Source organism: Vicia villosa, linkage group LG2 (assembly GCF_029867415.1).
Source record: "Vicia villosa cultivar HV-30 ecotype Madison, WI linkage group LG2, Vvil1.0, whole genome shotgun sequence".
Taxonomy (NCBI): Eukaryota; Viridiplantae; Streptophyta; class Magnoliopsida; order Fabales; family Fabaceae; genus Vicia; species Vicia villosa.
The window spans coordinates 124,718,253-124,790,341 of NC_081181.1; the positions used below are offsets into that span (position 1 = coordinate 124,718,253).

The following is a 72,089-nucleotide window of genomic DNA, read 5'->3' on the forward strand; positions in this document are numbered from 1 at the left end:
AATTTCATTAAGTTACTTTTTATGCACTTTAATGTTATGTTCAAATCTTTTTATTGTTGCAAACCATTTCTACATTCCTTACTTCTTTAATTTTAAACATAAATTACAACAAACTTTAGAAACTTAGACACATATGTCGTAAGATCAATCTAGTTGATCATGTAAGTAACCAAATTACTATTTGAAAAACTAGCGGCTGTTTACCAAAATTCAGGGTAAGCAAATTGGCACTCCCAGTGGGACCTTTGTGTCAAAATTAATATTTCTATATAGTTGCATATAAAGTTCTTTATTATAGAAACTTATGAGTCTTAACGTGTATGAGATTTAGGAGTGGTAGAATTTTAAAAGATTACCCTAATAGAACGAAAATAAAGCATACTAGGATGGCAAATCCAAGAAATAACAACAATGGATAACAACCAACTAATACAATAGAGGAAGGTATAGTTGCTACAAATTCGACTGATGTAATCGCTTCCACAACCAGTACGGTGGCTATACCGTCGACGCTACAAAGTGGGGCATTATTATCCCCCAACGACCATAAAAAGTCATCTTATGACTCCTAGGTCGTCATCGACTAGTGATCCTAAGCCATTCATGCCTAGTTTTAAGATGCCTTTAAATGGTATGCCAACATCAATGATGTCATGCCTGTATGTCAACCATTCGACATTTGCTGACCAGGCGACAACTACTCTCTCGCCTTTGCAAGGGTCGGGTTCGACTGCTAACAATTTAGGTCAAACTTTTATGTATACGTGAATGGGTTTTTCTTCCTAGGTAATCCTGACTTTCACCAATCATTTTGTTGTGGCATTAAGACAATAAATGGACGAAAGCAATCACGATATGGATAATATGTTTACCTGACAAACGTACGATTTTTAATCCTCATATTCATAACACAAACCAAACCAGTCAGTAGTTAGCAGCACTGATGGCTCGAATTGTTGATTTCTTTGGTGCCCCTCGGGCATAAGTTTGACCAGCCACACAACCACGACCAGTTATGCCTGTTCGGAATGAAGGTATGGTTTTGGAAGAAACTGTTAATCAGGGCCAACAGTTTGTGCCCTAGGCGGTCGAAGTTAATATGGGGTAACAGTTTTCCCCATGAGTGGTCAAATACCTAATGCCTAAAGAAGTCGAGCAACCACAAGTTATGTTAGTCAATCGAGGCCAAGACCCTGACGAAGTGGTTCACCGCGTTCAATAGGACAATTTGGCAAGAGAGAATAGTTCGGCTGCCATGATCGAAAGAATTATGGCACAAAATGAGATGAATGTAGGTCTTCGTAGGCCAAAATACATTTCCCCATTGTCAGAATATATCCTAAAAACATAACTTCCCAAGGGATGGAAAGTCACAAAATTTACTAAGTTTCTTGGTGATATGAGTGAATCTACAACTGAACACATAACAAGGTATTTGAATGAGATTGGAGATATTGCCAATAATGAAAATTTGAGAATGAGGTATTTTCCTAGCTCTCTTACCAAGAACACTTTCACTTGGTTCACCACACTCCCATCAAATTCAATCCATGACTGGACTCAGTTGGAAAGGTTATTCCATGAACAATTTTACATGGGGCAGTCAAAGATCAGCCTAAAGGAATTGGCTAATGTTAAGTGCAAGTTATTGAACCAATAGACGATTATTTGAATATATCCTGACTTCTAAAGACAGGATGTTTTACACAAGTGCTTGAGCATGAGTTGGTCGAAATGGCTACTGGGAGTTTGAACTATTCAATCGGGAATAAATTGGACACTCAGTATCTGAGAGATATGGTCCAATTGGTAGATAGGGTTCAACAAGTGGAGCACCTGAAGGCAGAAAAGGTCAGGGCGAATGAAAATAACAAAAAAAAGGTAGCCTACGTCGATATAGATGAAAATGATCAAGAATGTGACGTCGAAGTCAGCAGTGTCGATGAAAATGAGGTCAATTTGGCCGAATTAAAGCAAGGGCCACCTTATGTATGTAAATTACTCACACTTTCAAATGGAAAAAATCCCGTCGAACTAAATAAAAATGATAAGTTCCCTAAGAGAACATATATCTTCGATGTGACCAAGTGTGATGAAATTTTTGACTTGTTGATCACATATGGTCAAACTATAGTGCCACCTGGTGTTAAAATACCACCATTAGAATAACGGAAGAAAAGATGATTTTGTAAATATCATTATTTTTGGGACGCAAACCCTCGTAGTGTTTTTTTCAGGGATCTCGTGCAGAATACGACCAAAGATGGAAGGCTTAAGTTTAGAGACAAGGGGAAGGCCCAGATGATGACTGCCTCTGAAGTTCACATGATTGAGGACACTAAGGGTCCCTACAAATGAGCCATCATGGTTAAGGCTACCGAAGGATTTAAAGACGGAACCGAAATGGCTAAGATTGCTGAGGATCTTAGTGCTGAGTTTCAAAAAAATAATATTAATGATGGTCTTAACTTTGAGGTTAATATGGTCGAAATCAGTGAAGATGTGGACATGAAAGCAGATAGAGAAAATATTCCTCATAATGAAGTTCGATGAGGGTTACTTACCCCAAGACTGATGAGAATTTGGTTGAGTTTCTCCATCATTGCCAAAGGAAGAAGTATGAAGTAATCTTGTGCCTTAGGTACAGTTATGTGTTTAATAAGAAATCTGCATAGAACTTAGAGAGGGTTCGGAAAGCCAATCGCATGGGAAATTGGAAGAACACTAGTGACCAATTCACCTTCGACAAGAGGGGTTCCCCGTAGGCATCATCAAAAGACCATAAATCTCCAAGGAAATAGGCCAACCACTTTCAAACCAACTATAGATGCCCAAAGGGGAAATGGATTTGGCCTGCTGAGAAAGGAAACTAAGGTCGTGAGAAATGCTAAAGCTTTGAAGTCGATAGGGGTTTGTCCATATTTTACCGTAAGGAGTTCCAGAAGTCCAAACAACATATATATGTTCCCGAAAATTACAAAGGCAAAAACCCTATGTCGAGATCTCAATGGAGAATGCAGCAAAGGAAAAGGAAACTTGAGAATGAGGCTACCGAAAAAGAAAGGGCATAGTCAAGTAGTAATCAACCTAAAGTTAAAGACAGGGTTGAGGAGAAGAAACTAGTGGGGAGGAAACTTTTCTCCTCTAATGTAGAAGCATCCGAAGGAAAAGTGGTGGATCAGCCACCAGCAGATGATGAGGTGCTCACAGATGATTTTGAATTGGGGTCAGACTCTTCACTTAACATCAACTGTAATATGGTGTCGATGCTCCCTTCAGAGTATGACCAAGTAACTGAAGTCGAGGAATCTGTGGGAGGTGATGAGGCAGAAATGGCCAAACATAAGCTAGTCTGCTATTATGTTATGAATAACAGATGTGTCAAAGAGCATAACACTTTCTTCGAAAGTTCAGACGAGGGCATGAAAAGCCATATGAAGCTTTTATTCATTAGAGGGAAGGTTGAAGACACTGTAATAAGAAAAATATTGGTCGATGGTGAAGTCGTAGTAAATCTAATGCCGCATTTTATGTTGCGAAAAATTGGGAAGTTTGACACTGACTTAAGGCCACATAATATGGTTCTTTCAAATTATTAAGGAAAGATTGGCCATACTATGGGGGTTATCCAAGTTGACCTGACGGTGGGATCCATTACCAAGCCAACTGTGTTCATGGTCATAGCATCAAGAGCCAATTATAATTTGCTTTTAGGTCGTGAATGGATACATGGCATCAGAGCGGTGCCATCTCCCCTCCATCAAAGGATTTCGATTTAGCGAGATGACAATATAGTGGAGAACATCGAAACTGACCAAATTTATTTCACGACAGAGGTCAACCATGTTAACATGAGGAATTTTGACCGGAATCTGGAAAATATAGCACCGTGCAACCCTGATAGGTTTGCTTATATGCCTTTCGACAAGGCATTTTATTCTTTATACTTGCACTCAACCCATGGCTTTTGATGGGATAGATAAATAATGGGAGATGAAGAAAAAGTAGAGAAGGTGTCAGGACTTCACCCATATGGTTGGGGAGACGAAGATAATTTCATGTTTGAGTCCATCACTTTGCAAAAGATTTCAGCTTACATAGCCGGAAATAGACTGAAGGTGGCTCTTGAGGCCGAAGTCAAATACATGGTTGTTGAATCCAACAATACAAAGGTTCGCCTTAAAGGGTATTGTGTCGACTTTGAACCAGAGCCACCAGATAAGTCAAAAGTTGATATGAAAGACCAAAGGCTTGATACCATATATGATGATGAGCCTTTAGATTTTGAAAAGGATTCAAAAATACCAATTATAAAAATGATGGCGCATGATCGTCTTGAGGAGATCGATCTAGGAGACGGGACGAACAAAAGGCCAACATACATCAGTACTAACCTCGACCCCGAACTCAGAATCAAAGTGATCTAGTTACTAAGAGATTACAAATACTACTTTACTTGGGACTACGACGAAATTACTGGGTTGAGCAAATAGATGGTGGAGCTAAAGCTACCTATAAAGCCTAGTAAAAAGCCGATCAAACAGACACCAATACAGTTTGTGCAAAAGATTATGTCAAAGATCAAAGAGGAGATCGAAAGACTCCTAAGATGTAAGTTCATTCGAACAACAAGTTATGTCGAATAGATTGCTAATATTGTTCATGTTATAAAAAAGAATGGGACTTTGAGGGTTTACATTGATTTTAGAGATCTGAATGCAATAACCCCAAAGGATGAATATCTGATGCCAGTGATAGAGATGCTAATCGATTCGAATGCCAGCATCGAGTACCTTAGTATGCTCGATGGATATTTAGGTTATAATCAAATTTTTATTGTCCAAGAGGATGTGCCAAAAACAGACTTTTGATGCCCTGGAGCAATAGGCACCTACAAATGGATAGTGATGGCTTTTTTACTTAAAGAATGTTGGGTAAACTTATCAAAGAGACATGAATTCAATTTTTCATGACTATTTTGATACATTCATGCAAATATATATAGATGATTGTCATACCCCAAAATTTGTCCATCACATTTTTACACTCAAGCTCATCCAAGTATCAACAAGCTCAAGATCTAGGTGGATGCACTCTCTCCAAAGCAATAAGGGCCAAAACTAGGGTTTTGTTTCTCTCCAAGAAAAATCAACTTCTGATACCTCAAGTGGACTTCATGGTTCTTGTAACACCCGTATATTTTAATTTTTAATTTAAATGGAAATTTAATTTATAATTAGAATTATTGGTGTTTGTGGGATTTAATTGGAAGGAAGATGGTTTGTAGTATTGGGCCAAGTGTGGTATTAGTAAAGAGGGGGTGCTATGTTAGTAAAGCCCTTTACTAATTAAAATGTTATTTTTCATAAAAATAAGGAAAAATTGGGAGAAAGGAAAAAAGGAACGTGAAAAGCAGAGCAGAGGAGATGAGGGATTGGGAAGCCGGAACGTGAAGAGGAGCAATGGAGGGAGAGACCAATCAAGAATCTTTGGCTAAGGTAAGGGGGGACTCTCCGGTTATCATCTATTATCGTATTCTGGGATAATAATATTGATTAGGGATGTTGTTGAGTCAATTGGATTATATGTCGGGTTTAGGGAGGTTATGAATTGATGAAAATTGCATGGATTATTGATTGATTATGTGTTGTTTTGCTGTGTGATGATGAATAATGATGCAATTGATGATTAACTGCCTGTATATGACGTTTAGAGTCAGTTTTGGACTCAGATTGAGTCAGATCGCAGGATCTGACGCAGACCCGAAAATCTGTAAAATCGCCAGTTCGCGCCGCGTCCCCGTGTTGGCGCCGCGAAGGCGTACTTGTTTCCTCGCATCGCGCCGCGTGCATAGGTTGGCGCCGCGAACATGTTTGTGTGCTTCAGGTCGCGCCGCGAGCCTTGGTTGCGCCGCGTGCTGTAGCGATAGTTGTTTTCTTGAAAAAGTTAAATGATGTGTAACTTTCAAACCGTAAGTCTGTTTTAGACGCCGTTTTGGACGTTGTTCCTTAAATTGAATACTATACCCTATGAAATAAATATAACAACAATAACTTGATTTTATTTTGAAAAGTATCGTTTTCTTCAAATCTGGCTTACTCTTGTTTTGCATAAATGAGGAGGTGCAATGGTTTGTTGTTTGCATAATTGAATATGTGCAATGATGGGTGTTGTTATAATATGATTGCTCCTGCTTGTTATGCAAAATGGATGTTGTTCATGGTAAATATGGTTATCATGTGTTTTGACGAATGATGATGTAAATGCTCTGTTATTGTTGGGTTGATTTGTTGTACTTGGTACACGATTGTGAGGGGTGCTATTGTTGTTGCACTGTGTGGTGAATGTTTTATCTATTATGACGTCGTGATTGTAACTGGTAATTGATATACATATATTGTTGATGTAAAATAAACTGTGTGTGGCTATTGATTATCGTGGTGGTTGATGATTTGATATTTGGTTGTTTAATGTTGATGGTGAGCATGTTATGATTGATACATGCATTTCATAATCATGTTGTGGGCTGTATCCCTTATGGTGGTGGGACAGCGGTAGCTAATTCCCATTGTGTGGAATTGGTGAGAGAAGTAGCCGAATCTTTATGGTGGTGGATCGGTGAGATGGGTTATCCCATGTTTGGTACCACATGCATATAGTTGCATTTGCATTAGGCTACTTGTATGATTATAACATGAATGGAAGATAGTCCAATGTTATAATATGTGATGATGGTGTAATTGTTATGATTTGTTTGGATGAATTATGGTGTCGTCTTTTGGTAATGTATTCTAATTGTTGTTGTGTGTTGATGAGTACTTCCTGATAATCTGAATATGATGAAATTGGGTGAATGATATAACTATGATGTGTTGTTATTTAAGATGCAATAACATTTGTTAACTGTGATGAGACTCACCCTTACTGTTGACATTTTCAGATTGAGGATAGCTGCTTTCGACTTGGTGAGGATTAGCTCATAAGTCAGTTTAGTTGTTGTGTCGGTGTCATGCTGTGATAGATGTAACACTGGGAACGCGATGTTTTGAGTTTCGAATTATAACTCTATTGTTTATTTTATTTGAAGTCTGATACATTAATGATGTAATGTTGACTTGATGATTTGATTCCGCTGTGTAAACATGATTTTTATCTATGAGTTATAATTTCAGATGTTTCAGTGAATGCATGACATATGCCGAACGTGTGTTTTCTTTTATTTTTGAATTGTGACACCTTTTGCATGTTTACTCTGATTTAATTTTGTTAATTGCCGTGGGGTATTAGAGGGGTGTTACAGTTCTCACATGCCTCAAAGGATCCTCATGCCAATTTTCAAGCTCTGATTCAAAAGATTGCTCACCCAATGGCCCAAACGATCAATAATCGACTGGTTGACCTAAAAGTCAAACTATGGTCAAACCACAGTCAAAACTTCTGATTTTTGGTCAACATCCTCATCATGAAGTATCATTCATCATTTGATCAAGGATTGATCATGATGTATCAAGGAAAGCTCCAAAATCATCAAAAGCCTAAATTTCTAAATTAGAGTTTTTTAGGAGAAAGTCAACCCAACTTTGACCAGCCATAACTTCCACATGGAACCTCACTGGCTGCCCATACTTGATCCAAAGCTAAGCTTCTCTAATCTTTTTATTTTATTTTCTTTATTTTTTATTTTTTACATAATTCTCTTTATTTTAATTTTTGTTTATTCTAAAATCTTGTTTTTATATATAATTACAAAAAATGTTTCCATAATTATTTAATCAAAACCTTGATTTTTCTTATAACATTAAAAATAATTGTTTTTTGGCTAATAATTATTTTAGGGTAATTAAATTTATTTTAGGTTTTAAACCCTGATTTTGCCATGATAACTAATCGCTGTTATTAACTGTTATGCCCTAAATCGGGATTTACAAAGATCATGCCTACACTGAATTTTGCCCTTTTTCTTTGTGCAGCTTTTCAGGATTATCATCAAGGTTCTCCGACTACGCCTCGTCAAATCAAAAGCTAAGTTCTATTTCTTTTCTTCTTTAAATATTATTTTAATTTTACTTTGTCTTTGCCTAGAATAGGGTTGCCTCGAACAGTCAATGAATCCCTCTTACACTAACTTTTATTTATTTTCCGTTTAATTCTCAGATGATCAGAGTCAATCGAAGATCAAGGCATTCGAAGATGTTTATGCTGATCATTGGTCACTTTTATTTTCCTTTACTTTCCGCCTTTTAATTTCCGCATTCCCCTACAGGTTTTTTTATTGTAATTCCCCCATCCCCGCAGGTGTTTATTGTAATAGCGTAGGTTTTAAATTCCTGCCTTTAATTTCTGCAATTTTAAACTGCGTGGTTAGTAATCTTAGGGAGTACAAGCCTTGAACAGAATTAGGATAACTAATTTATAAGATAAATATCATCGAAGTTAACCACATGATTGTTGCACCCACACACCTTTAGGGTAATCCCTCTTGTTGCCTTTGTTGCCTGTTGCCTTATAATTCTGTTGCCTCTAAGTATGCTAAATAGTCAAAGTCCCTCGATTCCGAGGATACCTAAAGCAATGTTGCCTTTAAAGTTATTGAAACTCCCTTGAGGTTGCCTTATAAAAATATAACGATTGTCCCAATTGCTAAGGTATCCTCGCATGATGCCTAAAAAGATAAAATGACTACAGTTAGAATGATTGTACAAGCCTATGCTTACTATCTAACCTATTGGGTGATCAAAGGTTCTTAACAACTTTAAGATCAAGCAACACTAATGTGAATGAAGAACAATCCTCTTCAAACACTACACTTACTTCCAACAATCCTGGATAGTAAGGAAAAATATTCTTTTGAATTTATACAAGAGTTTAAGATGAAATATGTAGAGCAATATCAATCTTGGATTGATCTTCTTCTTCAAGTAAACAATTCTCAATAGGTATATAAGTGTTCACAATGAATGTATGAAACTTATAATGATTTCTCAATGAAAATGTGTATGATAAGTTTCACTAAAAATTCGGGTTGGTATGAACACTTGAAGATATTGAAAGATGAAGAGATTTTATGCTTATGAATTGTTAATGAAGAAGGTGAATAATGAGTATGAAAGATGTAGAATATATAGTGTGTTAAACACCCTTTTGAAATGTCATTTTTCCATGAAGCAATGCAATGATTAAGTGGAAAGAATATAATTTCGTATGGGGTGAAAACATGCAATGGAAAAATACACTGGTTCAGTAGGAACCAGTTCCTGCCTGGGACAACCCGGTTCCTGCTGAACGTTACAGCAGAAAATTTGAAATTTTGAACATGGGAACCGGTTCCCAGCTAAGGACAACCCGATTTCTAGTAGTAAACCACATAACCTTGTTTATGCTGAATGCTGGAACCCGGTTCCCAGCTAGGGAGGAACCGGTTCCTGAAAACTTTTCTTAGGTTTTAACTTATGAAAGAGGTTTCAAAGGATTAAAATGACATGAAATTTTGTAGTATGTTATGCAATGCATGTGGAATATATTTGTGAACATTTATATATCAAAATGAAAATCATTTATACCTTTGATGCTTTAGCTTGATATAAAACTTCATAATTCTTCAAAACTTGAAATGATGGAAATTTGCTTAAGACTTAATATTCTTTTTGCACATCCTTTATGAAAGTTGATATCCACATTGTCTTCATCAAAACCAAGTATGATTGAGAGGCTTGCAATTAGAGTCCTTGCTAAGGAAAATAAATTTCTTGAGGAGGTTCATTTCGAACTTGAGCGGAAGAACTCAAGCCTTCTCACCACTCCTCCGACTGAAGAATAAAGGTTTTGAATGGGAGCAAAGCATCAAGAGGCATTATACAAGGTTAAAGAATATCTAGTTCTCCTTCCAATTTTGTCACCCCCTTGTAGAAATAAAGGTACGAGGTTGTACATTTATGCATCTGACTTAACCATATGGAGCATGTTGGCCCAAGAAGATGATAATGGCGTCGAAAGAGCCTTTTATTACCTCAGTAAAGTTTTAAATGATGCAAAAACTAGATATAGAATGATAAAGAAACTATGTTTATGCTTATACTTTTGTCGTACCAAGTTAAAGCACTATATAAAAACAATGGATGTTTTTTGTTTTGTCTCATTTCAACGTGATTAAACACATGTTGTCTAAGCCGATTCTTCATAGTCGAAATGGGAAATGGGAGTTGACCCTAACAGAATATTCATTAAATTCATGCTTTACACGTTCTCTAAGTGAATCAGGATAGAGGAAATAAAATACATTAATCATGTAAATACCTTGTGCAGTTTACACAATGCATCAGCTACCAAGAATTTGTAATATTATTTGCATATTACCCGATATATCTAGCAATAAGTGTAATTCCTTTTTAACTCCCCTTAATTACACAATTACTTATAAACTTTAAGTTTAGGTCAAGGGAAAAAAAACAATTTGGGAGTGACTACAAACAATATAACAATTAGCTTCTGCATAAAAGCTTTGCTATAGAGATAGTGAGATATACTAATAGGCAGGAGATCACATTTTATCCCTAAGGAATGAATTGTGAAATACAATATTGAACATGAAATGAGAAGCAAAAAGTATAATGGAGCTTTAGAATCTTGATAGTTGACAGAGAAATAAGTCAAGCATATCTCAAACAACAATGATATCAATAATTTACTTATCTTAAGTTATAGTACAATTTGATACCAACGCATCACTGAAGTAGCTCTTTTTGAGGAGTATTAGAGTTTCAGATTATTCTATGAGGGTAAGCTCACAACAACTATTACATAATCAAATTGTACATGGATAGTTAATCCAACATCAATTATTTCGTGCTTTACACGGTCTTGAAGTGAATCAAGTAAGAGAAAATAAAATACCTTAGTCATGTAAATACCTTGTGCAGTTTACATAATGCATTAGCTACCAAATATTTGTAATATTAATTTCATATCACTCGATATATCTGTAATAAGTGTAATTCCTTTTTAAATCCCCTTAATTATAGAATTACTTATAACTTCCAATTTAGATCAAGGGAAAAAAACAATTTGGGAGTGGCTACAAACAATAGAACAATTAGCTTCTGCATAAAAGCTTAGCTATAGAGATAATAAAATATACTAACAGGCAGGAGATCACATTTGATCCCTAAAGAATGAATTGTGAAATACAATATTGAACATGAAATGAGAAGCAAAAAATATTATGCATCTTTGGAATCTTAATAGTTGACATAGAAATAAGTCAATCATATCTCAAACAACAGAGATATCTATAATTTGCCTATTTTAAGTTATAATACAATTATAATACAACTTTTATCAATTCTATATCATCCATGTTCACACGTGAACTTCTTATTACATAAATCCAAATGCCACAACTTTTATCAATTATATCTCATTCATTCTATCTTACTACACATACATGAATTATCACTCTTTATATACTATCTCATTATATGAGAATTTCATAACACTACTTCTTCAATTTTTTCTTTCAAAATCTATAAACCACATAATTCTTAACAAACAACAATTAGAGATAAGTTTGAAACAGTCATGGCATCAACCTAAGTTCTTATTCATTCTACTCTCATACACACCATCATAATTTTCAAAATATCTCTCCATGTAAGTCTTTAAAAAATTTCTTTATGTACTATCTCATTATATGAGAATTTCATAACACTACCTCTTCAATTTTTTCTTTCAAAATCTATAAACCACATAATTCTTAACAAACTACAATTAGAGATAAGTTTGAAACAATCAGGCATCAACTTAAGTTCTTATTCATTTTATTCTCATAGACACCTTCATAATTGTCAAAATATCTCTCATGTAAGTCTTTAAAAAGTTTCTTTACGTTTGATAATTTTTTCCTATTGTTTTTTACAGTCATATCCAAAAATTGATCCATATATATATATATATATATATATATATATATAGGGGGCATATCATATGAGAATGCCATATTTATATGAGAATGTGAGAATGAATCTGAACCATTGGATTTTAAAATAAATGGTGGAGATTACGGGTGTATCTTTTTTTTCTCTCTCCTACATCATTTATTTCAAAATGTAGGAGAGAGAAAAAAAAGATTCACCCATAATCTCCACCATTTATTTTAAAATCCAATGGTTCAGATTCATTCTCACATTCTCATATAAATATGTCATTCTCATATGATACGCCCTATATATATATATATATATATATATATATATATATATATATATATATATATATATATATATATATATATATATATATATATATATATATATATATATATATATATATATATATATATATATATATATATGCTTACTCCAAGAGTAAGTTATCAAGACTTACTCCTCATCATGAACATTGATTGTTCTCAATCTAATAGTTAAAATTAATGAATATTATTTTCTCTCTCCATATTTAATTACTTATTAATTTTAACCATTAGATTGAGAAGAATCAATGGTCATGATGAGTGGGTCTATCAGAAATCTGTGAAAGAATTCTTCCTTAAAACATCCCGTGCCATTCTAAAAGCTTTTGCATGAACATTGTGCTCATCTAACATTATCTTGAGCTTGTTGACCATGGGTCGCTCGATGCCTTTGTTGTCCCTGTGAATTTTTGGCAGTCATGAATAAGTGGTTGAACAAAATATTTTTATAAACAAATTATGTATTTCTGTGTCAGCAGGCTTACTTAAAACATTTTATTCTGTGTTCAACTTCATTGTCCGTGTCGTAGATGTATAATTGAGCATATTAGGGAGGATTTTCGGTTTCGGGTAGTAGCGTACCGATTCGATGACAAGTCTAACCGTGCAGTCTCAAAGTAGGGGGTCCTCCTCTTTTAGAGTATGTTGTGTCAAACTTCATTCCAGGGGAGGTGAATGAGAATATTGTGTTGTATCTTCGTATGTTACTCTGGTAGTTTTTACTGTCTGAATATGTTGTATTAAATAGAAGATCTTGCAACACTTTTGGAGGTTTCTCAAGGAACGGGAGAACAATTTTTCCACCACGGCAGCAATGATGAAACTGAGGAAGTGTTGTCGGTTTGTGTCTTTCCACTTTTTCTTGGTACCACATACACGCTTGATAGTGTGCACATTCATAATTTTGGTCTCCGATATCGTAATATTTTGTAAGGACAAAGCAGAATAAGTAATTACATTAAAGACAATATTGAATAGTTGCATTAATAGAGGAAATGGAAATCATTTGGTTATTACTGTATCATATGGAGTATACCTTGAAGATGATCCTCCTGTAATGGTGCAGGCTCTGAATCATCGTCGGAGTCTGAAGTATTAGGAGAATTCAAATTATTGTCAGAGTTGGAGCCATCATTGTCCGAATAATGATAGTTAAGTGGCATATTATGATTTGAGGTAGATGCATGATTCATGTTATGATTTTGAATAACAAAGTTATTTGAAATTTAAACCCCATAGTCATGAAATTTCTGAATCTTTTTCTGTTATCCAAGATTATCTTCCTTCTCTTTCTAGCCATAGTTGTTTTAACAGTGGTTTCATATGCTACAGAGGATGAATTAAAATTTAAATGGGAAGTGAGGTTGTTTGATCTGATTCCGTTTCGATAATTTCTTTTCGCTTTGAGAATAAGTTTTCTCCAATTTCTAGCAATTGACGTTTGAGCAACAGTGTTTTCAACAACATCTGTGACCATCATAAAAACAAAAGTATGGTGAATAATACAAATATTATTGATTTGTATAGGTTTATCTAAAAGACTTATGATATGTATAGCAGTCTACATCACACACATGAATACTGAATGGTTACAGTTACTGATTGAAGAGACATTGGTGGGGTTGAAAACTCATAAATGTAGTGTTCATTTAAAAAAATTTATTCATAGTTGAAGTATATATGAAGTTGGAACTGAATATGAATAGAATGATAGTTATACATTTAAATTAGAAGAAAGGTTTCTTAATGTAGCAAGAAGACAGTAACTGTTGTATGTGTTAAATGTATTTAATTTAAATTATATATGGCAATAATAATTTTTTATTCGATGCATGTGTTACAGTTTTAAAAACACTTTAAGTAAATAAAATATTATAAGAAAATAGAAACTCAACAGTTACCCCACTATCTGCATGTACAAAGTTCTTTTTTATACTTTTGTTTTCTCTTGCATTGAATAGAAGTTGAGCATTGAAACTGATTGTCTGTTAGGGTTTTTTACAATGACATGTTCTCACGGAGGTTCTTCTGGGCGGATTCCTTCCAATGATGATAATCATTTGAGGTATAAGCAGTTAATTTTATTTCACTTTCCTATTACTGTACAAAATAGGGTAGTGGGGTAATAAAAGTTATAAGCAGTTAGTGATGACTGAAGAATCAACATAGTTTAATGTTGTATTATGTATGATATTTGTTGAGAAATCAAATGCTATTGAACAACTGTTGGGGGTTTTTATTGCGGGAATAAATACGTAGTTTTTATTTTACTTCAGTGTTTATGGATCCTGTGGTTGCTTGGTATATCACTAAATGCTTAGTAAAGAATGTTTAATATATGGTCATTTTTCAATATATATTTGTTGTTGTATCAACGATGAACAAGCAATGGAAATCATAGGAGAATTAGTTAAAGAGACAGACTATGATCCTAACATGGAAAGAAAATGCTGGAAAAAACAACGCGATGTAAACCCTGTTGGTGTTGTGTCGAATATTGATATTCGTACACAAAATAGGGTAAGTGTTGAAAGCCATCATAATGCAGGAGTTACAAATGTAAAAGAGGAAATAACAGACATGAACACAAATGAAATGAGAGTTTCAGAAGTTGCCGAAGCGAGTGGATCAAAACAGGGTAAGAAAGGAAGACGTAAAGTGGTGAAAAAATCAAAGGTGGGAACTGACACTACCGTAGACTGTTCTACAGGTGCTCAATTTTTTTTGGAAGAGACTCATGTTAGAAATGCTAAATCTACACAGCAGAATGTAATGATAAAGAAGCATTTGAATATGATTTTCATCTTATTGAAAATGCACATAATGTATAATATGAATGATTATGAATTTTTCCTGTATGCAGCATTTTCCTAAGGAAATCGCAAAAAGATACCTTCGTCTCTTTCAAGACGAAATCAATCCGCTGGATGTGAGGACGAAGAACATTGTTACCTGTTAGGTCCACAAAGCTATTAGAAAGGGGGTACCCCAGCCGTATGAAAAGTACATGGCCTTAGGATGGTACGAATTTGCCAAATCTCTCAACCTGTGTAATTAACTCCTGTTATCAGTTAACCTTGTAGTATGGCGGAAGTTGAATGGTTATATTATATGTTGGGAATGTATTTTTGGTAGAATGTCTTTTGTATATGTGCTGAGGATGTTATTTTGTAAGCACCTTAAACAAAATGCGAACATACTTATATATGGTCTATTTTAAAATGTATTGTACAATCGTTTTGGGAACATACTTTTGAAGTTTTCTTATTATATTATATTAATCATCTCTAATATGCTGATAGTTAAAATGTATTCTATCACTTAATATTGTATCAGCATTACACTCTTATCCCAATTAGTAAAAGATCAGATACAAAATTACTTATTTATAGTTAACATAGTCAAATCTTTTAAGTTTTGGTCTTTCTTTATGAAGCACAATTGATGTTTCATCATACATACATAATGAAAGAATGATTAGGAATGAAAAATACAAACATACCGTTCTTCCCCACATCATTATTTTAAGTATATGCAGTAGAATATTCAACATTATATCATGGTCTACATCGAATCATTATGTAAAGTTTATAATGTTGAAATAAGAAAAAACCAAGGTCCCATTGTAAGAAGAATAGTTAAAATGAGATAGATGTTATATGATATTGTAAAAACAGAATAGGACAAATATGTTGTTTGTGTAAAAACTATATTTAATGGAAAGAATGGTATATGATAAAAAAGAATTAGAATAATTGATAATAGGATCTATAATATGTAATAGAAGTTGAAGTTATTTGAATATAATATGAAACTCAAACCACACACATCCTTAAAACCAAAGGAACATAACATGAGTAACATAGTAGGTATTCATGCAATAATTATTACAGAAAAACAAATCTCACTCATCCTTAAAACTAAAGGAAACTAACAACAAATTTGCAGAATAAATACATAAGCAAAATACACACTAAAGTAACAATAGATCTAACCATTCTTCTCCAATTTAATTATCTTCTTCAGCTTGTTTGATGAGAGTTCTCCATCATATAATCCTTCCAAATTAGTGGATTCACTTGATGCACTAGGAAAATGCCTCTTACCAGCAGGTGTGACAATATTAGGCTTGTGCTCAAATGTAATTTCCAGGTCCTGACGGATAATGTTGAAGAATATTATTCAGGATTATCGATATAAATGTAAGGAAGTAAATGTGAAAATTGAAGCTCATCGTAACCAATTCACGGTCTTCATGCACATCTGTTTTAGCCTCATCAACACTCTCTTTAATCTATACATAGTTAAACATAGTCATACAGTATAATATACTGGTAGAAAACCAAAAAGAAAGGCATACACGGTTTGAAGTTTGTACCTCCAGAGGCTCTGATATTATAGTTTGGATTGGAATTGGTTCCTTTGCAGTTAAAAAAAACAAAAAGAAAATAAATGGAAACATTTGTTATAATAGCAGGACCTCTTATATAAAATGAATGACGGTTTAAAAGAATGTACCTCGTTCGTTCCTCACTTTTCCTTAAGTTGCTGGATAATAGGGTCATTTTTTATAATCATAATGAATGAATAGTTCTTCCAGCGTGGATGCCACTTAACCTTAACAGCCATTTCCAACTTCAACAACTGATCAACTGCTAATGGGAAGTCCAATGGATCAGTAATTCCATCCTATATAAAGAAGCGTTGGCATTAGTGTACGCATAGTATAGGAAAGTACATTCTATTCGGTGATCAGAATAAATATATAACCTTGATCATAGTGTTACGAAGTTGAGATGCAGATAAACCCAAGATCATTTTACATTCTCTGTTCCAGAACACAAAATTGCAACTTTTACCCCCATGTGTAACCTCAATCTCAAACTTATACCTGAATCATCATAAGAAATCGTTCCATTAAAAAAGCAGACAACATAGAGTCTGCATAAACATGACAGCAACAACTAGACTAGATGGCAACAACTAAAACCTAATGACTTCAGCCATGGTTTCATTACCGGCTTCACACTCAAACGGGGGTTTGTCACCACGTGCTATAGATTGACACATATGGCAAGCACGATAGTACCATCCAAATGGAGACGCGACCAATAATTTCGTTGTAGCGACAGTAACACAAAATGTAATCTGGACAAAGAGTGGATTATATCAGAAATTATCACCACAAATGATGAGGTTATAAATATTATATGAAACAATAGTAAGACATACATCCTTAAGTTGAGTAATCTCAGCAATAGGTAAAACCACAGCCTTGGGCAACAATTTTTGCACAGGAGTAAGCTGAGAATTTTTAGAATTCTGGGGGGATAATTGGGAATTTGCTCCGAGTTAATAAGATAGGGTTATCCTGCTCTCCTTAGGCATTCTGCAGAACGTGGATTATTAGCAAAGTCCTAAATAAAGCAATGACATATAATGGATGGTAGTAACAACATACCTTTCGGTAAAGTCTTTCATGAGAGGGAAATCAGCATCAACACATAAAAGGGTCACATTGTAGGTGTTTATCACGGACAGAGGATACTTTTCTGCAAAGTCAAATTATACTTTGTCAGTGGATTTTTTTATAGAATTTGTAGTTTTCCTATTAATTTAAAATGATTTACATAACTGATGAAATAACCTTCTTCTTTCACTTTGGCATACTGAAGCAACACAACTGTAGGAACTAATGCATCAACCTTATCTTTGTTAAACCTGATGAACTGGTTCGCATATGATTCCCATAGAGTACAGTTCAACATGTTGTTGCATAACCATGATCACAAAACATTAGGATATATCACATGATTCTACTATCTGAGAGACTTAGGTATAAGAAAAACAAACCTGTGGTCACGCAACACCATGCTAATTTGCTGTTTCTTTGCACCAGACTCAGTATGTGCATAACCAATACTGTCGACCATTCTAATGACATCTGAAACAAATATATTAATTTCACAGGACTAAAAGCCATCAAAAAATGAGAAAACAAAACAGCGAAAAAGTATATTCACCAAGCAGGACATCTTTGACAAACTTCCCTGTTATGATGTCTAAAAAACTTGTAAAAACAATCGATTTCTGGGGTATCTCATGTTTGTCTTCATCAGCGACAGACGTTCCAGCAGTAAACTTTACCATATATTTGTGTCTTGATGCCTTGAAGGCCAGAACATAAGGCACCACCTTAAAATTTGATACAGTATAGGTATGCCCTAATAGGCATTTGTCGTTGAACACCGACACATGCGGTGTTGGAACAACAACATGAATATCATCACCTTGCGACAGAAACCAAAAATGTTTCAAATTGTATAATACACAACATAGGGAAAAAACATACATAAATCATAAACACGCCGAAGCATAAACAGGGTAATCACCAATTTGTCAACAAAGATCATTTCAAAATGTTCCTTGTTGTTAGACACAACATTCCATCTGTGGTGAATCCTAACAACAATCTTTCAAAGCTCTTTCCCATCGTTGATCTCTGCTATTCTCTCGACAGGCCTAGCCATGATCATGCAAATTCACACCACACTGAATTATAACCGCAGAAGTTAGAAAACATGGAAAGAAGAAAAATGAAAGTGATTGATAAATATGCAAGGCATTATATGAGGTCATTATTGCCGTAAGCAGTTTGGAACGTGGATGGCCAGAGAAAGTAAACAATCTGTAACTGCAAGATCATGAGAGGTTGTGAGGTTTAAAGTTCCACCCTTAGAACTGCCGCAACACACAATGAGGAGGGAATGATGTGGAATTTTGTGAGAGTGAGATGCTGATGCGGCAGCCCATATGATGAGGAAAAGCTAGACTTTTCTTAAATGATAGATTACATAATTGTAAAATAAACAATTACTATATAAACTCAATTGTATTAAATAATAATAAAAAACTTGTGACATGGTGAAAGAAAAATATTGACATTTGAAAAGAAGAATTTTATTTTCAAATAAAGATAATATTTTGATAGTGACCCGTAAGATAAAAAGTTAGTTGTTTGACTGATTATGTAGTATTATTCAATTTGATAAAATACATTTTTAATAATAATAAATAAAAAATATTGAATTATTACATTTTAAAATAAAGTATGAGAGAATATGGAAATGGTGGGGATATAATGAAGTAAGAGAGAGAATAAAGAAAAGTGAGAATGAATGATAGAAGTTTTGGTTGTATCAAGTATCCAATACTGATTGAAAAATAGAAAAGTGGTAGGGTGATTTTATTAGTTATCATTTTGTCTAATTTGTAGTGCAATTTTTTTTTTAGAAAAGGACAATAATAAAAGTTTGATCAATCTTTTAATAAATAATAGATATTGGATACGTCCTAAAAAACTTATTCCTAAAAGAAAAAAAGAATTTGAAAAAAACTAAAAACATAAATAAAAGAAATTTAAAATTTAATAAAGAAAATTAATAAATACATTATGAAGTTCTTTTTATATATAATCAAAATGAAATAGGTATGTGTTAGTAAATGAATCATAGCTTCAACATAATGGGCAAAAACGTGTCACAATGACAATGTTAAAGTGCATCGTTGGCTTGAGCAGAATTAGACTATTTACAATGGAGGTGTTGAATTTTTTTTTTCAATAGTTGAATTGGTACAATGGTGTGTTGAATCCTATGTTGAAAGTGATGTGGATTATTTAGTGTTGAAAACATTCAACATGTTGAATGAGAAATTAGTGGGGGCCACATAATATTTTTGGCAAATTATTATTGGTTGTTGTGAGTGTTTATATTTTTATTTCATGATAATTATTTAATGTCATTTATTTTATAGTAAATAAATTTTTTATTTATTTTTATTTTCACCAAAATTCATCATTTTTTTGTCTATAAATAGAGACTTGGTTCATTTGATTTGGACACACCAAAAAATTCCATTTTTTTTTCATAATTTTTTATAATTTCAATTGATAATAATATTAATATATAATTAATAATATTAAAATTCATCATTTTTCATAATTTCAATTGATAATAATATTAATATATAATTAATTTTAATATATAATCATAAAACAAAAATATAAAAGAAAATAAGAATATGAAATAAAAGTAGTGGGGTAGGGTGTTGAATTTTATTAAACAAAACTAGTCAGAGACCCGTGCTGTCGCCCGGGTGCATTATTTGTGGTGTAGTATTTTTTGAACCACGCGAAAAAAGACAAGTAAAGAAATTTGACCAAATTGCATATATAAAATGGAAATTAACCATTTAAAAAAAGTTTTACTAATACGATATTATTAGTATGAAAATAAATACTTTATTTTTCAAATAAAAGTTATTGTTGATTAAAATAAATTAGGCATTGTTTTGAAAGTGACCCGTAAGATTAAACATTTTATTTTCGTATTCATGTGTTAATTTTGTGTGCAATAGGTAATTTGGTCAATTAAATATTAATTGCTTGATAATAGATGATCATGAAAACTCAATTCATTAAATAACCATATAAAAAAGGACATGTGAGTTGGAGAAAAAAATAAAATTGTAACAAATGCAAATGTAAAATTTTAAACAAAAATGCAAAATATGAAATAATTTACTTAATTGTAAATTGTCTCTCAAATTAAGACAAAAATTGATTAAATTAAAATAAATATTATATTGATAGTGACCCGTGAAATAAAAAAATTTATTTAAATTAAAAAATAAATTATACTATCCTACCATACTTGTCAACAAACTTGGATATGCATTCCAGTTTGCAGGGGTGTTAAACACAATTAACGTATGTATTTAAGTGTATATATTTAAGTTAAACTTTACATGCTGGTTTTATTTAGGCGGTTTCTAGATTAGGGAATAGAATTAAGTTGAATTATATTTTGTATTCCTCTTCATTATTCAATGAATTCCAGATTTTTTTTGTCCAAGGAACACCTGTTAACAATAAGAATATAATCTAATAAGAATCAACCATATATCAATTGAAGTGTGTAATTACTGCATTGGATTGAAGATTGTGCAATGAATCTCAAAACTCAATATTTGAGGCTGGTATAGTATGAGAAAAGAATCACTTTATTAATGTGAAATCTTAATGTTTATAATTAATGATTACATCAATTGCTATATTATTCTCTAGAAATAAATAAATAAAATTCCTCTAAAATCTCTTGCTTCTGACACTGTTGCCACCACCAGTAAGCAGGAAATTTCTCTAAAATCTCTTGCTTCTGAAACTGTTGCCACCACCAGTAAGCAAGATCATTGAAAACAATTTCGAAAAAAGCGGATACCGTGTTTGATGAAATTTATTAGTGGCAAAGAAACAGTGATAACTATCAACTCAAGCACAATAATCTTAGGGGGATTAAAAACCAAGTGATGAAAGATTACCTGCAATGCAAAAGTAATATCCCCTTCATCTACTTTGAGTGTCACTCATCTCAATTTATCATCTCGGGATTGTCCTAGTTTTATAAGGCCCTATAGTAATTATTTATGAAACATCATTAGCCAATCATCTAATGGCAAAAACTCTATCAACAAATTCGTAATCAAATCAAATTAGATAACTGGTCATTTAACACTCTGCACATGTTTGAAAATCCCATAATTCCAGCTGGGGGAATTAGTGATGATTTGCATATCACCGCATAAGATTTATATAACTGCATCATTATTACAGTTATAGTAACCAATATAACAATTAAAATGAGTCCATCTATGAACAGTCACGGAAATGAGCCGATAAAGCATACCTCGCCAAGGATTGAGTCTTTCTTGGCTCCACAGAAATATTTCATTGTAGAGCATAGTCTAATCTGCAGACAAATAAGATTTTTGTACATAACAGGGAGATATTAGCTACAAAATTGCATAAAAAATAATTAGTTCATGGACATCAAAACAACCCATATTGAATGTTCTTCAAACTTTTGCTGCAACCTTTCTTCATATACCTCCTGAAATATGTCTTTAAATCTGCAATAACATCAAATTATAAATCATCTCTAATAGAAGCAAATGAAAAGAAAGGCTGTCTAAGTTAAGGAGAAGTTATGCATACGAAGGAAATAATTTTAAACATGATCTCGCACATAGATATAGCAATAATCACCTGCCATCATATTTATTGAGAATTATATTTTAGGTACTTAAGTAAAGTCACACCCATCTTTGTTTTCTCTTAACTTACTTCCTTATATCATTACATTATATACTACCACATTAAGCAATAACAAAGCATTAGAAAGTTCCACTGCACAATCTGAACTCGGAGAACTTGATTTAATTAAATTAAATTAATACTAATATATAATAAATCATATGATATGATAGCTTGATAATAAACAAATATAATTTTGGTATAATAATATAGTATAATCAACAGTGGTTTTTATCAGAAAGCAAGTGTGTATTTTTTTACCAGAGAAAACAAATAAATCTTCTACCCTATATTGCTTCCATTACAATTTACTCGAAAACATGATTTCGATTTTTTTCAGTAAAAGATAAAAATAGACTCACGAGTATAAGAAAATGAAACCCTAATAGACGAATCAACAGAAAAGGAAAAGAATGAAGTAACGAACTACCTAAATTAGAAAACAACAAAAACGAAAAGCATTACGAATTTACAAAAACAAAAACCCTAGAAATTTGAATTGAAAAAAAATAAAGTGAAATTGAAAATTGAAGACCTCGAATATTGCAATGATGAGAGGGTTTTATCAAGGATTGAGAAAATCGAAGAAGAAACGTTGTTGTTGAGTCGCTTGACGAAGCAAAACCATGGACGACGAAGAGTACAACCGAGTAAGAAAATCTGCAAAATAAGGGGAAAACTCCAAACCTGTCAACAAATCAAAACAATTGTAATCAGTGATGAATATAAGGTTTTAACAGAAAAACATTAACAAACACAAACAACATGAAGATATAAAAAACACAAACAAACCAAAATAAAACTATCAATGTTCTAAACCCACAAACATGGTAAAACAGAGAAAGTTAAAAATAATAAGTTAAAGAAAACGAAAAGGAAAAACGTGTAGATATGAGAAGGGTAGCGGCGGTGAAACGTGCAGCTGCGGCTTTAGGGTTTGGGAGGGGGAAGAGATGAGAAGAGAGAAGATAGAAGAGAGAAAGGAAAGGCGTGGAGAGCGAGAGAAACAGGGAATGAAAATATTTGTTGGAAACCTAATTTTTTTCAAATCAGATTACATGACTTTTGTGGTTCTACTTTTGTAAGAAAGAGAAGACAGAAAGAAAGAGAAAGAGGGAAGAGAAAGAGAAAACAAAGAGAGGATGAGAAAGGATGAAAAAGAAGTTCCTCTCTTGTGTGGTTCCCAAAGATGAAAAGAAGTTATGCAGAGGAGTGGGTATAAAATTGATTGGAGGGAAACGAAAAAATGACAAAAAGTTGAATGGAAGTACAAAACAATTTGAGTTTGTCCAATGAGAAACACACAAATGGCAAATATGAAATTTTAATTTGTTAATTACTTAGATAGCCTTTTGGTAGTGTAAATTTTTTTTGAAGGAAGGGTATATTAGTCAGTTTGGGCAACATTATAGTATTGGGTAGATAGTTGACTATTGTAGTGAGTAAAAGTTGAATGTGTGTTGAATTATTAGGTGGAAGAGAGAGAAGATAATGTGGAGTATAAAAAGTGAAAAAATAGGGTGTTGAATTTGGAAACCATTGTAAATAGTATTAGAATTAGTTACGTGGCAACAAGTCGAGGAACTAAAATAAAACACTTTACCAAACCAACAACAATTACAGGGAAAAATGGATATAGGTTTTGTCTTCCTGTGTGTGCATTATGGTTTTGTTAAATGGAGCATGAATCTCTATGTTACTTGCTTTGAAGAAGGAAACCGAGCAAGTTGTCTTTCTAGCTCTCTCTTCTTTTAGTGTTTCCATTTCCATTTGCAAAGCTTTGTATACCGTATCAACACCAGCGAGAAGCTTCCGTTCTCTCTCAGAACCAAGCAAGGTATTCAATACAAAAAATCAACTTTTTTTCATAAATATTTGCAAATTATGTTTTGGTTCTGTTGCAAAAAAGGGTTTTGAGTCTACGAACTAAGGCAAATCCTCTTTATCTTCTACAGCGCTCTTTTGTATGCCTATAGGCTATAACCATGGTGAAGGGTTTTAAAGATCGTTAGCTCCTCTCCTCTGTTGCAAGCTGGGGTTTTATTCATGTGCTGTTTTTACATTGAAATCTAATTTTAGTAGCTAGATTCTGATAGGAGTGGGTATCAGACTCAAGTCCCACATCGTCTCCTTCATAAAATAACCTATGCTCCTTATATATAAAATGAAAGGACCTCTAATAGCATACATCTACGGAGCCGTGTGATGATGACATAGCAAATTATTTTTTTGCCTTTTACTAAAGAATATTGTGTCAGTCATAATTAGCGGCATACGCCTGTTTTTGGTTTGCCAGTTTTTGGGAGCGTCTTCCATTAGAGGACTCTGCAAGTTTAGTTCTAAGTTTCTTTTGGATTCTTTTTGTATTATTACTTAGGTTTTTGTCAAATTTTATTAGTTTTGTTGTGATTTATTCCATGTGCATTTCCTTTTAACAAGATGTATCAAATTGGCGTATCAAAAAGAGACTCTTAAACCCCTGATATTTTACCCGGCAAATTGATGGTTGACTAGTTTTTAAGCACTATTAGTTGTCTGCTTTATATACTGTTAAGTTAAAACGTTGGAAATCTTGAGATTCAACATGGGCTCTGATAGAGAGTTAATATAGTTATTTAGTATTTTATATTAGTTGTTGTTTTGTAGTAATTCTAGAATGTTCTTAGGATATTGTAAGGTTGTTGAATTGGGCTTTTATAAGTTTGGGCTTTATTAATTTACCCATTAGGAGTACTATATATTGTAGTCTCATTGAGACATTAGGGAAAAAAATGAAATGAAAAGTCTTTAATTTTCTTAGTTTATTTTACTTGTCTCTTTTATTTCTCTTAGCTTTTCTTTAGTTTGTTAGGGTTTCTTATTAGCATCCTAACATTGGTGCTTTCATTAATGCACTCAATCTCCCATCCATGGCATATTCTTACTACAATCATCCATTTTATCCTACATTCACTCATTCACATTATTCCACTCCAACCATCATTTCTGCTCCACCATCCATAAATCCACATCCTCCATGTTACTATTCATTCTCAAATCCTCCTTTTTCAACTTCCACTCCACACCAACAACATATACCTTTTTCTCCACCTCAACCTCAACCTCAAAATTTCTTCTCTCAGCCAGAAACATTTCACCAACTAGAAATCTTAAAACAATATATAACAGAAACTCATGAGATGGCAACTAAATCTAGGGAAGAATTGAAAGAACAGATTAAAAATCTGAGTAATTCTTTCAAAGCTTCATCACAAGAGTTTTTAGATGTCCAACGAAAACGCTTAGAAAAGTTTAAAAAAATTATTATTGAAACAAAACCAGAACAACAACAAGAGGAAGAAGAAAAATTCCATGATTTACTACAACTGCTTCCGATTGTAAATCCGACAGTATGTCCGGAGTCTTTTTCGGCAAAATCGCCGACTCCAACAGTGTTTTTGAGAACTCCGGCAACAACTCTGATAAGTATTCCGACAGCATATCCGACGACTGCTCAGTCATTTTCTCTAAGAAAATTTCCACAGTCATCTTTGAAGAAAACAGATCTATTGTTGTCGCCGGGAAAAACAGAACCGTCACCGGAAGAAACAATTGTGTTGCCACCTAAGCAGCCGGACTCACCAAAACCGCCACCTAAACCACCAGATCTGCAACAGGTATTGTCAGCACTAGATCATCCACCGTTCAACATTTTACACCTTCGACCTCCATCAAAACCACCAGATTTTCAATCATCTCCACCTTCGGAACTACCAGTAAGACCACTGGATTTGTAGTTCCATAATTTTTAAATATTTCATTATTTTTATTTTCTTGGAAAGGAAAAAAAAAAGAGAGTAAGAATTAATGAAGGAAGAAAGATGGAGAAACGAGAGAAAGAAAAGAAATAAAAAAAAAAAAGAGAACGAGTGAGAGACAAACAAAAGTTGAGAATTGTTATGACAAAGAAAAGGAAGAAGTAGTCAATTATCACCTATTGTGCGGTCTACTCACGCTCTGCTGACACTCTCTCTCATGTGCTCTCTTTCTAGTGTGCTCTCACATTGTGACTTGTGATTGAGATATTTGTTGCTATCATTATGTGTGACATCTCTTGTAGGTGGATGGCATTTATGAGAAACCACTGTTATCTTTTATCACATGGTTGTCAAGTTCCAACATTATTTATGCCAAGACATTATGTGTTAATGGCTAAATTTTTTTGTTGAAAAAAAAATGTTCCGCTCATTATTTTTAGAACCTTGAGGACAAGGTTCAAGTGAACCCGTCGGCAATGATAGAGAGTTAATATAGTTATTTAGTATTTTATATTAGTTGTTGTTTTGTAGTAATTCTAGAATGTTCTTAGGATATTGTAAGGTTGTTGAATTGGGCTTTTATAAGTTTGGGCTTTATTAATTTACCCATTAGGAGTACTATATATTGTAGTCTCATTGAGACATTAGGGAAAAAAATGAAATGAAAAGTCTTTAATTTTCTTAGTTTATTTTACTTGTCTCTTTTATTTCTCTTAGCTTTTCTTTAGTTTGTTAGGGTTTCTTATTAGCATCCTAACAGGCTCATTTTGCATGCTTAATCAATCTGGCGGGGTGTCAAATGTATTTTTCTTTGTTTCATCTTTCATTGGAATTTGGCATTTTTGTTTTGTGCATGCATAATCTGCTGACTTGTGTCTGTATACTAAACAGGATTCTTTTGTAAGCTATCAAGAAATTGATAAAGGCTTTATGTCTTCAACAGGATTCTTTTGTAAGATTCTTTTGTAAGCTATCAAGAAATTGATGAGGTCTGTAAAGATTTAAGATAAAAGATGGAATAAAACATTTAACTCAATATGGCTCCTCTTCTGTTGTGAGGTGAGTTGTCATCGTATAAATATTTTTGCTTATGGATAGTAAAGGTGCAGAAATAATCCCTTGATGTGGTACATAATAAGAACTATTACTCCTTCCAAAGTATTTTGACTAAAGCTAAAAACAGATAAAAATGAACAAGGTAGAATTTGTTATGAAATTAACTAAAACAATAGAGAGATCAAAGAGAGGTAGAGAAGAAAGAGAGCAATATTATCTTATCTTATTTCAAGTGTGCTTTACATTGTAATATGAGTCTCTATTTATAGGACTCAAAGGAGATAGAAAATCACACATATTAAGTATGGAATAGGAAGATGAAGAACATGGAGATGGATGGACATCCACTAACATAAATATTCATAACACTCCCCCTTGGATGTCCATTGAGGATATGCCTCGTTAAAACCTTACTAGAAAAAACCCAGTGGGAAAAATTCTAGTGAAGGAAAAAGAGTACAATATCCTTTGAATGTGAATTGCCTCGTTAAAAACCTTACCAGAAAAACCCAATGGGACAAAACCATGGTGAAGGAAAAAAGAGTGCAAAACATATGTATTTCTCCCCCTCATGCAGACGTTTACATGTGAGACGATATTCTTTGTAGTTGTTTCTTAAAATGTCTTCTTCGAAGTGACTTCATGTAGTGGTAATAGTAATGCGGGATTTGATGAAGTTGTTTCCATGAGTTGTTTCATAGATCTCCATGAAATGGTTGTACCATCACATGTAAACAAATAGCCTGTTTCTGATCTACTATTGTGAGAATCTGACAAGTAACCAGCATCTCTAAGATAACGAAGTATATGTTTGACTCTGTTCAAATGTCTTCATGTAGGTGAATAATTGTATCTTGGTAATAGATTGACCACAAACGATATATCAAGACGTGTATAATTAGCAAGGTACATTAGTGCTCCAATTGCACTAAGATATGGTACTTCAGGACCAAACAATTTTTGTAATCATTTTCTTGAGGCCTGAAAAGATCTTTCTCTACATCTAATGATATAACAATCATTGGAGTAGACAACGAATGAGATTTGTCCATATAGAAGTGTTTCAACACTTTTCTATATAATCTTCCTGGTGTACAAATATTCCATTGTCCAAATTCTCAATTTGTAAGGCTAGACATAATTTTTGTTTTTCCTAGGTCATTCATCTCAAACTCTTTCTTTAAGGAATTTATAGCTTTTGGAAGCTCTTCAGGAGTTCCAATAATATGTATCACATTCACATAGATAATTAGTATTGCAAATTATTTTCCACATCATTTTATGAAAATACAAGTACAAATTGAATTATTTGTATATTCATCATTTAGTAAATATTCACTGAGGCGATTATACCACATGCATCCAGATTCTTTCAACTCATACAGAGACTTGTTCAATTTGATGTAGTAATTTTCTCGAGATCCATAATTACGTGCCTCTGGTATATTGAACCCTTCAGGGAGTTTCAGGTAAATGTCACTATTAAGTGAACCATACAAATAAGATGTCATTACACCCATCATGTTCAAATTATGCCCTTCATGTGTTACAAGGCTAATTAATTATCAAAAATCGATTGAATCCACTACAGGTGAATATATCAAAATCAATCTTAGGTCTTTGTGAAAATCATTGAGCAATAAATCAAACTTTATATCATTCTTATTTTTCTTTTTCACAAAAACTCATTTATATCACATTAGTTTCACATCTTGAGGTGTTCGGACTACAGGTCCAAAAGTGAGTTACTTGTAAAGTGAGTTTAGTTCTTCTTCAATTGAATATATTTATTTTGGCCAATTCTCACTTAGTCTACAATCTTTAATAGACTTTGACTCATGATCCTCGTTATCATTGATCACTTTTAGCGCTATATTGTATACAAAGACATTGTCAATATTGACTTTATTCAGTTATCTCAATTTCGGTTCCATTCCATTTCATCCATGACATAATTTATCGAGATCTCTTTATTTCATATTTCAAGTACTTGATTTATTCTTCTGGAACTGAAAATTAAATTATGTCAAAGTGCTCTAAGCATTTTCATATCCTCACTTGGGTCATCTTTAGTTTCTTTTCTTAGTAGAGGACTTTTAACATTGGAACCAACTTTTATACCACGCTTCAGGCGCAACAACAACTCATTTGCATTATTATATTATCCAATAAGAGAATCCACTTTGAGTGGAGTATTATCAGCTGATAATTTATTTGATAAACTTTGCAAATGAATAATATTTTGAACTTTTGGTTCATATTGATTTGTACGAGGATCAAGACAACAATGTATTTTAAATTGTTCATTTGAACTTCTTGTTCATGATTTCATCTGTTCATTTGAACTTCTTGTTCATGATTTCAGCTGCTTATTCCCTCCCCCTAATATTGGGAAAATTAATTTATCAAGTGATAATCAGCCTACTGGACTGCAATCAAGTATTTGATTATTTTCTCAAATTATATCCTTAAAATTGAGATTCATATTAATTATATTTTCCAATATTCTTTCATGACTCATCTTAATGTATTATATTGGAGCAATTGGAATATACACAACACATCCAAATGTTCACTTAGATGAGAAATATTAGAATAACTTAGGGAGGACTAAGATATAGTATCTTATTGGCTTAATGCAAATAAATATCTTAATATCATACTTTGGGTGTTTCAAATATATAATTTATAATTGATGATCTCATAAGTATCAACCATATAATTAACTTTAGACGTCTAAAGAACGGATCTTCGGGTCCATTTTCTTTTTATGAATATATATTACATGATATTCAATATCAATTTTAATAATATATGTGATACTTATACAGGAATTTCTAAAAAATCTAGAAAACAAGATCTTAGTCTAATTAGTTGAGAAAATAATTTCACAAACTTCTGGTTGTGAGTAGAGACATATGCATGATATTTTAGTCGATGCAACAATTAGTGTCATAAAATCGTAATTTCTCAAATTTTTATTTTCCTTTAGAAACACACAAAAATTGACTGGATTGAAGAAACTTCTGGTTCTTCAATACAAATTATCCGCGTCATATTAAATCCGAGATGACCCAATCGGTTTTACCAACGACACATTTAAGTGTAATTTGTAAACTACAGGTTTACAATGACATGTGCTTCAATTGTACTAATATAAGTGTAGTACAAGCCCGGGAAAAAAAAAAGGTAGCTTTTCTATTACCCATTTTCTGTCCAAATTGTGTTGTGTAATACAAAGATATTCGATACCTCCAATATAAGTCAAAACCAATATAATAGTATTTCATTATTAAACACTTTAATCAAATACATTCATATCGATTAAGAAAAATAATCCTTTAAGTAATTCTCTTGAGATATCTTAACATTAGTTTAAGAGAGGTTTTTTGTTTTGTATAGTTCTTCAGGAACTCAATCACATTTTGTAGTTCTTCAGGAACTCAATCACAAATCGTTTACTAATAAAAATAATAATATTTATAATCCTTCTGGGATGCACGTTATTCATGCAATTCTTCAGGAATGCATGAAAATTACAATTGTTGTTTTCTTAAAAATTGAACAATCATTCTTTAAGTAATCCTTCAGGGATGCTTCAAGAACTTATCGATGATAGACAACTTTAAAATATATAATTGTGTTAATTAAACAAAATTTCCAATGAAATCTTATACAAAAAAATAATAGAATAGCATGCTAAAATTTAATCTATAAGATGAAGAAAAATCTTAAAAACTTACTCGAAAGAGAAGAAACATGATTATGCAAATTGATCATAAAATCGCTCACACGGTAGAGTTTCGTGCTGATAACGTGTTATGAAATTAACTAAAACAATAGAGAGATCAAAGAGAGGTAGAGAAGAAAGAGAGCAATATTATCTTATCTTATTTCAAGTGTGCTTTACATTGTAATATGAGTCTCTATTTATAGGACTCAAAGGAGATAGAAAATCACACATATTAAGTATGGAATAGGAAGATGAAGAACATGGAGATGGATGGACATCCACTAACATAAATATTCATAACAGAATTCCAATTTTTCAATATAAAAAGTTTAGACTAAAATTGTAGGACTTTACCCCTAAGGGAGCCCTTCCAGGAAACTTACAATTTACCTTTTACTCATGTGTTGTGTTGGACTGAATGAGGGGTTGTTTGGTTCAATATATTGCATTCAATTCTACCTGGACCTTATTGATCATACATTGACCCCATCCAGGTAAGTATGTTGCAGAGTACCACACATTTCTATTTTATACCTCATGTTCCATACTATTCACTCTAACAATTCCGATGCGGGACTTCTCATCACATACTGCACACTATTATAGAATGCTCCAAATAAAAGAATAGAAGACAAAGGTAGCGTTTCAAATACATTTTTTACATCTTATATGAACTTATATCTTCTAGCATTAGCATTCGAGTAAGTCTTTGAGTAAGCATGTGGAAATATTTTTGTGACATATTTATTTATTTTTACAGCTTATTTCAATAATCTCTTTGAGATAACTTATCATCAAAACGGCTTGCAGCAGCTTATGACACTAGCTTATACTTAAGTGCTCATTCAATTGCACTTGATTAAGTTGTTTGTCCAAACACACTTGCTGCTCTTTTCTGTCAAGACAATGCAAACTGATCTAAATCACCTTGGGGAGATCATGATTTGAAACACTGTAACAATAGTTATTTTCATTAGCAAAACAGAAAAGAGCAATCATATGCTAAGCAATTCTTAATCCAATTCAATAATGGCACTGCTTTCCAATTTAAAAAGTCAGCCAGTGTTACTATTAGCAATTCCTACATTTGCCACCTCCATTAGAATCCAAATATATTCCATCTTGCTCTTTAGTTTGTTGTTAAATCTCAATGTTTGGTGATGTTACAATGTTTGGTGATGTTACAAAGTGCTTGACTGTTACGTAAGACCTATTTATTCTATGGGTAATGCTAATGTGTGCCCTAAGGGCACATGTTAAGAACTAAATGTAGAAATATTTTTCTTAGAAATTGAGCACTGCTTTTATTAAATATTTAAAATTAATTAATTAATTTATTTTTTCAATACAAAGTTTCTATTTGTAGGTTTCTTAACATATGCCCTTAGAGCACATGTTAGTATTACCCTTATTCTATTCATGATATTGGTTGCTAATTGTATGTTTGATATATTATGGAAATAAAACAGCTAGAACTTGTTAATCATGAGGCGTGGAGCATGTGGTGCCTGCATGAGTATTGGTCCCTATTTTTCACCTTTCATTCTCTCTCTAAATCCAAAACCTCTCATCTTTCATAAATCTCACACCCAAAGAAAACAACAATTTTTCTTCATCTTCAACAACTATCATAATTCAACATTTTTTTTTACCATTCATTACTAAAATCACCAACTTTTCAACTTCCCAAACCAACTTCTACCTTTCAACTTCCCAAACCAACTTCTGTAAAAAAATGTCAACAATTTTCTTACCCCACACTTTCCATCTTAAAATCCCAACCTATCAAGTTATTGCACCCAAAAAAAGTCTAAAAAGGAAAAACACTAACTCAAGCTGCATCTAGAGTGAGAAGAAAAAGAAGCATCGAAAGCACAACAAATGTCTATGGAATAGAGTTTTTCTTTGTCGTTCAACAAGAACGATATTACATCCTCATTCATAGGAAGATTACTCCTACAAGATATGTGCACCAGCACACTATAGAAACCTTAGGAATAACTTATGACATTGTTTGGATGTTTGACTAAGTAGGCTTAAGATATTTCATGTCTAGAGCCCAACCTATGTACTGCTTACCTTAAAAAAATTAGAAAATTTCTTTGGCCACCTCCCTATGGAGGTCACCCCCAGCGAAAATTCCAAAATACCCCTACTTCGGAAGTTCATTTCCGAAAGCGTCTTTTTTTTGAAAAAATTGACTTATTTCGGAAGTTCATTTCCGAAATACTGCGATTTCTGCAGATTTATCAAAACACTCCCCCTCCCCCAATCATTTACCCTAAATTAAAACAAAAAGTGACAAAGGCGAAAATTTGTGCAAACAGAATTCCAAAGCTGCATCAAGGCTCCAATCACACTGCTAAACAACATTCAAAAGCCCTCAATCCTCAATCCTAACACTTTGTAAGTTTTGAAATTTTTAGATCTATTATTGAAATGCATGTTATTTGGGGTTTTAATTGCATAAATGATATATGGTTAGGTTGTTAGTAGTATTTAGGTTGTTTAGAAGCATTTTGATTTGGTTTGAAGTTTGATTTAGGGGTCTGTCATGGAAGTTGCAGAAAACTCCATCGCAGGGGTGTTTCGGAAGTTCATTTCCGAAAACACCTCCATCCTAGTTTTCGGAAATGAACTTCCGAAATGTATCAGAAGTTCAAATTTTTTTGTTTTTTATTTTGTCTATGCATATTAATCGTTTTCAATTGTTTACAGGAACATGTCAGGCAACCAACCAGCACGCAGGACTGCGTCTTCTAAAGAGGGCGCTAAGGGAAGAAAGGGTTCTTCAAAGAAGGAGGTGAAAGAGGTGAAGGAGGTGAAGGAGGTGAAGGAGAAGAAGAAGCTTTTGACTGGTTCTGCTTCTCGTCCCCTGGGGGTCCATGGCTCGGACGTGCAGGCTCAGCCTTCAGGCGTGATCAACGCTGATGGTTCTGATACTGAGTGGGATGAGGATTGGTATAATTATCTTCATTCGGAGGAGTTCGCTCGTCGGGAAGAATAACGTGTTTTTATTTTGTTTGATGTGTATTTTGTAACGCTCGTCGGGCAGAATAACATGTTTTTGTTTTGTTTGACGTGTTTTGTTTTGTTCTGATTTCGGATTGTATCGCACAATGTTTTTGTATTGGATTTATCATGTTAGTTTTTGGAAGTGGTAACCGGGGTCGGAACATATGACGGAGGAGGTGGATGTTCGGAGGAAGAAGAACCGGAGGTACGTCCACCGCGAGACAAAGGAGTCAATCAATGTAAGCTATAGTTTATCATTATCATCTGGGGACGTCATTTCTAAAAAATCAAGATTAAAAATAATAAGATTTTTTTCCCAATTTTTTGTAATGACGTCCCCTGATGATAATGATAAACTATAGCTTACATTGATTGGCTCATTTGTCTCGCGGTGGACGTACCTCCGGTTCTTCTTCCTCCGGACATCCACCTCCTCTGTCATATGTTCCGGCCCCGGTTACACCTCCTCCGTCATTTGTTACTTACAGTAGTACGTATTTTTATTAAAAGAATAAAAAAACATTTTGAAATTTGGAAGCCTTTTTTTCTCCCCACCACTCTCTCATCCCCACCTACCCGTGTTCAACAATATGTAACTTTAATTTTATGTAATATTATCGTTGTAATCTTCACCCGATTAAATAAAGCGAATTGTTGTTGTTTTTCATTTTATTCTGTCCAGACATATTTTCGAAGGTTCATTTCTGAATTCTCCAAGTGGGGTGCGTTCGGAGATGAACTTCCGAAACACCACATTTTCTGAAAAGTAACTTTATTTCGGAGATGCATCTCCGAAATCAATATTTTATATTAAAAAAACACGTTTTCGGAGATACATTTCCGAAAACACCTTTTTTAAGAAAAAAAAGTACAGTTTCGGAAATGAACTTCCGAAACAAGGGGTATTGTGGTAAATTCACCAGGGGTGGGCAAGAAGGTTAGGAGGTGGGTGAAGAAATCTTCAAAAATTAAGTACTTTAGAGGGTAGTAGATAATTGATATGCAATTATCTCGTTTAGGTTGTTTAATTATGATTATAGCTTGACTGTCTCTAACTTCAATGCCATTTATAAACTTATAGTTGTGAGATATTGGATCGAACTCTTCTAGTATGGTCGAAGGGTAGCTTCTTGGTTCGACAGGATTAAGCATGAAGTCGAAGGTTGTTCACATGCTTGTGTCGAAGATGCTAGGGTTGTTAGCATGTTAGATTAGGTTTAGTGTTTAAACCCTAATTTGTTAAGTTAGCTTGTTTATTAAGTTGGCTTGTGTAATGGACCTTGTGGAAAAAGCCCATTAGTTAGTATGTTAGGTTTTATTATAAATAACATACTAGTCTCTCATCATTGTAAACAGCAAATCCTAATTTAGGGTGAGAGAAGTTATTGGTTATTCTTGTAAACTTGTAATCTTGTTTTCTAAGAGAAAGTAAAAGAATAGCAGTTATAACCAATTTTTATGTTCTTCTTTTCTTCCCTAATTTCCTATTATATTTTTTCTTGACATCGTTTTTCACAACAAATTGGTGCACTGAGCGTGGAGCAGATGCCTTCAACAAAGTATGAGATTGAAAAGTTCACCGGAGTGAATGATTTCGGCCTGTGGCGCTTGAAGGTGAAAGCCCTACTGGTTCATCAGGGTTGCTTGGAAGCATTGAAGGGAGAGGCAGTCATGAATGCAGAATTGACGGCAGCGGAGAAGACGAATATGATCGAGAAAGCACACAGGGCAATTTTGTTGAGCCTTGGTGATAAGGTTCTTAGACAGGTATCAAAAGAGACGACGATATCAGGGTTATGGGTGAAACTTGAAAGTTTGTATATGACCAAATCGCTGGTAAATCGACTCTATCTGAAGCAAGCTTTGTATTCATTCAAGATGATTGAAGACAAAGTGTTAGCTGAGGAGTTGGATATGTTCAACAAGCTGATTCTTGATCTTGAAAATATTAATGTGAAGATCGATGATGAAGATCAAGCGTTGTTACTATTGTGTTCTTTGCCTCGATCACATGCTCACTTCAAAGAAACTCTCTTGTATGGAAGGGAGTCCCTGACGTTTGAAGAAGTTCAATCAACCTTGTATTCTAAGGACTTGAACGAATGAAAGGAGCAAAAACCTTCGACTGTTGGTGAAGGTTTGGCCGTTAAAGGAAAATTCTTGCGAAAGGATGGTAAGTTCGACAAGAAGAAAGGCAAAAGTTAGCATAAGTCTTATAGTGGCGAAGCATCTGGTATTCGATGCTATCATTGTAAGAAGGAGGGTCACACAAGAAAGGTGTGTTCTGAACACCTGAAAGATCATGGAGGTAAGGATAATGGTAATGCAGCCATTGTTCAAGATGATTTCGAATCATCTGTTGTCCTTGTGGTTTCGAGCAGCGACTCTAGGAAGGAGTGGATTATGGATTCAGGTTGCACTTGGCACATGACTCCAAACAAAGACTTGTTCAAGGAATTATGAGATCAAGATGGTGGATCAGTACTGCTGGGAAACAATAAAGTTTGCAAAATTGCAGGTGTTGGATCTGTGAGATTCAAGCTCCATGATGAGTCAATAAGGTTGTTGACTGAAGTCAGGTATGTTCCTGATTTGAAGAGAAATCTACTTTCTCTTGGTGGATTCGACAAGAAAGGATATTTTTTCCATGGAGAGAAACATGTCCTAAGAGTCATGAAGGGGTCGAAGGAAGTCTTGAGAGGCGTGAAGAAACAAGGCTTGTATACCCTTAAGGCTGAAGTTGTAAGTGGTTCGACAAATGTTGCATCAACGAAATCTTTGTCGAAGACAGAAATCTGGCACATGAGATTGGGCCATGTCAGTGAAAAGGGCTTGGTCGAATTAGGGAAATAAAATCTGCTTGGTGGAGACAAAGTCGAGAAGCTGAAATTTTGTGAACCCTGTGTACTTGAAAAATCTTGCAGAGTGAAGTTCAACAAAGGCAAACAAAGAACACACGGATCCCTTGATTACATCCATGTTGGTCTTTGGGGGCCTGCAAGGTGTCCATCACATTCAGGAGCGAGGTATTTTCTATTCATAGTTGATGATTATTTCAGGAAGTTATGGGTATTCATCCAGAAGACTAAGGATGAAACTTTTGAGAATTTCAAAAGTTGGAAGACTCTGGTAGAAAATCAGACTGACAGGAAGGTTAAGAGGTTGAGAACCGACAATGGCCTTGAATTTTGCAACGAGGCATTTGACATTTTTTGTGCGGCCTCTGGTATTGCAAGGCATAGAACTACTGCAGGTACTCCACAACAAAATGGTTTGGCTGAAAGGTTTAATCGAACTATTTTGGAGAGAGTCAGATGCATGTTGACTAGTTCGGGGTTAAAGAAGGTGTTCTGGGCTGAGGCTGTTTCGACAGCAACATATCTGATAAACAGATGTCCTTCGACAACGTTAGATATGAAGACACCTGAAGAAGTTTGGTCGGGACATCCACCAGATCTCGACAAACTGAGAGTATTTGGCTGCGTAGCCTATGCTCACATTAGGCAAGAAAAGGTCGAACCTAGAGCTCTGAAATGCATGTTCATGGGATATCCTGAAGGAGTCAAAGCTTATAGGCTATGGTGCCTAGAGTCAGGTCACAGGAGGTGTATCACCAGTCAAGAAGTAGTTTTCAATGAAGGTAAGATGACTTTCAAGAAAACTGGTGATGATGGCCGAAATGCAGAAGAGCTGGAACAGGTAGAGATTCCTGTTGAGGTGGAGCAAGTTGATGCTGAATTGCATATCCCTGATGAAGTCAAAGAAGAAGTAGAAGATACTGAGGAAGTTGAGGAAAATGTCGATGACTACCTATTGTCGAGAGATAGGTCAAGAAGAGTCATCAAGCCACCTCAGAGACTTGGGTATGCAGATCTTATAGCTTATGCATTAATCTCTGCCAGTGAGGTTCTTGATGATGAACCTAGAGATTATAAGGAAGTTATGAGGAGTTGAAATAACACTGAATGGCTGAAGGCCATGGATGATGTGATGAAATCTCTTCATGATAATCACATCTGGGAACTGATCAAGAAACCTGCTGGAGCCAGGTTAGTCAGCTGTAAATGGATTTTCAAAGTTAAGGAAGGAATTGAAGGAGTGACGTCGAAAAGATACAAGGCAAGGTTGGTCGCAAGGGGTTTCACTCAGAAAGAAGGTGTCGACTTCAATGATGTGTTTTCTCCTGTTATGAAGCATAGGTTCATTCGAATGTTGCTTGTCATGGTGGCACAGTTTGACCTTGAACTAGAACAGATGGATGTATAGACTGCGTTCTTGTATGGTGATTTAGATGAAACGATCTTGATGAGGCAACCTGAAGGGTATGTCGAAAAGGGAAAGGAAGATTATGTGTGCAAACTAAAGAGATCTTTATATGGGCTGAATCAATCTCCTCGACAGTGGAATAGGATATTCGACAAGTTCATGGCACACATAAGTTTCATTAGAAGTCAGTTCGACCACTGTGTTTACTTCAGATTTCGACCTGGTAATTCATTTGTTATTTTGTTGCTTTATGTGGATGATATTCTCATATCAAGCAACAATGTCAAAGATGTAATGAGGGTGAAGGCTGAACTCAATAAGGAGTTCGATATGAAGGATCTGGGAGCCGCTTCCAGGATTCTTGGAATTGACATTCGAAGAGATAGAAAGAAGTCGAAGTTATGCTTATCTCAAGAGGCATATCTACGAAAGATTCTCGAAAGGTTTGGTATGTCGAATTCGAAGCCAGTTGTGACTCCGACAAACCCTCAATTCAAGCTGAGTATTGATCAGTGTCCCAATACTGATGTTGAAAGAGCCTATATGAATAGCATCCCATATGCTAATATAGTTGGTTCTTTGATGTATGCTATGGTCTGTACTAGACCCGATATAGCATATGCAGTAAGTCTTGTAAGCAGATACATGGCGAATCCTGGAAAGGCTCACTGGCAAGCACTGAAGTGGATTTTAAGGTACATAAATGGGTCTCTGAACAGGGTCCTAATTTATGGTGGAGCCTTGGGTGAAGATAGTAAAGCAGCAATCGAAGGATATGCCGACTCTGATTATGCAGGTTGTATGGATTCTAGAAAATCTATTTCTGGATATGTTTTCACTATGTTTGACACAACAATTAGTTGGAAAGCAACACTTCAGAAGGTTGTTGCTCTATCAACCACTGAAGCAGAATTTATTGCCCTCACTAAAGCTGTGAAAGAAGCATTGTGGCTTGAAGTTTGCAAAGGAGCTGAAACTTTAAGGTCGAGGTATCACTGTTAAATGTGATAGTCAAAGTGCAATACACCTGTCGAAGAATTTAGCCTATCATGAGCGAACTAAGCACATTGATGTGAGGCTGCATTTTGTCAGAGGAGTAATCGAACGTGGAAAAGTCCAAGTGGTGAAGGTTTCGACTAAGGACAATGCTGCTGATATGATCACAAAGACATTGCCGAGTTGCAAGTTTTTCCACTGTATGCAGTTGATAAAGCTGCATGAAGAAAGCTAGTTTGTTCCCTTGATGTTGTAGAGTTAGGTCCAAGGTGGATATTTGTGAGATATTGGATCGAACTCTAGTATGGTCGAAGAGTAGCTTCTTGGTTCGATAAGATTAAGCATGAAGTCGGAGGTTGTTCGCATGCTTGTGTCGAAGATGCTAGGGTTGTTAGCATGTTAAATTAGGTTTAGTGTTTAAATCCTAATTTGTTAAGTTAGCTTGTTTATTAAGTTGGTTTGTGTAATGGACCTTGTGGAAAAAGCCCATTAGTTAGTATGTTAGGTTTTGTTATAAATAACATACTAGTCTCTCATCATTGTAAACATCAAATCCTAATTTAGGGTGAGAGAGGTTATTGGTTATTCTTGTAAACTTATAATCTTGTTTTCTAAGAGAAAGTAAAAGAATAGCAGTTATAACCAATTTTTGTGTTCTTCTTTTCTTCCCTAATTCCCTATTATATTTTGTTCTTGACATCGTTTTTCACAACAATAGTAGTTGGTGATATAAATATCACCCAAAATAGAGGATTTGCCTATGCATATTTTTCGGGTAAAATTGCTAGTTGGCTTGGGTACAAATCTGCAATGGCTAAAACTTATTTTTATCAAAAATCCTTACTTCAATTATGTTCAAAAGTGTTGGGTCATGAGATGTCCATTGAAGAATTAAACAAAATCCTTGGGAGTGCTCGGTTAGACAAGAATGCTTGCAATACTATGAAAATAGTCTCCCAATCAAGCGATTTTTATATGCCACTGATCCAAGAAGAAGATAACATACATTTACCCAACTCACAAAGAAAATCAATCCTAAACCCCATCAATTGGTAGTACACCTCAACATCGGCTTATGAAGAGATGTATGCAGATAAGCCTATTCAACTGCCTCCTCTTGTACACGAGTCTGCACCCGCACATGAGACAAGCCAGAAGTGGAGGAAAATAATGGAAGGAGGTCCAATAACACACACAAGGACAAGTGTTTTACAAGAGAACTTCCCTCCACAATCATGATTTTGTGATTTTTTTTCCCTCCCTTTCTTTGTTTATTTATATTAGGGACAACATATTGTTCAAGTGTATGGTGGGGTGGGGGAGGGGGTCCTATTTTACTTGCATTAGTTTATTTGTTTATTGTTTTATTTTGAATAGAATTATCAAACTTTCCCTAACTTTAAAATCATATACTAAATTTTGTTGAATAACGACTGTGTATTTGCGCGGTAAAAATGAATTTTTCACAAGAAATCAAATAATTCTTATTAAGTGACTACGTGTATTTGTGCAGTAAAAATGAATTTTTCACAAGAAATCAAATAATTCTTATTAAGTTTCATTTAGTAATAGAAAGATTAACTATAAGTTTGGTATTAGCAAAATAATGAACACATTTTTTAGTAATAGGGCTTCCAATTATCCAAATAATGTTTTCTATACTAATGTCCAAATCAAGTAGTGGATTTGAGTTCCACAGTCTCGATAAGCTCATTTGCAAAAATATGTGTTTCTCGTACTTCATTTACATTACCGACGAACTTAATAATTATGGATTTGTGTATATGACACGAGTTAGAATTCTTTAAAATTTACAACATGAAAAAGGTATTAAAATCATACCAATGAGTAGTGATGGTAAATACCTTACTAAAGAATATAATGACTATTTAAGTTGTATCATGTTTGACATTGTTTGATCTAAGATAATTCAATTATATTTTTAGGAATCTTTTTGTAAATTATTTTATATACAATTATTCTTATTCAAAATTAGTTCCATTGAAAGTAGTCTTAGAAACCCTTTTATTACAATTGATTGATTAACTTTTGTAGGCAACTTGTTTAGCAAGATGTCTTGACTTGTTGTGAGACGCTATGTTTCTAATTGACACTGAAGCATGCTGCTCAATCGGTTATGTGATCGTTTTAAACTTTCTTAGAAGATTTGCTTCAAATTTAGTTTAATTAGAAGTTTGCAATGATTGTGTTTGGAAAAAGATTTTTAATCCATATCTGTTTGCAAAAGATGTTATCATAAATTTGAATGAAAACAAATTTATTTGGATTTAATTTTATTAAAAACATTTAATTTATTGAATATTGGATTCTGTTGATTTTTGGTTGAACCTTATTGAACTTTTTGGATGAATCATATCATTTATATAAAGAGATGGTTCTCTTTATTTAAAAACTCACATTTGAATAAAGAAGTCGAGTGTATCACACTTGATCTTTTTTTAGTCTTTGTATTTTGTTTCTTGTGTAATATTCTACCTCAGCGAGTTTTTCATATTTCTGATAGATAAAGTATTTTGTCTGTAATTGTAGTTTTTGTCACACCATAAATAGTTGGTTTTTGCAAACACTTGGGAGAGTAGATAATGTGGTAAGGAGAGTACTCATAGTAGATTAGATGGAGAGAAGTCAAACAACTAGAGGACGAATAAGACTTAGAAAGATTATAAGAGAAGTTACTAACAAAATATTGAGATTAAAGATTTGGATAAAAGCATAGTCCTAAATAGAATATTATGGTGAAAGTTTATCTATGTAGTCGATCCCACTTAGTGGGATAAGACTTGATTGTTGTTGTTGTTTATGACATAATAAAGTCTTTAGAATAATTAGTCCATTTGATGGTACATTAAATGAGACTTTATTGCAATATGTTGTTCTTAAAGTATCTATAATCAAGTTTCACTATCGTATATGACAACAATAATGCATGAAGACTTTTATGTTAGTAGACTAGTGGTTATATCTCAAGGGTAATGGATATGAAATATCAAGTATTCACATACGTATGAATATTAGAAGTAATATTTATACTAGATTGACCAACTATGAGAATGCTACATAGTGTATTATATAATTGTCCTAAATTGTTCTCATAACGATAATGATGTATATCATCCTTCGACCAGAAACCACTGTGGAGATTAGATGTGAAGTCGAGTACTTTAGTACCTTTTAAACGTTGTCCATAACATGACGACCATAAAGATGGTTGATAGATACTCCATAAATCACGCTGAGGACATGAGTGACCTAAACTCGATTTTTCCCTCCTACATATACAAGAGTAATATCTATGATCCCGTTGATTGAATATGACTGTAAAATGCATTATTGTGCTCAAATAAATCAATACAAGATATTGTGCTTATTTATTGCTATCAAATATATTCGAAAATTAAGAATTATAATATCAAATAAAATGCATTAGTGACACATTTTATGTTATCATAGAAAGATACAAGAGCAAAAGAGTAAGTTGAAAATTTCTTTATCAACCCCCATGTCTTCTTGGTCACCTCTGGTGAAAAACCCAAACTACCCCTAACTTCGGAAATGCATTTCCGAAATGCAAGAAAAAGGTGTTTTCGGAGATGCATCTCCGAAAGCGCCTTTTTTTTTGAAAAAATTGTCTTATTTCGGAAGTTCATTTCCGAAAACAGCATTTCGGAAGTGCACTTCCGAAATACTGCGCGTTCTGCAGATTTATCAAAACACTCCCCCTCCCCCATTCATTTACCCTAACTCAAATCAAAAACAAGCAAAAGCGAAAATTTGTGCAAACACACTTCCAAGGCTGCATCAAGGCTCCAATCACATTGCTATACAACATTCAAAAGCCCTCAAATCACTCAATTTGTAAGTTTTGAATTTGTTAGATTCATTATTCAAATGCATGTTATTCAGGGTTTCAATTGCATAAATGATATATGGGTAGGTTGTTAGTAGTATTTAGGTTGTTTATAAGCATTTTGAATTGGTTTTATGTCTGGTTTTGGGGTCTGCCATGGAAGTTGCAGAAAACTCCATCGCAGGGGTGTTTCGGAAGTTCATTTCCGAAAACACCTCCATCCCAGTTTTCGAAAATGAACTTCCGAACTGTATCAGAAGTGCATTTTTTTTTGTTTTTTCATTTGTCTCGCATATTAATCGATTTCGATTGTTTACAGGAACATGTCAGGCAACCAACCAGCACGCATCAGACAGGGGAGAGAGTCTTAGACTGCGTCGGCTAGACGCGAGCGGGCGGCGGCGCAGCTGGCGTCGACCCAGGGACGGGGGCAGGGCCGGGGACGCCGTGTGCGAGTTCCCGTGGACGTGGGAGAGGGTACATCTGGTTCAGGATCTAGGAGTCGGCTGGCTCGGGCATCTTCTTCCCGCCAGCGAGAGGATGAGGAGGAGGAGGAGGAGGTGGCGGCAGTGACTTACCACGAGCCGGAGGGGGTACCGGATGTTGACCCTCCAGCCGGAGAGGATGATGAGCAGGAGGACGGCTATCCGGGAGGGCCCTTTGACACCTCCGTGCTGATTAGCTACCACGATCACGTCGCTCGGAGTATCTGGGAGGGAGAGGTATTTTTTATAATTTAACCGTTTAATTGTCACCATTTTTTATAATTTAACCGTTTATTTGTCGCTTATTTGATATATGTTGCTTATTTGTTTTTTTTTTTGTAACAGGAGCGAGAGCCGTTGAAAATGGTTAACCACGCCCGGAAGATTTTCAGTCTGTTTAAACCAACAGCTGAGTGGTTTAACGACCATGTGCGAGGTTCAGGGCTTAGAGGGCTCTACATGACGGGGTACACCACCATCAGCACCGACATGTAGGGGGCATTTGTGGAGCGCTGACACAAGGAGACGTCCTCTTTCCACTTGCCGGTTGGGGAGATGACAATCACCTTGCATGACGTGCAGTGTCTTCTCCACCTGCCGATTAGGGGGCCGCTACTCACCCACTCCAAGATCCAGAGGGTCGAGGCCATTGAGTGGATGACGCTCTATTTGGGCATGGAGCACGAGGTTGCTCACTTTGAGTGCGCCACGACATCTGGGCCTCATGTCCGGTTCACCACACTGAGCACTTATTTTGAGCACCACCTGGATGCGGCTGCCGAGGCTGAGGGTGAGGGTGACGAGCTATTCACACAGTATCACCGCGGCTGCGCTCTCCGGTGCTGGTACATGCATGTGGTAGGCGCTGCATGCTTTGTGGACAAGAGTGCCAGGTACGTCGACGTGACCTACCTCTGCTACTTCATGGACCTGGATACCGTTCACCAGTGGAACTGGGGGGCAGCTACTCTAGCATACCTCTACCAGAAGCTGAATGAGGCCTCCAACTGGAGGACGAGGCAGTTGGTCGGATCCTGCACACTACTTACGGTACGTTTTATTTTAATACATTATCGTATTTATTTATTTATTTATGTTTCGTATTTATTTTTAATACATTATCGTGTTTCTGTTTCAGAGCTGGATCATCTCATACTTCTCCCGCATCCACGGCTTTCACATCGATCCTGCATACGTGGACGCCATGCCCAGGGCCGCCAGATACGCTCTCCAGAGGGGGAACGATGCGGTGGGACCATACCGTTTGTACTTGGACCGCACGATGCACAACGACGTCACCTGGAGGCCATTCAGCGACTACGCTCAGATTGTCCCATTTGACGGCATTGCTCTATATTCAGGCTGGCTGGCATGCGGGACCGGCATCATGGTCCGGTATCTCCCTGAGCGGTGCATGCGTCGGTTCGGGTCACACAGGACTGGCACAGTGAGGAGGGGTACGTCACATGGTTCTACCGGGTGTCCCATCCTCTGCTGAGACCCGACGTTCCCGGCGCTCCTAGGCCAGCACACGAGGAGATCCTGGAGAACCAGCAGGTCGAGGATGACCACGCCATTGATCTCATGCCGATCTGCCAGCGGATAGAGATGCTTGGGCGGGACGCGTTGGATCGAGGTATCGTTGATCAGGGCGGTCCAGAGGCAGTCGCTGTGATGGAGATGATCGTCACTGATGCGGGCCGTGCAGCGGGGTACAGGCGGCAGAGGAGGGCCCAGGGTGAGAGGGTTAGGCACACCCAGTAGTGGTCGGGTTTATTTATTTTTTGATTACAGATTGTATCTTTCGCACAGTGTTATTATTATTTTCGGTTTGTATATATTATTTGGATTGGATTTATCATATTAGTATTTTCAGTTTATCTGTTGCTTATTTTATTTGGCGTTTGCGTTTAATTAAAATGCGAGACTGTTAAGAAAAAACATAAAAAAAAAAACACAGTTTCGGCATAGTTCGGAAGTTCATTTCCGAATTCACCCCCATGAGGTGTTTTCGGAAGTTCATCTCCGAAGACACCCCCCATGAGGTGTTTTCGGAGATGCACTTCCGAATTGTGGAAATTTTTTTAAAAAAAAAACGCTTCGGAAGTTCATTTCCGAAACAGAGGTATTTTGGAATTTTCGCTGGGGGTAACCCCATAGGAAGGTGGCTAAAGAAATTTTCAAGAGTAATTATACACTTGAATGTTATCATAAAAATGTTTTGCCAAATCACATGACATTAACTTTCTCATTATTTAAGTAGCAATGATGTTTGTTTTTTTTTACCAAAGCAAAATTAACTTCTTTCATTCAATAAAATGGATTCAATACAAGGAGGTATACAATTAACGTAACTACGTCGAGACCAGGAATTGGCCGCCTTTGCTAGACAATGAGCAGCCATATTCGCTTGACGCTTAACAAACTTTACCTCAAAGTTTGGAAAATTATGTAATAAAAGCTGAATAGAACGAATAATGAGATGAAAATCAGATATTCCAATAACATTGGAATTTATAGCCTGCACCACTCGTTGTGAATCACTCTCAAAGACGACATGATCAAGATTATAAATTAAGGAACCATGGATAGCTTCTTGGAATTTATAGCAATGATGTTTGTTAGATAGTAATAACTGTTTATAATATTTAATAAGTGATTTAATATTATTGGCAACGTTACAAGAACACACGTGATCACTCGCATGAAATGAAATAGTGATAATTGAACAAATGATTAAGTTAAATAAAATTTAATTTAATTAAATATTAATTATATTATTTAATACATTAGCAGAAATATACTTTATTTCATTGAATATGATTTAATTAATTAAATGAGAACTAAAAATTAATTAAGTTAATCATGATTTAATTTAATTAATATTTTATTTTATTTAAATAAAAGAGTTTGATTAAATTAAATATAAATATAAGTATTAAAGTTTTAATATCTCTCTTTATAAATAGAAAAATTCGTTTCCCTAAAAATTGTGCACAGTATGTCATATTTTTTCAAAAAACGGCTGTATTCCACTTCGTAAGGATTTACATTGATAATTTTTACGTTCGTGCACAAAATTAGGCTATCACCGTATTCCACTTCGTGAGGATTTACATTGATAATTTTTACGTTCGTGCACAAAATTAAAGCACGCTTCAGAAAGTATTCTTGAAATTCTAATTTGAAGTTTTATTTGTGGTTAATGATTTAATCAATATCCATTTATCAAAATTCTTCCACTAAAAATATTTAAGTTTTGAAAAACCATTCTTAAATCCCTAAATCCCCAAGAGAATCATGTCATACTGATACTCTAATTCAATTAGTATACATACCCTGGATTGAATCATGTCATATTGATACTCTAATTCAATTAATATACATGCCCATGATTGAATCATGGCATAACATCTGTATCCAGAGCCATGATGTATAGTGAAATTTTTTTTTATATATATACGTGCATGAGTATGTATAAAAAGGACAAACAAGTCGTCTACATGCTGTACAATGTAAACATGCTTCTACAAAGCTATCTTTGCTACTACTTTCAGTCAAAATTATTAACTAGGTTGATCAGATTCACTATAACCAGACAATTGTGCCAGCTCTGATAATTCTACTTCACCGCTCAGAACCTGCAGGAAATTCAAGATGTAGTGAAGTCGAAACAAATTTGAGCATAGCATTAGCAGAGGATCAAAGTTATAGATTATAATTACAGCATAAGGCATTCTTTACCTGGCCATTAATAATCCATGTAGGGAAACCTTCTATTTTGGCATCTATGCATGCATCGATCATTTTAGTTCCTGTTCGATATCCATCAGGAAAACATTCCACATAATCCAATTGCTTGGCTGCCTCACCTCCAAACATCTGTATCAAGAAGTTAAAGTGAATAATTGTGCTTGAAGAAATGTTAGACAAGGGTAGCAACTTAGCAAGCAAGGGTTGTGAACTGTGATCGTCTTAGGCATATTCAAAAATAGAAAAATTGGTTGAAAATAAACAAAACAAAGGATATGCTATAATAATATTCCTTTATTAAAAGTAAAACTGCCAAAGTTGGATTTTGAATAGTAATTTGATTTTACACAAGTCATTTGCATCTCATTAAAATTATGGCAATTCAATCAAAAACAAATGAAAGACATTGACATTAATGATTGTTGTTCAATTTAGTATAGCTAGAAATTTCAAAAGGAATTATATGTAATCATCACGTACCTCTTTTTGTTCCAGACAATGTGAACACCAGAAAGCTCCATACATTTTAGCTCCTATGGAGTGCAAATACTTTGCTAGAGATAATGCAAAGGGGCTTGATGGAGCTGTAACCTCTGTTGCGAAATATGGCAGCTCAACTTTAGCCCCGCTGTTAAATTAAACAACAAACAATTAGTGAATTTTAAATTGCATCTCACAAGCATAACCATTCACCTCGATTCCATCTCCCGCAGGAGTGGGAGAAACCAAAGCTAATGTGTTTCGTATGGCAAGGATGAAAATTCTAAGGGTAACCACCAAGTCAAAATTCTAAAGGACAAAAAGCCAGAAATCCATCATTTTAAGCCGTCATTTCTGCCATAAAATACCATGGAGTCTCTATCTTTCATAAATTGGTAAGAGGATGGTAAAAAATCCACGACTGCAATCAGCTATGGCGTGTCATTAGTGATATTTGACAACACTATTACAAATTAATTACAATATAACAACTACTTGAGGGTTGCTACTTCCAATTGCTATGCATATGTACCACTACCCCAAATTAGTTACAAAGCACAGAACATTATGAAGGCTGTGCAAAATGTTCCACACTAGATTATATACATTCTACCAAATGTCCTCATAAATGAAACTGAAAGCAGCCAAGAAAAATAGAATATATACCGATACCCGAGTAAAGGAAACATTGAGGTAAAAGCCTGATGTAAAATTTCATGAAAGAGAATATATATACTGAATAAGGGAAACATTGACAAGGGGCATTTAGTGGATGGATAAGTTGAACAAACTATCCCAACTTCAAAATAGGCATCAAACCAAAACACAGTTCAAAAAGACAATTAGAGACTACTTTTTCACATAAAACTGGCTCAACCTTGTGAAATAGCGTCAATAGAATACAGACAACAAATTGCAGTGACTGAACATTATAGGGGTGCTATACAATAATATTCACCTTGAGGCATCAGATTTCGCACTGCTATAGGAGGTGTTCAGCGTGAGAATCACCAAGCTAGCAATAAACAACTGCAAACCCAGTTGTTTAAACTTCTCTTGCAATCCAATGTCCTATAACAGAAATTTCAAAAAGGTATCAATAAGGCAGAGCAACACAAACATGAAATACAAAATAAAAAAAGACAATAAAGGCTTTAACACTACAAACCTTGAGTGTTATAAAGAATAAGGAGAATGACAAGAGGACCGAAAGCAGACAATATGAACAAGATGATCCAGAGAACGCCGTGGTTAGAATGTACAAAAAATATGCACTAGCAGTTGCCATTGAGGTTGTGCTTCCAAGCAACACTAATTGAGCACTGGATTTGTTAATCCCAAAAGGTAAATTCTCCTTTGTAGCTAACTGAAGACTAAGAGCAGCTACAAAACTATACGCAACCATTCCAATCAAAGGAAGAGGTACACCTAAAAAATGCAAAACCACTCTCATTCACACAATGTTTCAAACACCATCTATGCAATTCATATTAGCAAAAACTTAAGCATAAAGCATAATGCATAGCATAGAAGTTGAATAACAAATTGGTTAGTTAGGGAAAGAGACGATACCAAAAACAACGGCGTAATCACTATTGAGTATGTTGGAGCAGGTGTCACCGCCGACGGGGCAAAAGACATCGGAATCGGTGAGCTTAAGGTAAGCGAGATAGGAGGTTTCGAGAAATCCAATTCCGGCGATTCCTGAGATCAGCTTGTAGGTCCAGTCAGTTGCGGAGGTTTCTGGTTCCGAAGATGAAGGGGAACATTTTAGAGGCGGAAGTCTCGGAAGGTGCCAGTTCTTGTAGAGGAGGTTCGGCCTGAGTTGGTTGGGATAACGGTTGTAACGAACCGGAGCGAATAAACGAGAAGACGACGGTGATAGTGTTGCGACGGTGAAGGTAGCCATTGAGAATTACAGAAAGCTATGGCTACTTTCTTTGGCATTTCGTCGCTACTGGCTAGTTTGAATGGGCAATTTTGTGTGAGTGGACTTTACTTAAAGCCCAACATCCCAACATCTAAGCCCATTGGAACTGGATGGAAGTGTTGTGTGAATTTTATTTACAAAGGCAATTTTTCATTGCACCCTTACACTTTTTTTTAATCCTATACAAAATTTTTTAAATGTCTTTTGTTTTCGAAGATATATTTTCGGACGCACCAATTCTTCATTTAGGTAAAGGTAAATTTATAGATGTATTTACGAAGGGAACTGTATGGTATATTTGGAGATACATCTTCGAATTAACTTTTTTTTTAATTCAAAAATTATTTCGGAGATGCATGTCTAAACTAAGTGAACATATCTAAAGTTTGCGTCAAACTCTCCCTCTTCTCCTTCTTCATTTTTTAGGAAAAAAACTTTCTCTCTCCCTCCCTCTATCCATTTTCAGTTTTAACTCAAAGACAAGTTTGGAAGCAACATCGGATCATTTGCTTGTATCTTGCCATTCTCAACTCCCTCTAACTACTGCATTCAACACTTTACACTCTCATCAACACATTTTTGAGTAAATTTCTCATTTAGCTTATTTTGAGTTTTGATTGATGTATTAGCTCAAATAAGTTAGTTTTAATGCATTAGATAACATTAGCATTTGAACTTTGAAATATATTATGTGTAGGATCTGTTTCTAAGATTTGGGTGAATTTGGATTACTTTTGAATGGCTAGGGCAATGGCATAAATGTTTCTACCATGGAAGCTCAAAAATTGAGTTTTTTCGGAGATGTATCTCCGAAGTGTGTTATTTTTGGTGTTTAGAGAAGCATCTTCGAACTTTTTCCTTCCTAATCACTAATCTCTTTTCATATGATTTTTTCAAGGAAAATGGTTGGAAACCCTATCCACGTTGACAGGATGAGACACGACCGTGAAACACTAACTGCACCTACTCGTCGCGAGAGGGCTCTTCTGCATGAGCAGGTTAGAGTCGTCCTTATGCCTCACGACAGGGAGGAGTCGACCTCTAGGAGTCCACTATCATGTAAGCCGAGATCCCAGAGTTGTTCACACCATGATGAGGATGCCCTAGTTGCACATCAGCCCCCCCCAGTGCATAGCAGGTCCCATTTATGAGGAGGCCCCACTTGCAAACCCGTTTCCAAGAGGGCTCACAGACACTTCATTACTGATATACTTTGGAGATTATGTGGCTCCGCATATCTGGGACGGATAAGGTATATTTTTAACGATTCTATTTTTTATATTTTAACCAAATTCAACTGGATTGAGAATGCTATATTTTAGGCAAAATACCCTTTTTCGTCCCTTATCTTTGACTCGGGGTCCAGTTTGGTCCCTTAACTTTTAAAAAGACTATTTTAATCCCTTAACTTTTTAAAACGTTTCACGTTAGTCCTTTCCGTCCATTTTGTTAGTCAAAGTCAATCCATAAGGACACGTGGCACTGACGTGGATGACATGTGGGTTAAATTAATTTTTTAAGGGATTTAGCGATGCAAAAATCTCTCACTAAACTTTTTCTGGGTTTTAATAATGATTGTCCATCTTATTCCCACATTATTCTCCTTCTTTCTCCATAAACAGTGAAGCCTTGGAATTCTTTCTCCCCAAAACCGTAAATGACTCACACAAGTTCGTAATTAATGGGCAACTAGAATCCTAAAAAACCCATAAACAACAACCTTAAAATTGCAACTTTCCTTCTTTCCTTAAAATTACAACTTCATATATGTGAAACTCGATTACACTTCCAACCAAATCAAATATGTGAAAGTTACTGCATTTGTATAACAGGGAGAGAACACAAACCCAAATCCAAAATGCTTTTCACATACCCAGATCCAAAAAGCTTTTCACATAATTCATTATCAATGATTATGGTTTGTTGAATCATAAAATTAGGAAACTAAAGAGAAGTTAAAGAAAAAGTAACCAGAAGAAGAGGAATTTTCAGATAGAGGCGTTTAAGCATAGGGTGGTTATGGATCCGAAATATGCAGACAAAACGTGGAAGATTCTTGAAGATGCGATTCATGAGATCCAAAATATGTAACTATGAGTTTATGAATGATGAATCAATGATAACAAAAACTCAGACATTTATCACTGACCAAATTTTTCGTCATTAAATCGGTCACAAAAGCTTATTATTACACGTCATTGCCAAGTCAGCAAAATTTGACGTTGTTACTGTTATTTAGACTGAAAGGACTAATGTGATACGTTTTGAAAAGTTAAGGAATCAAAATGGTCTTTTTAAAAATTAAGGGACCAAACTGGACCCCGAGTCAAAGATAAGGGACGCAAAAGGATATTTTCCCTATATTTTATTTTCAATAGGAACATGAGTGTGTGAAATCTGTGAACCATGCCAGAAAGATTCATAGTATTTTTCAGCCACAAGATGAGTGGTTCCAAAGTGTACTTCGGAACTTTGGTCTTGCAGGTCTTTGTGCTTTCGGATACAACACCATCAACCATGGCATGTGTGCTGCATTTGCTGAGAGATGGCATAGCGAAATCTCCTCTCCTACACATTCTCATCAGGAGAAGGTTGCTTGATCATTCTATGATTACCAGAGTTGATGTAGTGGAAAATGGAAATGATAGTGGTTTATTTAGGAGTAGACCTCGAGGAAGCCTTTTAGCAGTGTAAGAATACAAGGGGTGCACATGTCGGGTTTTATTGGTTGGCAAAGTTGTATAACGATAACTTAGAGATAGCTGAAAGCCCGGACGCTGATAATATTTGGACTGGCTACCACAGGGAGTTTGCACTGAGGTGCTTTTTCTTATTCTTGGTTGGCACGTCTATGTTTATGGACAAAAGTGCAACTTATGTGGATGTGGCTTACCTCAAGTATTTAATCGACTTGGAGTCCATTCACGAGTGGAACTAGGGGGCACATGCTTGGTATACCTGTACTCCAAGTTGAGCGAAGGATCTTATTGAATGATAAAGCAAATGACAGGCTCATGCACTCTACTTACGATAATTTCCAAATCTCACTATTAAGTTAACAACTATTTTTTACACTTGTTACTAATATTTTTTCTTATTCATTTTCAAGGATGGATCTTTTTCCAATATCAGCACATTCACGAGTTTGGATGTGACATATACTGAGGATTACCAACGTGCTTGCTTGTACACCCCGCGCAGAGGGAATGATGATGTTGTGTTGTTCTGTGTGTATATTGACTGGACTCAGCATGATGACATCGTCTGGATGTCATACACTACTCACCGGGACACTATTCCATTCGACATTTTATTATACTCTAGATGGCTGGCATGTGGGACTAATATCATGTGAATGTATTTTCCAGAACGGTGCATGCGTCAGTTTGGGTATGTGGAAATCATTTTAAGGTCCCCCCTCTAGGCTGTTCCTGTGAGCATTTTCCACAGACAGTTGTATGACATTCTGGCGGATTTTGAGATTCATTTGGTACCGATGAGTATCAGATTCACGAATCCATTGAACAATGGTCTTATGTGGAGGGTTACATGACTTTGTTCTATAAAGTGTCACACCCTTACATGACACCAGACGCTCTTGGACGTCCACCTAGGCATACTCAAGAGGAGATCATGGAGAATGAGAATCTCATGGATGATCATGCCATTTATGTCTTGTTGATCTGTCTAAACATTATACGGATGACAAGAGAGGGCATCGAATCTGGACTGTTTGAGAGAGGTGGCGATAAAGTGGTTTCCCTAGCACGTTCCATTCTTACCGAGGCACAGAATGCCTTGGGTTACCGTAGGTAGAAGAGGAGTTGGGGTGTTAGGATTAGGCATACTCAGTAGACTATGTTTTTGCTTGTATTTTATATATTTTTCATCAACTTCGAGAATACTTTTTGTACTATTATAATATTTCGAAATAATTAATGCATTACTCAGTTCTATAATATTCATTTTTATTTATCTTTGAAACAAATAACAACAAATATTAATAAATTTAAAATTATGTTGGATTGAAAAAACTACAATCTGGTTATACCATCTCTGCAAATGAAACATGCAGGCAAGAATTCTGAAATGTATCTTCAAACACCTAGTTCGCAGACACATCTCTGAACTATTTTATTAAGAAATGTGGTGGATGTCTGATTTACTTAGGAAGAAATGTGACTTCAGATATGTATCTACAGATTTACCTTTGGTTTATTCGAAGATGTACCTCCGAACTAAATTTAGGCAGAAAATGGTATTTGGTGCATTCGGAGATACATCTTTGAATTCACCCAAGGATATTTTTGGGATTTTCAAAGGTGTGCCCCATGGTACAAGGGTGCAATGAGAAATTTCCAAATTTTAGGGGATTGCTTTTCCACCCTAAGTTGTGGAGAATCACTCTATGAAAATCTAAAAAATATCCTTATGAATCTGGAAAAGTATTTCCGTATGCATTCATATCACACTAAAATACGTCTTGAATGAGACACACCTCTATTTTTTTCCAAAAAAAAACTAGTCCGAATGTGCATCTTCGGGCACACCCTTTCAATGATTTTATTCATTTAACAATTTAGTGAAAAATTCAGAAATTCACTTTCGAATTTGTTAAGCGAAAATTTGAAAAAATATCACCTTTGCATGTCAGTGATAATTTCATAAATACATTTTCAGAACGGTCAAGCGAGAAATTTAATAAAACACCGCCTTACATCTTTGCTTCACTGACGATCAAAAACACCATTTTTGTTCAAACCCTATCAAAACCTCCTTCCACATTCAATCAACTTTTCTACTTCAAAACATCATTTGTTTGTTTTTTCACATCAAAATAAGCAAAAGAAACTGTAATTTAAGGTAATGTACATGTATTTTTTTTCCTTATTACCTAATTAAGGTCGATGTCGACAACCAATTTACAAATGAACAAAGGGTTGTTCGTGATCATATACTCCCATGAATCCCCACAGAGGCTACCGAATTAGGGCTCGACGTTATAATCGGAAGGTTAGATAATAGTTCACATAAAAGACTTGCATTTGTGACTCAAAGATGTGAAAGAAGTGGAAAGTATACAATTCTTATATGGGAGTTGAATGAGATGACACCAATTCGAGAAAACGTGATTGTCCTTTTAAGTTGTGTGGATACCTTTTGAAAAATAATAAATGGATTTTTAATGTGATTTGTGGTACAAATAATTAAGACATATGTTGCAAGTTAGTCGGTCATTCTATCGCGTGTTGCCTAATGGTCAAAAAGAAGGAAATCATTTATGACATGACATTGAAGATGTGCAGCCGAAAAACATAATTGCCACTTTGAAATGGAATAGACCTCAAAGTATCTCAAATATCAAACAAGTATTTGTGCCCGAAATAACAAGGCAATAAGAGAGGATATAACTGGAATGCAACCATTGTTAAACCTTCTGGATGATAATGATTATGTATCTAGGTACCGAGTGTGCAAGGATGGAGAATTTTTTTTGAGATATATTTTAGACTCATCTGGATTACATAAAGTTGTACAATACATTTTCCATTGTACTCATTATTGATTAAACATATAAGACCAACAACTTAGAGCTTCCACTATTGGAAATTATTGGTGTTACTTCTACGAAAAAGACCTTTTACGTAGGATTTGCATTTCTGGAAAGCGAAAAAAAGGACAACATTACTTGGGCTTTAAAAATATGTGGGACAATGTTGAAGGACAAAGAAAACACACAAAAGATCATTATCACTGATCGCAATATTGCATTGATGAATTCGGTTGCAAATTGCAATAATGTTTCCTTCATCATATGCATTACTTTAAAGGTATCACATCACAGAGAATGTGAGAAGTAGACTTAAGCCTATGGTAAGGACCGAACAAATAAATGGTGAAGATAGAAAAATGGTAAAAACCATTGTGATACTAGAAAGAATAATGGATGCTTAGAATGTTATAATAATTTCTTCTACAAAAGATTTATATGTCGATTATGTTATAGTTTTTAGGAAGGTGTGTGAAAAATATCCAGATTTCTTAAAATATCCCGGAGATTGTTTGTGCTTGGACCGATCAGAATAGACACTTTAGAAATATAACAACTAATTGAGTTGAATTTGCCCATGTTACATTGAAGATTTGATTTAAAAATAGTAAAAAGTGATTTATGTAGAGATTGGGACTCTGTGAACGAAATGATTCAAAATCAGCATAATAAAATACAAACAGCATTTGGTCGCAACATTACAGTGTTGGAACACAGATTCAGGGATAACAATCTCTATTCGTAGTTGGTGGGCAATATATCTCGAGCGGGAGTGATCTTTATTTTTCTCGAAATCAAACGAGCTACAAAAATAGGTTCATATAGCTCAAAGTTAAGTTTTACAATTAAGTAGACACATGGTCTTCCATGTGGTTGTTTACTTTCAAAGAAGGTTAAACTTGATAGCCCAATACGAAAATATGAGGTTTAGACCCATTGGAAAAGGCTCCACTTTAATGATGATAGAGTGATGAAAGATAGTAAATCGAATATATCTATCTTGACAGAATGGGAAGTGATTTCAGAGAGATTTTTGAAAGTTGATGACAAAATGAAACTCTACATCAAAGAGAAATTAAGGAAAATTGCTTATCCAAAAACCATAGTTTTGAAACCACTGTCGCAACCGATAAAAACAAAGGGTGCTCCTAAGAAGATCAAACCAAAATCGAGTGATAACTCAACGATGCGGTCTCGTTCCTATTTTGAACATGTTGACACACTTTCTTTATTCTTCAAAATCAAAATATCAAACAAGTGTTTTCAAATGTGCTCGCATTAGCAAACCATCCTCTACATCACCTTTACTAAAATTCAAATACATCGAAGAGTTTTTATACATAAATATATTGAACGAATTGTTAATGTTGAGGGTGATGATAATTGCGGTTATCAAGCTATTTTTGCTTTTCTCGGTAAAAGAGACGAGAATCATACACTTGTCCGTCAAGAACTTATCAAAGAGTTAAATGCGCATAAGAAATCATACACAACATTATACGAGGAAAAATAACATTTCATTGCAATTCATGAATCTTGCATTCCTTGGGTTAATGGCCCGACATCAAAAGAAAAATGCATGTGATTCCCTAAGATAGGTCATCTTATGGCAGTACATATAATAGGGTGTATATTGATCTGATGAGATACGGTATCTCGGGAATATTTTCCCCATTTTGGTCTACCACACCTCAAAATCCAACTGATCGAATTATGTGTATTAAGTGGCTTTCTAAATCATTGTATTTTGTTCAAGTTTATTTGAAACTGAAATGTCATATACCACTGACATCACCTGAGTGAGCAACTCATTCAACAAAAGAAGCTAAAATATGGCCGGATCATTTTTTGGATAGGATGCAAGAATATATCAAGTTGAGGGAGATTGAAAGAGAATCAAAGAAACAAAATTCAAAGGCGGAATCACCCATACATATCAATTTAGACTGTGACACATGTTTTGATTCATTTTTAATTTTATCTAACAATGTATTTAGGCGATGACACGTGTTTTGCATGTAATGTTGGATTGATATTAACAATGCAAACTTGAGACATTTTGATACATTTTAATGTATATTTTAGTTTCCTACATTTTTCTTCATAACATATTATGTTTCTATAGCAAGTCTTGTCTGATTAGTTAAGGGTGAATCCAAAAATACATTCTCGGACGCACCCCAATTTTAAAATAAAAAGGCTAATAAGGGTTTATTCGGAAATATATTTCCGAAATCACCCCAATTATTAAAAAAAAAATGATAGTGTGGGATTGTTCGGATATACGTTTTTGGACGCACCCTAATTTTATTAAAACGAAAGAGGGTGTATTTGGAAGTTCATCTTCGAAATACTCTTTGAGACATGATTGAGTTTTTAAGGTACATATTAATCTAAAACTTGTATAAATATGGTTGTTACTATACTTGTTAGCACAAACACACATAGCAAACACACATAATGTCTCAATATGCGTACCTCTCTTTTGTCTACTTCAACGAAGAGAAGCTCCCTCTTCAATTTAGGTTCATAGAGATCATCCGTCTTGTCGATCTGAAATCAATACTAGAGAATTTGTATCCAGGTAATCGAAGAGTTATGAAGTTTTATTATCGTTCATCCTTAATTGATAACGAAGGGAAGATGTAGTTCACCATGTTTGAGCTGAAGACAAATGAAGATTTAATTGTTATGTGGGGTATATTTCACCGTTACGAAACAAAATGTCCGGTCGAGGTGGATGCGAAGATTGCAAAATCGATCGAAGATATTCTAAAGTTGTTGAGACATCCTACTTGATGATAAAATGTATTTAATAGATTTACATTAACGATTATCTATATAATATTTTACTTTTAATGTATACCATAATAATGACAATAATGACAGATGTTAATTTATATTATATTGTTTTGCAGTTATTTTTGTTTATTTTTTATTCTAACAATTTTCGAAAACATATTTTGGAATATTTTTGATATTTTGATATATTTGGTGTGTCTTGAGTGTATCTATAAATTGTATGGACATTTTAAGTTTTTTTTTAAAAGAGTACATGAGTAATTTTTAGAATAAAAAAAGTAATCCTAAAATTTATTGAAAATTAATTTGTTACTGAATCGTAGATAAAACATATTTTTTATATTAAATTACATATTGGAAATTTTAAAAAGAAATTGAAAAACTTAGTCACGACTTTTCATATTAAAATCATATATAGAAAAAATTTCAAAAAATCCTAAGATAAATATTGTATACCAATTTTTTTTATAAAGAGAATATCCTTAGTGTGCAACTGCGTGACCAGAACAAGGATTGAAGTTAGGACCTCTAATTTTGTCATCTTATCCAACTGCTTTGAATTGTATAGTATTATTTTTGAAAAAAAATCTTGAAATATATATTTACGACTTAATCATAGATAAACTCAAATTTTTTAAAATAATTATTAAAATTTAAATATATATTAAAATTTTATGAACATATAACCACAGTAAATTACAAATTATAGTCTGAAATAATAAAGATGTAACCATTGATAATATTTATTATTTTTAAAAAATAAAATATTCTGAATATTAAAACTTTTTTTAATTGAAGATAAATTTACAATAATTTCGTTAAGCATGTATATTTTGTAGGGCTGTAAAAAAAAATCTAAGAATTGAATTAAATACTGAACTGAAGTTAAAATAAACGAATCATTATATTTAATTAATGAATCAAATTATTATGCACAAACAATTTTATAATCGAACCCTAAATGAAATTAAACCGAACTCAAACAAACTGAATCTGAACCAAAATACTTTAAACAAGTTAAAAAAAATAAAAATTAATTTAATGATTAAGTTCTTTGATAAACAATTCAATTTAATTTTTTTTTTGTTTTTTAACAATTCAAATTTCAAAACGATATACCAAACTACTAATTTTAGTTCAGTTCAATTTTTAATAAATTAAAACCGTTGGAATCAATTCAAATAAACTTTTATTATAGGTTAATGAGTTTGATTCAGTTTTTCAAAGTAACCCTAATATTTTGTGAAAGTAAAGTTGAATCTATAGGTAAAATTATTTAATAATGTTTTTTCATGGAAATTTCTTTCCCTACTTCCCTCTTTTCTAGATCACCTCCGGTGAAAAACTCAAAATACTCTCACTTCGGAAATGAATTTCCGAAACGCTTTTTTTTGTTTTTTCAAAATTTGTCTTATTTCGGAAATGCACTTCCGAAAACACGAAAAAAAGGTGTTTTCGGAGATGCATTTCCGAAAACACCTTTTTTTTGGGAGGGGGTGTCTTCGGAAATGCATTTCCGAAAACACTTTTTTTGGGAGGGGGTGTCTTCGGAGATGCATATCCGAAATATTCCAAGACCAAATTGGTCTTGGAATGTTTCGGATATACACTTCCGAAAGAATTTAATAATTATTAAAAAATTAAAATCAAGGTGAATCAATACAATTAGTAGGTATAAAATTAAGGTGAATCAATAAAATGAAGGTTAATCAATAAAATCAAGGTGAATCAAAATTTCCTAAACAATTTTAAAGTTAAAAATAATTCTTAACTTATATAAATATATAATATATAAATATATAATAATTAATATATAAATATATAAATATATAATAATTATTATAAATTAAAACACTCAATTTTTATAATTTTTATAATTATTATATAAATATATAAATATATTTATAATTAATATATAATAATTATTATATAAATATATAAATATATAATAATTTTTATAAATATATAATAATTATTATAATTATTATATAAATATATAAATTAAAACACTCATTTTTTTTTATAAATATATAACAATTATTATAAATATATAAATAAAAAATTATAACCTATGAAATTATTTTAATTTTTTTAATTAAAATTATTTTAAATTTTAAAATATGAATCGGGATAGAAATATATAATAGATACTATTCATAACTTATAAATTATATCAAAATATATAATTATTATTATTCATTACTCATAAATTATATCAAATTTATGATATGTGAATTAATTAATATTCTAAAATTAATTTTTGGGATTTTTTTAGATTTTTTTTTGTTGTTTCGGAGATGCATCTCCGAATTAGTCAAAATTCCAATTTTTGGGATTTTTTCGGAAATGCACTTCCCAAGTCTGGAAAAATTTAGAAAAAAAATATTTCGAAAATGCATTTCCGAAGCAGGGTAAAATGGGGTTTTCGCTGGGGGTGACCCCATAGGGAGGTGGGTAAAGAAAAAATCTTTTTCATATATTGTTGTTAGAGGTGAGGATGGTATTGCCACGTGTATGTGAACATTTCCACCCACATTGGAATGTGCAAACTTATCCAATTCAATACTGAGATGAGGTTACGACTTACGACAACTTCTCGTTTCTAAGTCATAGGTGGTGGATCCCACTTGTAGGTGCAGCGTTACAGTCTACCCGGAATTATTATCCATTTCATGCAAACCAATTACGTGTCATCTAGTAGGATTATTATTAGTTTCAACCGTTTTATCCACACACACAAAATTAGGAGTAAATGGTACTCGTAAAAACATAAAAACACTGAATTTAACGCAACATTAATCCTAGTATATGAGTCATGTTTGTTTTTAATTCGATTTCAACCACTGTGTCTAAAAGAATCTCAGTTATTTCGAAGAATTAATTAATCTTTGAGTCTATGTTATTTTAATTTTAATTTTTTTAAAAAAGTACAAAATTATGAGAGTATTTTTTTTTGTTATATAAAAAGAGGTCCTTTCATTTCATGTGAGTGTGAAATCTTCTTTATTGCAACGACAATCTCTAGGCATAGATTCCTTTCACTTCATAGAAAAGATAACCACTCGTTTGTATTCGAAAGTATCTATCTATCTATAGTAGTAAACGAGGACGATGAAAACATTGACAGCACCGTCGTTTGATGTCTCCGCCGCTTGCTTCCATTCACGCCCTCTAAATCTACGCCGTAACACTACCATGACTAGGTAACACAACATAACATAACATTTATGTTTTTGTTTTCATTTCTTTACTTTGCGATCTCTGTTTCTTCAAATTTATAGTGTTTTTATGCATGCAGATTTTCATTTGTAAAATCCTCCAACTTTAACAACGGACAAAGAAGCGTTGTTGTTCAACCAAAGCTTTTGAACTTCCGGTAAGTGTAAAGAAATTGTGAATCATAATTCATTATCTTCAATAAAACAGAACATTTTGTTTTTTTTGGTTTTCGGTAATTAACATTGTTGATGATGGTTTTATATTGAAGCATGATGTGTAGTTTAAAGGGGAATTTAGAGGAGGTTGTTGGAGTTCCAACTTCAGTGCCGGTGCGTGTAGCTCACGACCTTTTTCTTGCTGGCCATAAGTATCTTGATGTAAGGTAAAGTAACCAATTTGATTAATTAAGAGTTAAATTTAATTTTAAGGAAGTGTTAATTAATTGTATATTATATGGTGTTTTGGAAGAAGCCAAAACTCACCACTTTCATTCATTGTTTTTTTTGTGATTGTGCAGGACCACTGAAGAGTTTAATGCTGGACATGCACCTGGGGCAATTAACATACCTTATTTGTATAAAGTTGGATCAGGTTCTATTTCAATTCTCTAATACTTTGGTTAATTGTAATTATTCTCACTGTTGAGATTAACTCATTTTTTATTCATCTTGATGTATTTAGGGATGACAAAGAATAGCAATTTTGTTAAAGAAGTTTCTTCACATTTTAGAAAAGAAGCTGAAATTATTGTTGTGAGTGTTTAACCTTTGCCAGTAGTCATTAGATTCTGTATGAAATTTTCATGTACTCCAACTTGAAGAATCTGTTTTTGATTTTTCTTGTTTTTGCAGGGGTGTCAACTTGGTAAAAGGTCTATGATGGCTGCTACTGACTTGTTAGCTTCTGTAAGCATTTCTTCTCTCAATATGCCTTAAACGTTAGGCGTGTCACAATGTTTGATACTCAGTGTTGGAAATATTTATTTAGTATTGTCATTCAAATTTCATAAACATGAGCTCAAAAATTGTGTAATGACAAAGTTTTTGTGATCTATAGGGATTCACAGGAGTCACGGACATTGCTGGTGGTTATGCTGCTTGGACTCAAAATGGACTTCCTACAGAACGATGAAACAATCTCGTTGGATTTGAAGCTGTATATAGAATAATGAGTACTGAGTAGTATTCTGGTTGGATCATGTAAATGCATAAAAACTAATGGGGTGTTTGAAATGGTTTTACATTTACTTAGTACAATTAAAATTGATCTTAATTCTCACAAGTAAACAACAATGTTAGGCTGTCTCTGCAATTTCGATTACTCCACTACAAAGTTACAACCTATGAAGCACTTACACCTCTAAAATTATGTGTGTCGGTGTCCGTGTCGATGACAGACATCTGCACCGACACTTATAATTATATTTAATTTATTTATTTGTTCAAATTATTAACGGTGTCGCCGTGTAAGTATCGAGTTTTAGGAGTGTCTGTACTTCATAGTTTACAACCAAACACTAAAGTTCATTAACCTTTGTCTCTGCTGGTTGAAAACAGTTTTATAATTTTATCAAATTATTTTTAAAAACTATTCTCTATTTTTTAAAAATTAAAAAATTAGAATATGTTTTGGAAGTTTTGGTTTTAGGTTTTTAAGTTCGGAAATTAGAAAGAAAAAACAAGGGAAAATCGTACACTTTTCATTGACAAATTTGTAATATTATACAATTTTAAAATAGTTTTTAAAAGTAAGATTAACAATTATTACCTCTGTTTCTTAATATAAATTGATTTGTAGTTTTTACAAAAAATAATAATTGTTGTATGAAAATAGGAAATTATGAAGATTTTTATAAAATTGTCATTCTTTAATAATATGTGGATTTTTTAATAATAACATGTGGAAGATAAATTTACATAATAGGAAAAATATCATTAACTATTCATTGAAATTGTAAAGCGACTTATATTTCAATACAAATTTTTTTCAAGACGACTTATAATAAAAAAAAATAGAGGAATTATGTTTTTTTCTTGGAAAAATTACACCAAAATTCTTTTAAGTTATTTTTTGGTAACAAGTTGGTCCTTTAAGTGTTTTTTTACAATAATTTGGTCATTTAGGTTGATTTCTACGTCATTTTTCTTACATTTTAAATATTTACATAATTATTTTTTTAATGTAATTTAAAGATTAGGTTGATAAATTTTATATGTTTTAGAGATTATTAGTTGATTTTATATTATTTAAAGAATAAATTGAAGAAAATAATAATTTAAAATTTTATTTTATAACTTTATTCTATTTTTAATTATAAATTAATATAATTATTAATAAAATATATTTTTACTTTTCAAAATTTTATTTTAAACTTTGTCGTAGGCCTTCAACTCAATTGGCCCGACCCTGGTGCCTGATAGAGTATGAAAGTGAGCTTTAAGTTATTTAAAATAATTTATGTTAGTTGGGCTTGTCTTAGATATTATTTAGTTGGTCTTTTAGTTATTGGGCCTTTATTTTACTGCTCACTATTGTTATCACTATATATGTACTCTTATTGAGAAAGTGAAGATCAATCAATGAAATCAAAGTTATTTTTATCTCTATTTCCTTAGTTTATTTTAATGTCTTTCTCTTTTTATTGTTGAACCCTAAATTGATAGTTTTGGTAGGATAGCTTCCTATCAGTGCCCCACTAAGAAATTGAAGAACAACGTTCATGAAGAAGTTTGGAGTGAAAAATGACCATTATTGAGTCATTTGAAGGTGTTTGGATATATTTGCTGCAAACATATTTCTGATGCAAGAAGAGTGAACCTTGATGATAAACGTAAACCTATGATTCTGGTAGGATATCACAAAACTGGAGCATACGGGCTATTTAATCCAGTCAATGATAAGATCGTGATGAGTCGAGATATTGTGATTAATGAGAATTCTGCCGGAGATTGGAATTCTTGTGATGCAATTGACAAGCCATTTATGAGATATGGTTTAGACGAAGCAATTAACGAGGTCGAAGTCAAAGCAATTGTCAATATTCCAGTCGAACTCGAAGTCCAAGCAGTTGCTGACATTCCCACACACTCGAAGTCGAAGAGGGTGTGGCTAGCATAAGCGGAAGACATTTAAGAACTATAGTTATTCCAAAAATACTTCATAACTATGAATTGGTTGGTGATGATGAAGTCACACCAAATGGAGAATTAGTTCATTTCGCTTTATTTGCAGGCGATATACCAATCAACAATAGCAAGGCTTTAAAGAATAAACAGTGGAAGTCAGCTATGATTGAAGAGTTACAAGTGATCGAAAGAAACAACACATGGAGGTTAGTCGAATTGACAACACACACAAAAGCTATTGAAGTGAAATGGGTGTTCAAGTTGAAGCACAATGTTGGTGAATTGATAGCAAGACATAAAGCTAGATTAGTAGCTTGAGGATTTATGCATAAAGCAGGACTCAACTATTCTAAAATATACACACCAATACAAGATTGAAGACTGTCAAATTGGTGGTAGCCTTAGTATGCAAGCAAGGTCGGTCGACATTTCACAGATGTGAATTCATCATTTTTGAATGGTCCTTTAGATGAAGAGGTATTTGTCACAAAACCTCATGGGTTTGTGATACATAAGGAAGCAAGGAAAGTATACATGTTGCACAAAGCGCTCTATGGCCTTAAGCAGGCACCTATGGCATGGAACAAGAAGATCAACTTACACTTAATTTAATTGAGATTCATCAAATGCAAGTTAGAGTATGGTGTCTATGTGCAAATTTTGGCACGAGATATAACCATTATTTTCTTATATGTTGATGATTTGCTGGTAATTAGTAATAGCTTGGAGAAGTTGTTGAAGCTCAAAGAATTGATGATGAGAGAGTTTGAAACGTTGGATCTAGGAAATTTGTCATATTTCTTAGGCATGGAGTTTCAAATAACCAAACACGATATGGTACTGTACTAAAGGAAGTATGTCAAATAGATACTCAAGAGATTCATATGGATGATTTGAATCCTACATCCTCACCCGTCGAACCAAATTTGAAATTGGAGAAGCATGGAGAGGAGGGCAAAGTTGATGTCACATTGTTCAAACAAGTTGTCGGATCTCTGAGATTATGGGCAACAGCGACATGATATAGGTTTCTTAGTTCGATTGGTGAGCATGTACATGAGTGAACCAAGGGTGTCACATATGAAGCCTACAAAGAATTCTGAGATACTTAAAATGATCGATAAATTGTGGAATTCTGTTTTCCACGAGATTCTAAATGCAAAGAAGCTACGGTTACTTGCTACTCTGATGTTGATTGTTGTGGAGATAAGGAAGATCGAAGAAGCACAACTGGTTATTTCTTTCAAGTATTTGATGCTCCAATATCATGGTGCTCGAGAAAGCAACTTGTGGTGGCATTATCATCGTGTGAGGATGAATATATAGCAGGATCCTATGTTGATTGTCAAGCAATATGGATCAATTTTGTGCTAGAAGAGATGGAGGTCGAAGTGAAAAAACCACTTGTATTGTAGATCGACAATAAGCCACTCATTAATCTTGCAAAAAATTCAATTCTGTATGAAAGGTGTAAGCACATTGAGGCTAAGTTTCTTTTCCTAAGGGAGGAGATAAACCAAGGTGAACTTGAAGTGAGACATTGCTCGAGTGGAGCACAGTTGGCTGACATTTTCATCAAAGGACTGAAGATCGACAAGTTTCTAACTTTGAGAAAAAAATTAAGAATAATTCAGATCGACTATGATTATTTTGTGTTCGACAACTTGAATTATAAGAGATATGTTGTAATATAATTCAAGTTGTAGCCCAAGCCCAAATTAGATAAGTTTAGGATTTGTTATGTTAGGGACTTAGCATAGAAGTCACATACATTTATATGTTAGGGTTTGTTATGTTATGTTGTGATATGTTTGTTATTCAGTTTTGATTAAGCTTTCAATAATAACAACTCTTAATTACTTTTCATTCTCTCTTATTCCTTCTCTCACTCAAAGTGCCGCACACACTAACACTTACAAAATTTACATATCTATTAAAAAAAACATCAAGGATAATTTTAGTTTGTCAAATCCAATATCTTTCGGAAAAACATAATGGGTAATTTTTTTAGTTTGTTAAATCCAATATGTATTATGTATCATGATTAAATTAAAATCCATATCAACCTTATTAAATTCTCTAAATAGACATTTAATTGGAGTTTAAAATGCATATTTAATACTTATGGTTAAAGGTGTTCAAAACTGAATCGGCCCAAAAAAACCTGAACGAAAAAACTGAACCAAACTAAATCGAAATTGCATTTGGTTCTAATGTGTTTGAGTCATGTTTTTAACAAAACTGTGCAGTTCAGTCCGGTTTGTGGTTTCTATTTTACAAACCGAACCAAACTACATTATGTTACAACCCAAACTTCACTTAACCCACATCCAACCGAAACCCAAACTTATTATACTTTAGTCTTATAATTATAAATGGTTTTCTCTTCCTCACACTTAAGGTTTCAGTTTAATTCTTCTCAAACCTCTCATACGGTATCTTACCTTTTTCTCATCTTCTTTTCCATGTACATCTCGTCTCTTCTTCTCTAGTCTCTCATCTCTTATGTTCTTTCTTTTTCATCTTCTTATTTTTATTCTACTGATCTCTCTTCCAATTGAGTTTTTGATGCACTTCTTCTCTAATCTCTCATATCTTCTGTTCTTTCTTTTTCATCTTCTCTAATCTTCCATCTCCTCTATTTTTCTATTTTGATATAATGTTTTTGATATTGTTTTATACTACTATTTTATGATTTTTTTCCTTCCATTTTTCTCTAATACTATTTTTGTATATTAAAAAAAAATTGTTCAAATATGATGAATTTTGTTGTTATTTAATAACGTATAAATGACTAAATACAAAGTTATGTTGTCATCTATATATGTATCTATGACTCAATAATTTTTTTTGTAAAAATATGAACCAACCCAAATCACATTGGTTTGATTTAAGTTACTTTGATTTTATTTTTAAAAGCCAGCTGAATCAAATTGAACCGCACAATTTTTTTCTCTTGCGGTTCGGATAACCTTGTACATAAAAACTGCACTGCGACCACCCCTATTTATAATTATAATATCAATGCATGTTAAGATTTTAGTTTGTTAAATTTCCTAAATAGTAAAATGGATTTTAATTGAAAATTGAGAATGCATATTAAATTCTCTTCCATTCTCTCTCTTATTCTAAGGGTGGGTCTGTTTTGTTCAAATGAGGGGGGGGGGGGGGATTTTAATGGAAGGGAGAGAATGGGAGGAGAAGTGATGGGTTTTTTTAATCAGATGAGTGTTTGGTTCAAACGAGGGGTTGAGAGGAAAACAGAGGGATTTTAATTAAAAATATGTTTGTTCAAGAGGGGAGGAGAGGGGCTTTATTAATAATTTATATTTTTATCCTTATTATCTTACATAACTGATACAATATGATATTCAAATGTGAAAAATTTATACATATTTTCTTGTTAGTAAAATTTCTAATATTGAGTGACTAAAAAGTTATAATTTACTATATAACGTTAAAAAATTGAGTTCACTTAATTCAAATGAAATGTTCAAAAACAAATTAAACAATATGTTGATAACAACTTTGAAATCGTAATGAATTATTTAACACATCAAACACATAAAATAATTTATTATTAAATATAAATGGTTTAAATTTTTTAATAAAATAATTATAAATTAAAACGAAAATTTAAAATTTGATATAAAAGAAAATATTATAGGATACATAACAAGAATTTTTTTTTGAATATCCATTTTTTAAAAAAAAATTTCAGAAATAACCAACTTTTCAAAATAATTCCCCAAATGTCCATTTTTTGCTAAAAAATACACGTTGTCGCCAGGGGGGGTGGCGACAACACTGGGCTTTAAGAGAACTCGCCAGTGGGCCTGACGCCCATGTGTATTTTTTAGGTGTTGTCGCCACCCCCCCTGGCGACAACACCCCCCCTTTATTTTTTTTTTCTTTTTTTTTTTTGTAATTTTTTTTCTTTAACATAATTTCCTCCTAATTTTTTTTATGTTATACTTTTCAATTATTAATTCAAAATGGATTTTATAAATAATTATTTTTTTTAATATTAATGTAATTTTCAATATTAATGTAATTTTTTTCATTATTTCCTCTTAATTTTTTTCATTATTTCCTCTTAATTTTTTTTTCAATATTAATGTAATTTTCAATATTTTTCAATCTTATTTTCATTATTTCCACTTAATTTTTTTCATTATTTCCTCTTAATTTTATTCATTGTTTCCTCTTAATTATTTTTTTCAATATTAATGTAATTTTCAATATTAATGTAATTTTTTTCATTATTTCCTCTTAATTTTTTTTCAATATTAATGTAATTTTTTTCATTATTTCCTCTTAATTTTTTTCATGCTATTATATTTTAGGTAATTTTTTACTTTCAATATTAATGTTTTCGGTACTATTTTCTCTTAAATCTTTGTAAATTTTATTGGTTCCAAATATTTTCTCCATGGTAATATTTGGTAATTTCTTTCAATATGTACCATGAACTTTTTTTTATTTAGTAATTTTTTTTGTGTTGTAACCCATAAAATTTATAAAAAAAAAAAGTTCATTTCATTGAAAAAGTAAATTACAAACATCATCGAAACTAATAACTATGTTGTGGAACTAGATCCACGATTGGGACATTTGGTCCTATTATGTCCTACCTCACGACATATACTACACTTCCTCTGCATTTTTTCAGTTACGTCCATCTCGGTTCTAATACGCCTGCTGTTTGGTCGACCGCTTTTATTCCGACGCATTAAATCGTTATGCCAAACTGTTTCCCCCTCGTACACAGGCCAATATGCTTCCATTGCTACCACCGGAAAGTAATTGTCGTATACGTTGAGCAACGTTGATACCTTGTAAATTTCTGATACCAAAGATAATGCATCAAAGTGAGTATGTGAACATGCTGCAAGGACATGGGAGCAAGGCATGCGATATGCTTGAAATTGGCCACAGTCGCACCAACGATCTGGGATATTGACGCGATACTGTTGTCGTGGAAGTCCCTGGTTGTGGTCAATTGTTTCCTTTACACTGAAGGTGTGGCCATGACGGTCGAACTCGGTCACCCGATGAGTGTTACCCTTGGCAGATTCCTGTTGTATATATTTCATGCAGACATCACTATATACCTGTTGTGTTTGTAACACTGAATTCCACCTCTTACCTCGTGTGGCGAACAAAGTTGCCATCCGAAAATACGTAGCACTAACAATGGCAGTTACAGGTAGGTTTCGTATGCCTTTGAAAACCCCGTTCATTGATTCCACAAGATTTGTAGTCATGTGGCCCCACCTAGCCCCATCGTCGTATGACCTAGTCCATCTTGCTCTATCAATGCTGTCAATCCACCTCCCTGCATCTGGATTTGTCAACGCTATTTCTCGGCGGTAGTATTGAAATCCAGGTTGGTTTAAGGCATACCCCGCGTTCACCAAGTGGTTCTTCAAAAATTTATCCTTGATCTCTCTCATAAAATTCTGTGCTATGTGCCTAATACAGTAGACATGCTTAGACGGAGGGTTGTGCCAACCATTTGCCGGATTGTTGTATGCGCTGTCAATAGAAGCGTGCCTGTCAGAAATCAAACAAAGATTAGGTTGTGGAGCGACTCTAGCTCGGAGATTCTTCAGAAAGAAACCCCAAGCAGCAGCTGTTTCGCCTTCTACCAAAGCAAATGCTATTGGAAAAATGTTGCTATTTCCATCCTGCGCGACCGCCATCAATAAAGTTCCCTTGTATTTCCCATACAGCCACGTTCCATCAATTTGAATAATCGGCTTGCAAAAACCAAAACCGACGATGCATGGTTGAAACGCCCAGAATAGTCTATGGAAGATTCCATTACCTTCGAGAGGGGTTCCGTCCTGGGACTGTGCCGGCAGTGTCTCCAATATACTAACAGTCCCAGGTGAATACAATTGCAGTGCAGCCAGGTAGCGAGGAAGTTGTTGGTACGATTCCTCCCAGTTGCCGTAGACTCTTTCAATTGCTTTCTGTTTCGCCAACCAAGCCTTTCTGTACGAAGGTCTGTATTTGAACACAGAAACGCAATGAGAAATAATTGTCTTCACCTTCAGGGATGGGTCAGTTTCGACCAGAGGAATGATGGTATGACATATCATGTCATGACTGAGTTTTCGATGATCTTGCGCCATGTTAGTGGTGACGCAGGTGTGGGCTTGAGATATCGAACGTATCACCCACGCGTTAAACTTCTTTCTGAACGATGCCTTCAGCATGTATCCACATTCCGGGTTTTTGCATGCAATAGTGACTCTCTCTGGATTTGATCGATCGGCTTTAAAATCAACACAATTTGCTAAGTGCCAATTTTTTATAGCCAACAGACAATCATCCTTCGAACGAAACGTGTCACCCTCTTTTAACTCCTCGCTTGACCTCATGTATGGATTGTAGAACATATCGGACGATGGCTCGTCCTCTCCTAAATTAAGCGTTGTGAAATGTGCCGGAGGTGAATATGCATGTGTATCCGGTACTCGATCCGGTACTGGAACTTCTTCGTCACCTTCATCTTCGGATTCACGATTCACCAACTCATCAACAACATCTTCTATATCAGTTTCTTCGTCAATGACATGCTCGGGTTGTTGTTCGTCATCAACAACAGGATCAATAACTTGTGACTGAATATTTTGCGAAGGAGCATTTTGTTCAACCACTATGTACAGTTCCAGATAATCATAACCAAAATGCTCATGGGTGAGGAACATGTTTTGAACCTCTAAGTCAGTTGTTATCTGTGATTGACAAAATATGACTGAGTTGTTAGGTTGAAGAAGGGGTTGTCGGTAAAATATCTGAGAAACTTGTTCTCTTATTTTGGATTCGATTTTCCTTTTTAGATAAGAGAAATCTGATTGTCTATTTAGAGCAAAACGTGTTGAGTTTGTGTTTCTAAATATAAAACCGTTTGTGTCGCAGTGGTATGTCTCACCATTCATATGAACACGAACTTTGAACTGCGAGGTGGATGCCATAATTTTGATATGTGTTTGTGAAAGAAGAAATGTGAGAATTGTGGTGTGTTGTAAAAGGAAGAAATGTTTGGGAAAGTTGTGATGGTTGTAAAAAATAGTATGTGAAGTAGTTCCTATATATCATGCAAGAAATCTTACACAAGGGTAATGCATGCAAGAAATTAAGCAATAATTCTGCACAAGATAGTAACTTTGACATGACTAATGCATGCCACAAGAGAATCTCGTCCCCACCTCTTACACAAGGATAATGCATGCAAGAAATGAACCAATAATTCTGCACAAGATAGTAACTTTGACATGACTAATGCATGCCACAAAAGATAGGGCTGCATGCATGAAGATAGGGGGAATCGTTGCAGGAATCTATCAGGAATCGCTTCAGGAATCATTACAGGCGCATGCTAGGGTACAGGAACTCGTTTCGGACGCATGCTAGGGACAGAAAACAGATGGGGACCATGTGGGGCCCTAATTTTTATTCTTCAAAATTATTGTTTATGTTTTTCCCTTGTAAATGAAACCCTAATTGTCCCTCTATAAATTAGGGTTTCTTGTGTGCATCAGTACACACACGAAAAAAATGAGATCTCGAATAAGGCCAGATAGCACGCACCGGACTACTGAGCC

General features: G+C 34.1%; 3 protein-coding genes, 1 long non-coding RNA gene and 1 pseudogene across 7 annotated transcripts; 2 read left to right on the top strand and 3 right to left on the bottom strand.

Moving 5' to 3' along the window:
* Positions 1-16,234: 16,234 nt before the first annotated feature.
* Positions 16,235-18,737, bottom strand: LOC131649936 (uncharacterized). Its single transcript, XM_058919680.1, has 10 exons — positions 18,683-18,737; positions 18,392-18,534; positions 18,098-18,216; positions 17,875-17,965; positions 17,477-17,566; positions 17,235-17,392; positions 17,015-17,135; positions 16,862-16,933; positions 16,485-16,538; positions 16,235-16,399 (listed from the first exon to the last, which is right to left on the bottom strand). Exons 1-10 carry the CDS (start codon positions 18,735-18,737, stop codon positions 16,235-16,237), a joined length of 1,068 nt encoding a protein of 355 aa, XP_058775663.1.
* A 2,451-nt stretch (positions 18,738-21,188) lies between these two features.
* LOC131651993 (uncharacterized) lies at positions 21,189-23,591 on the bottom strand. 4 transcript variants are annotated; one of them, XR_009298534.1, is made up of 4 exons: positions 22,933-23,591; positions 22,144-22,213; positions 21,991-22,053; positions 21,189-21,715 (listed from the first exon to the last, which is right to left on the bottom strand). It is a non-coding gene; the product is annotated as an uncharacterized LOC131651993 (long non-coding RNA). The 4 variants fall into 4 exon arrangements; XR_009298536.1 differs by having other exon boundaries at positions 22,350-23,591; XR_009298535.1 differs by having other exon boundaries at positions 21,991-22,213; positions 22,350-23,591.
* A 1,002-nt stretch (positions 23,592-24,593) lies between these two features.
* Positions 24,594-24,703, top strand: LOC131654262 (U5 spliceosomal RNA; annotated as a pseudogene).
* A 22,250-nt stretch (positions 24,704-46,953) lies between these two features.
* Positions 46,954-49,808, bottom strand: LOC131646735 (thiol-disulfide oxidoreductase LTO1). The gene is made up of 6 exons (XM_058916703.1): positions 49,419-49,808; positions 49,015-49,274; positions 48,805-48,917; positions 47,847-47,994; positions 47,358-47,495; positions 46,954-47,254 (listed from the first exon to the last, which is right to left on the bottom strand). The coding sequence occupies exons 1-6, from the start codon at positions 49,753-49,755 to the stop codon at positions 47,180-47,182; spliced, it is 1,071 nt and encodes a 356-aa protein (XP_058772686.1). The 5' UTR covers positions 49,756-49,808; the 3' UTR covers positions 46,954-47,179.
* An 11,303-nt stretch (positions 49,809-61,111) lies between these two features.
* LOC131646736 (thiosulfate sulfurtransferase 16, chloroplastic-like) lies at positions 61,112-62,620 on the top strand. Its single transcript, XM_058916704.1, has 7 exons — positions 61,112-61,332; positions 61,428-61,505; positions 61,617-61,730; positions 61,866-61,939; positions 62,030-62,100; positions 62,200-62,253; positions 62,405-62,620. The coding sequence occupies exons 1-7, from the start codon at positions 61,241-61,243 to the stop codon at positions 62,477-62,479; spliced, it is 558 nt and encodes a 185-aa protein (XP_058772687.1). The 5' UTR covers positions 61,112-61,240; the 3' UTR covers positions 62,480-62,620.
* The last annotated feature ends 9,469 nt before the right edge of the window (positions 62,621-72,089 follow it).

Coding starts and splice junctions, on each gene's coding strand:
- LOC131649936 (XM_058919680.1), bottom strand. CDS start 18,737: ATGGGAAAGAGCTTTGAAAGATTGTTGTTAGGATTCACCACAGATGGA. Junction 18,535..18,682: donor CACCACAGATGGAATGTTGT/GTCTAACAACAA, acceptor TTCTGTCGCAAG/GTGATGATATTCATGTTGTT. Junction 18,217..18,391: donor CATCAAGACACAAATATATG/GTAAAGTTTACT, acceptor GATGGCTTTTAG/TCCTGTGAAATTAATATATT.
- LOC131646735 (XM_058916703.1), bottom strand. CDS start 49,755: ATGGCTACCTTCACCGTCGCAACACTATCACCGTCGTCTTCTCGTTTA. Junction 49,275..49,418: donor TGATTACGCCGTTGTTTTTG/GTATCGTCTCTT, acceptor TGCATTTTTTAG/GTGTACCTCTTCCTTTGATT. Junction 47,995..48,804: donor GCGAAATCTGATGCCTCAAG/GTGAATATTATT, acceptor TTAATTTAACAG/CGGGGCTAAAGTTGAGCTGC.
- LOC131646736 (XM_058916704.1), top strand. CDS start 61,241: ATGAAAACATTGACAGCACCGTCGTTTGATGTCTCCGCCGCTTGCTTC. Junction 61,333..61,427: donor CGTAACACTACCATGACTAG/GTAACACAACAT, acceptor TTATGCATGCAG/ATTTTCATTTGTAAAATCCT. Junction 61,731..61,865: donor CATAAGTATCTTGATGTAAG/GTAAAGTAACCA, acceptor GTGATTGTGCAG/GACCACTGAAGAGTTTAATG.